The 72089-nt window shown below is 42.9% G+C and overlaps 1 protein-coding gene across 1 annotated transcript; it reads left to right on the top strand.

Moving 5' to 3' along the window:
* The first annotated feature begins 19203 nt into the window (after window positions 1–19203).
* Window positions 19204–29338, top strand: WFDC3 (WAP four-disulfide core domain 3). Its single transcript, XM_088481941.1, has 6 exons — window positions 19204–19291; window positions 21060–21215; window positions 22526–22696; window positions 23868–24005; window positions 25675–25818; window positions 29041–29338. The coding sequence occupies exons 1-6, from the start codon at window positions 19204–19206 to the stop codon at window positions 29064–29066; spliced, it is 723 nt and encodes a 240-aa protein (XP_088338067.1). The 3' UTR covers window positions 29067–29338.
* The last annotated feature ends 42751 nt before the right edge of the window (window positions 29339–72089 follow it).

Here is a 72089-nt window from a genome sequence, read left to right as displayed (position 1 = left end):
AGTACCCCTTATACACATTATGCTACACAGTAAATGGAGAACTGCTGCTGCCGCTGCTGCTGTCGTACCTGTCACCATCTGTGATGGACCTGCTGCAGACAGCGCTCACTGATGGACACTCCGCCACCGCCTATCATACAGCACCCAACAGCTCCTCAACTTAGGAATTGTGGTAGTGGAGGAGAGAGTTTATTCAAGAAGCCTTACAAAGTAGATGTGGCCGCAGTCATATTTCGAATAAATGGTTCACTGTTTATATAACACTATTAAGATTAAATAAAGGGGAATATAGGGCCTGATTCAGACCCACTCGCAAGCGGGCGAACGTACGTTAGGCGTACGTACAAAAATATTTAAATTCAAGGGCTCGCTCGTATTTTCGAACGCATCTAAAAATCCTCCCCAAACTCAGACGACCCCTCCTCTAACTAACGAGCGTGCGAAATAGCGAGCGTACATCCCCAAAATGGCTTGAAGGGAACGCACGCACAAGTATAAACCGGAAGTGGCCTTGTCAGATGTCGATTACCTGCTCCTTTATTCTGCCTACCTCCATCAATTGTATCATGCCAATCAATGTATCAATTAGCTTAATTTTTTTTTTTTTTTCAACACAATGCAAGAAACTTTACTCTTGTCCGTGTTTGTGTTTTCACGCAGAATACGTACGGCTTAAACATTCGCTTTTATTGTTCAAAAAACATGTTACCCACAATTAAACAATTGTTCTATTGCTTTGGATCCCCGCATATTTCCCGGGGTTCATTTCTTTATTTAAATTTGCTTACGCATGTCACTGCATCAAGCCTATCATAACTCTCCAGAGATTTCTGGCCCTGTCGAACACATGACTCATACACTAACCAATAGAATTGCTCCTGTTAATTTCCCAAATACATTAGCCAATCAGAATTTTTTTGGCCACTTTATCAAAAATGAATTTTAGGAAAAACACCATTGCCATCATGAGAGCCTCCGCATTCACCAAGCGCGAGCTGCTGGTGCTAACGGAGGTGATAGATAGGCGTATCACCAGCCAGCCTCCACCCATCACCAACCGGCAGAAGCGTTCCGCATATGCGGAGGCACGGGCCCGCCTGCGCTCCTTCGGCTCACGCCGCAACATCGGCCAGCTGGAGCGCAGGTGGTCGGGCCTGCAACGGCGAACGCCCCGCTTGCTGGCATGCTTTCGCATGCAGATTTCAGAAAGTAAGTTTTATTTATTTTGTTTATCATGTTTGTCTTTGTAGCCCAAACTGCGTGTGCATGTTTTCATGTCTGTCCGATTTATTCATTCTCCTCATATTTGCCTGGCCATGTTTTCCCTCTATTTCATAATTATTCATTCTCCTCATATTTGCCTGGCCATGTTTTCCCTCTATTTCATAATTATTCATTCTACTCATATTTGCATGTTTTTTGTTGTTGGGGGGTGTTTTTAAATTGTTTTTTGGCCAGGATTTGTGCTGAAACTAACCACAATTTGTTTGACATCTTTTAGGGGGACAGCCAAGACTACGCCGTCACCGTCCAGCCAGACGGCGGTCACGCCCACTCTCCCCAACCCCCAGCCAACACTCCACCCCCAATAATTCCCCTATTCCCCACTCCTCCCCAGCCTTCCAAGACCCTCTCCCGGAAATGTCGGGCCTCCTTCCCCTCCGTCCCACTTCCCCCTCTCCTCCAACCACCCCTCTTCCAATTACCCCCTCCCCAGAGTCCGTAATAACCCCGCCCCGATCTTTGGGGAATGGAGGGTCCTCCGAGGAGGACGATGGTGGGACTTCCGGAGCTGCCGTTTTGTCACCCGGTATGTTTTTCTTTCGCCTTTTTTTTAAGCACAAACTGTTTGTATGTAATCATGTGTCGTTCCTTTATTCGAAGTTTTTGGGTCGACTTTTGTGGATTTAGCAGATTGCCTTTAACTGTTCCTGCTGATTTCAACATACACATATGACACCTGGGGGAATTTGTACATAGGCCTTGTATTTTTGGCAGCACCCATTTTTGTTTTGTTTTTTTTTTGGTTATTTTTGGAGTGATTTCGTTGTATTTTAAAAATTTTAATGTGGTTGCCCTATTGTTGTATTAATCCACACACTTTTCTCACCCACAGAGGAACAGAGGCGTCGTGACGAAGTACAAGTTTGTGTGGCCCAGATACGCCAACATATAATTGGTGTGCTCGTGGCCCTTGATCGTCTGTCTGGCATCCTTCGCCAATAGTTTGTTTTTTGGTTGTTTTTTTTCAAATTAAATGTTATTTTTCAAACATACGTTCCGGCTAATTCGTTTTTGCAAACCCAAAAATTGTTAACCCTGACATAAGTAGACTGTTCCTGCAAGGATTTCCATTGTTTTAAAGTAAGATTGTGTTTTGTATTTCTATGTAAAACAGCCACAAGAAACACATAACAGTCACAATGTCATTTCCCTTTTTGGGTGTAGTGTCAATTAGATATTTCAACATTTTACAGGTTCCTAGTTGGTGTGCAAGCTGCTTAGGCCAATCTTACAAAGCCAAATGATTGCACAGGCTTCCTTTTGGTGTGGGTTTTGAACCAGAAAATATTTCATTTTAGCTCAACTGGCGACAGTACTGGATTACCCCTTAGTCAAATGTACCGTGTGTGAACCTGGTTACACTTGCTGGTAACGTCCAAAAAAAGGAAGAACATTTCACTCTAAAAACATTTATTCACAACATAACTGATAAATCAAAGTGGTCACTCACAAAAAAAACACACAGTGATAATCTCAAATACAACACATACCAAACTAAAACAAACCAAAAGCAACAAATCAAGAACTGGTTGACGAAGGACCATGCCAACATGATTCCACAAACATGGCGTTGCGATATGGGTTCCATTATATATTCCCAAAATGTCCAGATCCAGGTTTGGTAAGGGTAGCAGGAAGTAGTGAGCGTTGGATTGCCAAAGATTATGTGAACAAACAGAAGATGGTGAAAAAAAAAACAGAAAATTAGAGGTTCGCAAACAAACCAAAACACATTAGGTATAAACACTGTTGTTTTGTACAAACTTACCTAAAAAACCTGGCCACCACATCATCGCGTATGGCCCCCCCACATACTGACCTCCGACCAACCTCGGGGGGGCCATCCTCAGGTAAGGCATCCTCTGGCTGCATTGGGACACCACTCCTTATGGCGATGTTGTGAAATATCCCACACAGGACCACAATATTCGACACCATATCCGGCAAATACATGAGCTCGCCACCAGAGCGGTGGAGGCATCGGAATCGGCCTTTTAAAAGGCCGATACAGCGCTCCACCACTTGCCTGGTGGCTGTAAGTGCGGAATTATACGCACTTTGTGGGCCTGGTGTGGGAGCCAAATAAGGAGTGAGCAGCCAGGACATGCAAGGATATCCACTGTCTCCTGTGGAAAAGAATAGACAACATCAGGAACACTGTGTATCAAGCTTAACATTGTTATGTACTAAAGGTCTCCACTTACCCAGAAGCCACGCATCACCAGCTTGTAGGTTGTTTAATTTGTGCCATATCCCTGATTGCCGGATGACGAAGGAGTCATGTGCACTTCCGGGTAATTTTGAATTCAGGGACAGGATCTGGAGGGAGGCATCACATACCACCATTACATTGAGGGAGTGATAGTGTTTCCTGTTTCGAAATATGGCCTCCAGCCGTGCTGGAGGCTGAAGTGGTATGTGAGTACCATCCACAACCCCTATGATGTGTGGGAAGGCAGCTATTTGGTAAAAATTGGCCTTGGACACACTAAGGGCACCCATATCCAAAGGCATTTGAATAAAATGATGGAGGTGCTTGAAAAGTGCCTCCATCACTGCCCTCAGGATCCTGGAAAAGGAGGATTGGGAGATGCCCGCCACTATTCCCACCGTTGTTTGAAACGATCCTGAGGCACAGAAATGTAACACCGCCATAAATTGCGTAAGTGGTGGTATTGCTGTTGGACTGTCAATTTGCTGCTCAAGATCACTTTCTGTTAATGAGAGAGTGTCTATGATGATTTTGGGAGGTAGACGGTAGCGTCTTAAAACCTCATCATCGGGCATTCCAAAAAGGGTGACACGTGTTCGAAATATCTGGAGCCTTGCATGCCTACGATGCCTACGCCTGGGACGAGATTGAGGTTGGTCGGCTTCCGGGAGCATGGCCAGAACAATCCGCCCCAGATCTACCTGAAATTCAAAGATTTCAATGTAAGGCTTTTGACCCACCCCAAAACTAAATTAAAACAACTTAGCTTGATGATACCATCCATTGCTGCTTACATGCCGGGGTATTGTCATGATACGTCCAAACTGAAATTAAACACCAAAATTATTTGACACATTTCACTCTGTGCATTTTTGTTTATAAATTTTGTGCTAGACCAAAGTTAAAGTATGCGAAACACACATTTTGCAAAACAGCAAAACGACATTTCACACAGTACATCAAAATGGGTTGAAATGTTTGCACAAAAAGCAAAAGAGAAACCTCAAAAAAGTTAAAATGATTATTAAGCATTTAAAAATGCGCTAATTAGTTCGCAAATACAAGTCACAAGAGTAAGTACTAAAAATGCGCTAATTAGTTCGCAAATACAAGTCACAAGAGTAAGTAGTAAAAATGCGCTAATTAGTTCGCAAATACAAGATAAAAAATGGACTTACCAAGAGCAAATATATAAGAGTCCAAATCAAAAGGTCTTTTGGTTCGAAAATAATCAAAAACTAAAATAGAAGAAATTATGGATCCAAAATTTAAAAAAAAGAAGAAACACAATGAAACAACAATTGATCAAAAGTTAGACTTCACAAAACTTACCAAATCAAGAAACAAGGTCCCAAAAATATAAACCAACAAAGAGAACGGAAAATAAAAACGCAAATCTAACCAACAAAAGAATCTCCAACCGCCAACTCCTTTATACGCAATCAATAAACTCCAGCCAAGGTAACCTCCAACAATCCAAAAACGCCACCTCGACTAGAGACACACCAAGCCATAAATAGTGTTTCGTTTCCCGCACAAATTAAGGAGGGATCATAGGGACGCACAATCAATGATGCGGCCGCAAAATAAGGACGCATGTATAAATACGTCACGAAAACACATTAAAATTCTGGTGTATTTCTTGTTTGGACCTCAGACATGGCGACAGACCAGGGAAACAATGCCCAAGAGTCAGGCGGTAAGTCTTTCATGCATTTTGTATCAATGATTAATTTGAAACATAAGATTGGGCAAGTTGTGATTTTGTGAATTCTGAAAATTTACACAAATAGGTGAGGAGGATGACATGGAAGAGGCTGCTGGGCCCAGTATTCCGGCCAAAGCGGCCCAAAAAAAAAGGCAGCCACATTTCACAAGAAAGGAGATGGAGGTTTTGATCCAGAAGTGTGTGGACATCCTGCCACAGGCAGACAGGAATATGAGTCTAAGCCAGAAGTGGAGAATGTGGGAAGAGGTAGCCGTTGCTGTCAATAGGGTGGGTGATTATGTCCGTCTAGCCCGGGATGTCAAACGGCGGTAAGTAAACCCTTGCCCCCCCTAAAAACAAACCCCATTTTAAACCAAAGGATAATGGCTTCCATTTTTTCCCACAGATGGGGCGACTTCAAATATCGCCTAAAGCAAAAACTCGCGGACAGGGCTAGGCATGCAAGGGGGACAGGTGGGGGTCCCACCCCTGTGTCATTGGAGTTGACGGATTTAGAAGAGCTGGCACAGGGGTGTGTGCAGCCTGTGGAGGTGTTTGGCGTGTCCAACATGGATACGGACATGCCAGACTTTGCGGCTCCTCATGTTGTCCCAGGTAAATCTTTGGATGTCATCAACTCTGAAATGTTATTGTGCCAATATGTAGATTCTAATGTGAGGCTTTTCTCTTTTTTCCTAACAGAGACACAGGCGGATGAGTCTGCTCCAGAGGGGAGCCTTGGCCGCCGAATTTCTGCTGGCTCTGCAGGAGAGGAACCAGTACATCCGGCTGAGGACCCTGCAGAAGCCAGTCCAGGGCAATCCCCCTCGCAGGCAGTGGCCCTCCTCACAGAACTCAATTTCAAATCGGATTCCCATACGGAGATTCTGCAGAGGATGGACGCCAGTCTGCTACGGGTGGCTGAGGCCCTGGAGCAAAATGCTGCAGCCAACGTGACCATTGGTCAGGCCCTGACGGAAAATACCAGGGCCAACATCCGCATTGCCATTGCCCTGGAGCAGCTCGTTCGCCAGCACATGGTGGAGCCGACCTCCCTTCCTGCCGGAACATCAGGATCCTCCACCTCTGGCACAACATCAGCCAATCCTCCAAATGTGCCTAGCCCTGTGCCTAGTCCAGAGGCCACAACATCTGCCTCTGGACAGGCCAGCCCGATGACATCCCGGACCCGGTCTGGGGCCATCCCTCCCCCATCCAAACGGGTGAAAAAACGGTGGTTTTTGAAGCAATGGTGACTTTTCCCACAATCCTTCTGTGCTTGGCTCATATTCCTTTCTGGTCAAAACTTCCCTCTCCTTTCTTGTGAAATGTTTTTATTTTTTTGTTGTATGTTTATGTCAACAGTTATGTTGGGCCAATTTGTTTGATTTTGGAACATATCTCTGGGCAAAAAAGATGTCCCCAATATTTTTTAATTTTGTTTTTTTGTTTGAGCAATAAATTGAAAAAAAAAAACTGACATTGGATTGTGAAATTATTGTACAAATGGGTTACATTTAATCCTGGACCAAAAGGCAAAAACTCGCCCAAAAAACAAAACAAAAAAAAATGGGCTCTTTAAGGAACGTTTAAAAATTCATATAACGAGGCAAATTCAAGAGGCACAAATAAAATGGTGCGAAACTTAAAACATGATGACATTATTGTTACAATAGGCCCTAACCACCAAATTGAGGGCAAAATAAACCCCCACAAATGTACGCAAATTGATTGTGTCATCCTGACATTAGCAGCTCTGAGTTCCACCTGCGTACGGTTTTGTGCTATCCCAAAAAACTGATTTCAAAACACATACCAAGCCGGTTCTCAATCCAACACTAATTGCTTTTCTGCCCTCCCGCGATTAATCGCAACAACATCGTGGAGTCCCGGGACGGAGGAGAAGGCCATCGCCAATGTGGTCGAGTAATCCAGACCCTAAGCTGTGCGAGCATTTTGAAGTGAAAGAGGATCATCCAGTGACGTATGAGTCGGTCCGAACACATTTTACGCTCGCATCTGCTAATGTATGTACGCCCCAAAAACGCCTCGCCACGCCTGCGTTTTTCCATCTCCACCCCCGTCAACACCCTAAAACGCCCTGTTCTGTCAATCACATTTGACATGTCACTTCCTGTACGCTATTTTAGGAACGAGTAAAAAAAAACTCGCAATCTGCCGTACGCACATGCGCAGTGTTACACCGACGCATGCGCGGTTAGTCAACATCGGAACGCAACGAGCGTACTGCTGTTAACGAGCGGCTCTGAATGAGGGCCATAGTGCTTGTTATGGGATACCCAGATAATACGGGTTAAACATACATTAAAGAGCAAGCATTGTATATATCCCTCTCATAATTGGAAAGATTTTAGATTTTGTGTTTGCTAGTTGCCTGTGCAAACCAACGGCTTGAGCACCTTAACACTTGCTGGATTAAAGCTAATAATATATCAAGTTACAGACATTGAAGATTGACATTATGGGCCAAATGTAATAGGGTGTCAGTTCAACAGAATTACTAAAATTCGCCCGGGGCTATCCCTGGTACCCGTGGGTTGTGGGTGCTGGGTTGATAGTGTCAAAGTCTTGTATAAAAATGTATATGTATGGATTTTTTATTATAGGTACCCCTTTGGAATCCTACTGAACAAGGGGACATGATGTCATCAGGGATACTAGGTGAGTATGTGTGATAGTGAGTGTGAGTGTGCATGTATGTTATAATAAACTTTTACTGACATGGTGTGTGTGTGTGTTGTGTATTTTTAAGTATTTCTTTGGCTGTGGAACTACAGGTACCAGCGGTCCTTTAATGCCCCGCATGCTGGTACTTGTGGTTCTCCAAGTACCAGCATGTGAGGGAGGCTTGCTGGGACGTGTAGGACAACAGCTAAAGTCAATATTAACACTTCAAATTTTTACACAACACTTTGACACTATCAACCCAGCACCCACCTCCCACGCGTGCTGGGGATAGCCCTGGGCTTTCAGCCTAGGTCTGGGGTGCCCTGGAGAGGGGGACCACTTTATTGGGGGGTCCCCACCTCCCCAGGGATCCCTGGCCTGGGCTGACTAGCGGTCAGAGGTAATACTTTGGCCGGGAAAACCGGTGAAAGGTATTACCCCCCCCCCTTGCTAGAAAGAGTCCGGTGGTGGTTATGGAGATTACAGGGGACCCCTACTCATTTTGTCCCCTGTTTTTCCACAACAAGAACCAGCTCAACAAATCCCTGTGCTGGTTCTTCATATACAGGGAGCCCCTATGCATTTTGGCCCCTGTATTTTTAGAACCAGAACAGTGTTTATGAAGCCCGGGGCTGGTTATGCTTTTGGCCAGGGTCTGCACGTCATTTTTTTTAATTAAAAAAAACATTTTGCATAAGTACACACAGAAACATGCATGTATCCCATGGATATGTGCATGTTTCTGTGTTACTGTGACCTGCTCAGGATATACTCGCTATCCTGAAGCTGGTCTATTATTTGGTGCGTTTTAGTAAACTTTTTTTTGCGAGTTTGGAACTTGCACCCTATTACATTGGGCGAGTTCATTGTTTTAAATGGGAAAACATCTGGATGCGATTTTTGAAATGGCGAGTTTTAGTAACTCTGAAAAAATGCGGGTTCTATTGAACTGACACCCCATTATATTGGAGAGTTGTGAAAAAGTGCGAGTTTACCAGAAAACTCGCAATTTTCCAAAACAGACACCCTATGACATTTGGCCCTATGTGTCTCTATTTATAGAAATTTTACTAACAACATCTGCTTTGATAGAATATAATTATTCACCAGGGGAAAGTGTAACCACATATAGAAAAGATAAAAGTATCAAAGGGATATTAGAGACTGTACTTAAAAGTGTGGGAAATATTAGAGGAAACATTTGATCAGTATTTAATCAAGGCAATAGCAACATGCTAAAAATAACACAGTAGACTATTTGTTCATGCACTCAATATAATAAGCTGATATTCAAAGTGATGTATGAATCCTAGTACAATAAATCAATAGACAATTGTGGAGAATACGAGTTTTAATTCATTTGCACATTTTTGTTTTCACATTAATATTTTTTACATATTTCGGTGACCAAATTTTAAAGGAGAAAATATTTTAATATGTATGGATCACTAGAGGTTTAAGTATCAGATATGATTAATCCGTGAGTTCCCCATTATAGGAATACTTTGATATTTCTCCAGAGTTCTATGCAGTGGAGGAGAGATGTCATGATATCTCTCCCGTCCCAAGAGACAGAGCGCAGCGGGATGGGTCAGGAGGGTGGCGGAGACTAGGGTGCATGAGTGACATGCCCCTTCAGTGGAAGAGCCGGGCGCCACGCACTGCACCATTAATATATATAGCTGTGGGCGCTCGCCGGCTAGAAATTACGGGCTGTTGTGCTCTGTGCTGTGGCACCAGCCGCACCACCCTAGTTAAGGCCCTGACTATAGCCATGATTGGCTAAGAATCAGACCACTCTTAGCCAATCAGCAGCCAAGTGCAGTTAAGACTAGTTACAGTGCACCATGTCACCTCTGTCGACACTGGACAACGTGCTACTACAGCATGAGCGACTGTGCCAAGCATGCCTGTCAACCCAACTACCCCCAGATGAGGAAACCATGGTTGAAGAGACTGACCCCTCAGAGAACCTCATGCTCTGACGCACCCAATGGTGGCAAGGAGTAAGACAGCTGCAGTGGGGAGCCGGAGGAAGCACGCACAGACACCCAGGCGTCCTCTTAAAAATGGTTCAGCAGGCGCACTGAACGGCGGGGGCGAGCCACACAGAAAACAGATGTAAGCAGGGTTAAACAATAATAATGCAGAAGAAAAAAAAAAAAAAGGGCGTAAAGGAAATGAGAGAAAGCTAAAAAGCAATAATGAAAGGAACAAGGGAGGAAAGGATAAGGAAAAAGAGATGTAAAGAGAAGAAGAAACAAAAAGAACCTCTAAATAAACACACAATAAGAGAAATTAGCCCCACACTACTTCCCTGTCCAAAACACAGTGGCAAATTTCCCACTAGCCATATGAGGCATGAGCTTAGGGCCGCCACCTGCAGATAAATACATTTTTACCTGCTGCCTGTGGCGCTGTAGTGACCAGAAGGGCACAGACATGTAAAGGGTCCTGTGAGCAGATCTTCTGGCACAGGCTTCTCTGGCTTTCAAGCACTGGTTCAGAGCAGTGTGACGTCATGACGTTACGCGCGCTGCACCATAATAAACAAAAAATGTTTATTGCAGTGCAATTACTTTTTCTTGTTTATTGCGGCACAGTGTGCAATAAAATCTATTTGCCAGTGAAATTGTGCTACCAATAATTGGAATAAGGCTCAATTATAGTAATATGTAATTTATTATGTAATTTATAAAGGTGCATACACGCGTAACGATTTTATGAACGATTTGTTGATTATGACGTCGTTATCGTTAAATCGTTCAAAAAAATCGTTCAGTTTATGAGTTATAACAATGAATGATAATCACAAATATGCACTGCTATTTGTAGTTTGTAGTTATCGTTCATCGTTCATTTCAGACTGTCCAACATGATGATTTTCATTAAGGGAAGGAACATTAGGCCTGAATCAGAGCCGGACGCTATTTGCGCTCGCTCGTTCAGAAAAAGAGGCCGGCTATTTAAATAGAGCGCTCGCTCTTTGCGGTCTGTTGACGCCTCTATGTCTGAACGAGCGAACGAAACATGCGCTCGCTATATTTTTTAAAACGCTCCCTGGCCGCTTGCATCCTACGTCATCTCCGCTATTTATTAGATTAATCAAGTACATCGAAAGGCGTCTGAACTGCTCGCAGTGCTTGAGGTTGGATTTTCCTACCGCAATCATGCGAGCAGTTCAGGCTAAAAGACAACCAAGTGACGTGGTCGATGACGCTGCTTTGTTAATTATGCACACCCTTAAAACGCCCATTTTGACCGTTTGGCACGCCTGCGTTCTGATCTCCACTCCCCGTTTTCAAGCACCTCCCCCTGTTACCACCCACAAACGCCTCATTCTGTCACTCAAATTAGCAGGCATTCGCTATTTTGCGAGCACACAATTTCCGACCGCAATGACTGGTTCGCGCATGCGTATTACAACCCATACGCATGCGCAGTTGTGCGAACATCGCTCGGAGCGAACGAGTGGCCGCTTACGAGCGGCTCTGAATCAGGCCCATTATTCGTTCATCGTTCAAAAAATTGTTCATTACACTTCAAAAAATCGTTCACTTTTTCAAGGGAAAATCTGACAGAAAATCGTTAGTTACAAAATCGTTATGTGTGTATGCAGCTTTAGTTGCAGTGATCAAACAAATAATGCTATGCAATGCAATAAAATGATATTAAATTCAAATATAGAAACATTAAATATGCATTCCTGATAGATAGTATATATTCAATAAGTGCGCCCTAATGCATACAAATACACACAATAAAAATGTTTTAGACTTGTGCTGATAATTATACAAGTGTTATGTGAGACAGATATCAAAAAAGGATCATTTGGTAAATAGTGACACTTAGAAAAATATATATATGAGGCTGACACACCTTATGCACACTAGGAGCTCCACTTGGAAATACTACAACAAATTATATCTTGCAAGTAAGCCGCCTACCTATATGATGGAATTATTATATGCCCTTGACAAACTCTTCCTGTCAACTTACAACTTTTTTCTGTTAGTTCTCTTTACCAGGAGACTTGTCTCATGCCTACTGCCTGTCTGTCTCTCTCCATAATTCTACCTGATGAGGTCCGTTTTAATAGCAACCTGTCATCTGTGCACCTGCAGTGCTGAGAGGGGGCTACAGTAAAAGTGTTATTCCACTATATACTTGGTGCTTCTAACATGTACTCCACTTAACATGTACTGACACTCAGGGCCTGATTTAGCAAGGAACACACGGATGCAGACGTCCACACCCGTCCGCTGCAAGAATATGCTAATCAATGCATACGCATGGAGACCGCAGCACAAGATGCAGACACCCAGCCCCATACTAAGCCGCCCATCTCCCTTTACTCACAGCATGATCAGCACGCAAGATAGCGTAAACATCGGTAACATCGAGAACCATCGGACCCATTAGCATAATAGTGGTTGACCTGACCTGCTGCATGAATTTGGCCACTTCCTGTGTACAGCTTATGGTATGGCTGCGTATTCCGCTGCACTGCCTTAATTATACACCCCCTATAATGGTGTTATAACGCCTATGTTCACCTGACCACCCCCCGTCACCACCCACAAATGGCATTTCCTGTCAATCAATATCGGAGGGGACACTGCGTGTAGTCTGCATACTCTAACCCATTCGCACTGGCTAGTTTGCGCATGCGCAGTTCGCCAACATCGGCCGAGTGCATGCGCTCTCTCCTGTGCGCTCCTTGCTGGATCAGGGCCTTAGACCGCTGAGTATTTTATCGATGTTTCAATGCTAACTGCATGTCCTCCAGGATCCTGAAGAAAATGCAGTTAGCATTGAAACTTCGATAAAATACTAAGTGGAGTCTGAGGGGCCTAATCATCATCACTTAATTTTCACAAAAGGAGGTGAAAATGCACAGTTTCACCTGCAATTGTAAAAATTAAGTTATCGGGCCATTCATCATGAAGGTAAAGCTCTCTTACTTACCTTCCTTATGCGGAATGGCCTGCTGTCCCCATACACTAGTATGGGGACAGAATTTATCAAGTTCCGAAAATATAATATTTTCGAAGCTTGACTGCAGGAGCATTTGCCATCTGCAGATGGCGAATGCTCGTGCTCCGGCATCGCAACCCGCTTCTTCTATGGGAAGAAGGTCAGAGTTGCGATGAGGCATAATTAGGATCCCTCCGCCCCTGTCCGGCTCCTTCCGCCGGACGTCGGGGCTCTTGCGTGACCTGTAGGTCCCTTCACTGCTCCTGTCGGAGACTCACTGCTCCGAAAAGGAGAAGTGAAGCGGCTCGCGGGGACAGCTGATATCGCATCAGCTGTCACCATGCTGGAGCAATGATGAATTGCTCCGGTAGCCGTGGCGAGTCAGAATGTTAATTAACATCATGAATAGGCCTGAATGTGTCTTTATTTCCCAAGTCGTGCCGCCTGCAAGAAATATATTTTTTCCCCCTACCTTTGGGAAGTAATAGGAAGGCACAGGTTGAAAGTGTTCACCATTAGCATCCAGGCCAGCTGTTCATGCATGCGCATAGTGAATGGCAGCTGTTCACCACCCTAGTCTGTGGCGCAGTCCAAAATTCAAATAGGGGAGCTACACCAACTGCTAGTGAGGATATAACCAGTGAGGATGGCAGTTGATGTGGTTCCCCTATTTGAATTTTGGGCTGCGCTGCAGCTCTACCTCTGGGGCTACCACTGCTAGTCAATAAGTATTCCTGTTTCTGACAGTGATGTTGTGTACTGAGGCGTCCGCCTATTTGTGTCTTTCACTAAATTACGTCAATTACTTTGAAAGTTATAAGAAAAACTTTGTGGCCGAAAGCGAATGAAACACCCTGTTCCATCGCCTTTAAACCGTTCTTCTCAAGTGACCAAGCTGTCAATCACAATCTGCTTCATTTTGCTCCATTCATGAGCATAGAATAGATCCATGTTTCTCTTGACCTTAAACTCCTCTTTGGCTTTTTCTCATTCTTACCACCGAGATAGAGGCCATATTTTCTGTTATTATTACTAGAATCCTGTTGAATGATTATGATCCATCTCATTGATATTTGGCAGCCACCTGCCTCTGCTCACCACCTTGCCACAAATATCTTGTCTTTTGATACTGTTGAGATCCATTAGAAGAGGTTATCATTTCCTCACACTTTATCTGCCATTTCAGTCCCATTCTAGATGGATGAACCCCTTTAATGCACAAATCTGTCACCTTTCCCTTTGAAATCTGATCTGGCAATATGGAGTGTATGGGTCACATCCACCAAATGTGGAGAAAAGTTCCCCTAGTGCATATTGCCTCCAGCAGGCAGGATCCAAAGTGGGAGGAGGTGGGGTATTGTTTAATTTGTCGGGAGTATAATACCACCTATAAAGTAGCTTATAGTCCTTATTTTTATCATGGGGGATATTTATGTTAAGGATATCCAGGTAAGAATCTCATCCCAGGAAGCACCTCTTGGAGGATGTCCAAAGTCAACCTGCCAGTCAGCTTCATGTTATCTATAACACAAGGATGTGAAGTCTGCGATGAATATAAACTGAAGCACTCATTCTCTTTCCCAGAGTGCTATGGGGACACAAAGTTTCAAATGGAAGAAGGGGCCAGAAGGTACATATCCCAGGGAAGGAGGAAAAGAGTCAAATATACAATGAAGGTAAGCCAAAAATTCTCTTGGGAAAAAAATCCAAGGTTGTTAAATGGCCATTGCTAGTAATATGGGCTATGCATTCGATTTCTACCCAGGATAATGACACAGGCAGGCCAAATGTGTTATGGGTAAAAGCAGATGTGGTCAGGGGAGAGGATGAAGAGGAGAGTTTAAAATTAAATATACATGAACCTCAAATTTTCAGTGCAAGCCTGGGAGGGCAATCAGAGAAGTTTGCTATGTGGGTAGGATGACCCTAAAGATAAGAGAGAGGAAAGAGTCTTGGCATCTGTGTCCATCCAGGCATAGATAACTGCAATTTTGGCCAAGTTGGAGGGACAAAAATAAACTTTGGAATCACAATAATGAATAACCTCTGCTTCCTGCTTTAGTAGCTTTTTGATAATCATTTGTTTAATCATGGGAGGCCATCCGTCCAAATTTGAGATTGGTTTCTGCACTTCAGCCAAACTATTAGGAGTGTCTGGAAATGGTAGAGTAAGAGCTAGAGAGGATGAGCATGTCCTGCTCAGAGACTTCCAAGAAGTAATGAGACATTTTTCCCAGTATAGGGAAGTGTATGTGGGTGTTACACCCATGTTTATAATCATTGGGTTAGTTAGCAAATATACATTCATTGTTAGGCTTTGTTACAATTTTTTTTAAAAAAACCTCTTTTATACATCAGATGCAACACTCCAAAGTCCATCCCATGTCCGAATAATAATAATAATAATAATAAAAAAAAAAAAAAATTGCTAACACGTGCACACAAAGGTGTATATGTGTGCACCAAGTTTCCTGGGCATATGGAAGCTGGCATAGAAATCACTCAGCCCCTATGTGTATGCAGTGTCACCTATAGCAAGATTTCTCAGCTCAGGTCCTCCAGTACCTTCCTGAATAATATCTGCAGGGCTGCTAAGAGGGGGAAGCTACCCTGGAATGCAAATAATGAGTAACCATGCTACCAAAATGTCACGGCTCCAACAAAGGGCCCCTTGAGTCATGCCACTAATAGTAGGGCCCAGCTGATGTCTTGATGGCTCAGAATATCTGACACAGTAAAAAAGATTATTCAACATTTACTTGCATAGTGATACTGGTAATAATAATAATAATAATAATAATAATAATAATAATAATAATAATAGTAAAGTCTGTAAAACATGATCTGTTGGGGGTAGTTGACCTGACTAGGGTTATAATGGTGTCTGAAGTGGTTTTCAGATCTTTTTTTAAATGTATGTCTTGTTGTAGAAGAAGTGATGTAAGTGTCCTGCAGCACAAGTCCCTGCTGGTTGAACAATGCATTCCAAGGCAGGCAACCTGCTTTATTTTATCAATATACTGACAATACAGGAAACAGACACGATTAGATGTTTATGTCTTTATACCATTTAAGTGAAGGCGTGTAACTACTTGTAAAACAAAAACAATTAATTGTCCTCATTATCCCATAGCAAGATGTTAAACATTTAGTCATGTCAGCGTTTATATCTAAATAGCTGATAATCACCGGTGTTTTGATTTACATTCCATTGTTAAATTGTTTAACAAAACACTTATATCAAAAGCATCTCTGTCACAGTGTCACAGTGCACCAGAGCATGGGCGTAACTACCATAGGTGCAAGGGGTGCAGCTGCTATGGGACCCTGAGCTGCGGGGGGGCCCATCTTCCTTGTCAAAGTTACATGTGTTATATACATTGTTCACCATTGGGTGATACATTGGGGCCCTTACAAACTTTTACTATGGGGCCTTCAGATACCTAGTTACACCCCTGCGCCAGAGTCTGACTCCTTCTTACCAATTCCAGCAGAGCTAGTTTCATAAGGCAGTTGTGGCTCCATAATGGATGGGTGCCGGTCGGTGCCTGCCCCATGGTGAAATCCCTCCTCAATTCTCAGCTCCAGTGGTCCTTCTACCTGGCTGCTACCGAGGTCTGCTAGCACCTCCTCTACTCATTGGCTGCTGTAGTTCCCATAGGGAAATGCATGTTGCTCTGTTTAAAATTGAAAGAAACAGGCTTGCTAAAAATGTGATGTGAAGTTGAATCCCTCTCTATACTCATACAATGAGGTCTCTGGGCACTATTCAGTGCCAGAGAATTAGGCTCACTAATGGATCTCCAGCATCTGTTCTGCTTGAACTCCCTGCATACTTACCGGTGTTCTGATCCGGTGGGTCTGGCGATTCTCCTCATCTGCTCCCTTGGTACTGCTTCTTGTTACTTCCTGATTCTGACTTGGCTCCCTCCTGACCTGATTCTGCTTGTCCCCTGGTACCGCATTGTTTGCCTAGATGTGACCCACTTCTGATCACCATGCTCCAGTACGCCTAACAGCGATAAGTTTACTGCCCGTCTTCAGTTCTTCCAGAGCTGCAACCTGTGTATCGGGTGCAGTGAAGCCCAAGTCCCCTTGATGTGGTCCCTGGTGAAAAAAAAATGATACATTAGACTGCACTTCTGCACTGGGTATATGCAAATCCTACTAATGCAGCCAACATCCATATCATCCCAGCGAGATGTGACAATCCTTATTTTGTAAGGCAAGCCTGTGTAATATCCATAACAAGTCTATATAAAGTGTAAATTCCAAAAAATTTGGGACTGTAAAATATAAGTTTGTCTCTACTGAATATACAGTATTTCATTTAGCGTAGGAACTGGATAGATCAGAAATGACTGATGCAGTTGACCAACAGTATAATATATTATAATATATGAAACGCACAATCCCTGTATTAAGTTTGCAGGCCCTTCAAAATCTTTTTTATTGCCACTATTAAGAAATGTTACTAATATATATTGCTAACATTATATTATATATATTGTATATTTAATCAGGGCCATATTAGGCCTTTGGGGGGTCCGGGACACTTAAGACAGGGGGACTCGCCCCCACTCCTCTGGTCCTCCCCCACTTGTCAGTACCGCCCCCACTCATCATCCGCCTCGCCCCTATTTGTCATCCGACCCACCCTCACTCGTCGTCCGGCCAGACCCACATGTCTGGCACTTAGCCAGTGCAGCAGTATGCTCCAGCCAGGGGTAGCCCCCTGTGAGAGAGGGGCCTGGGGCACTGAGCACTCCCCTTAATCCAACTGTGTATTATATTATATATGACAACATGCCTACTGCTTCAGTTACTGCTGTAGTTCATCTCATTATAGTTTACTAGAGCCAGTAAGCGCAAAGAGGTCACTTCACTCCCAACACTTTGCAGGGATGGGCTCCTCCAGATCCCCTGTCCCTGCATGTGCTCTTTCATACATCCCAGGGCTACGATCGCTAATATTGTGCACAGATCGCAATAGTGTGTGATCAATAATAAATGGGCCTCGTAGTCTCATAGGTAAATGAATCTCATTTATTAACAAAACACACTATCATACATGCATAATATTGCATATATAAGATATTAAATATATTAATAAAAAAACATGTATTATAAAGTTTTCGAAAATACTCAAAGTCCTTTATTGCAAATAAGGAACTCTTTGATATAAACAGTATGTACATCTCACTCGTACTCTATACAGCTTTATCTGGTGTGCCCATTGATCAAAACATGCACTTATATATTCTGTATCTTCCCGCTCGTCTATTAGATTGTAAATTTTTAAGGGAGACCCTCATTCTTTCCTTCTCTATGTTGACTGGGTGTGGTAGATGATAGATGATAGACAGACAATTAGTTGACAGGGACAAAAGGTCGACAGGGACAAATGGTCGACACATATGTGGTCGACACATATATGTTCAACGCGTTTTTTATTTATTTAAGCCTAATCTTCACCCTAACCCTCCCCCTAGTGCCTAATTCTAATCTTCCTCCAAGTGTCTAAAACTAAATTGTCTGACCTAGCCTAACCCTAAACGTCCCCCTAGTGCCTATTCCTCCCCCTAGTGCCTAACCCTAACCCTCCCCCTAGAGCCTAACCCTAACCCTCTCCCTAGTGCCTAGCCCTAACCATTCCCCTAGTGCCTAACCCTAACCTTCCCCCTAGTGCCTAACCCTAACCGTCCCCTTTCGCAGCCTAACCCTAACCTTCAGGCATGTGCTTAACCCCTAACCCTAACCTTAAAAATGTTGAAAAAACATATGCCGACCATTTTCATGTTGACCATTTGAGCATGTCAACCATTTGTCCCTGTCGACCTTTTGCACTGTCGAACATTTGTCAGTCAACCTTTTGTCCCTGTCAACCTATTGCCTATCGACCATCTGGTGTCGACCTATTGAGTGTCTATCTAGACACTGTCAATCTTTAATCCGGACCATGTTGACTATATTTTTGCTTTACAAAGAAAAGAAAAATGTTATTTTAATACAGTGTTACTCATTGTAATCCTTATGATATGTATTCCTAAATGCTACATTCATCCCTATACTATTTATGTGTAGGACTGTGACCTAAAATTTAAATTAGACTAGTCACCTCTCAATAATGACATTAGTTCCAGGCAGGACAATATAGTTTTTAGATGCCTAATTTGTTGGGTTAAACAATAGAAGCAAAATTAGATTGCAAAATCTCACGTGCAATTATTTCATCACCACATTGTCATAGAGACGTCACTCCACTGTCACCATTCCTTACGGTGTCAGATATATAAATGCCAGAAAACAGGTTGCAGAACAGATTGCCATCAAGATGAGAATAGGACAGATCCACCTCCTGTGTCTGTTGCTTCCACTCTGCACAGTGGTCACCAGTTTAGCAATAAAGGGATATGAATTTGGTAAGTTACAGAAAGCACAAAGCTTTTAGATTATTTTAATTCAGTGACTTTTACATGTCCTCTTGCAGCTTTTACTAAATACACGACAAGTCTAAAATGCATAGAAGGAATCTAGAAGAAATGTAGAGGCTGCAGAACAGCTTGTACATACCTGAAAATAAATGACGCATATAATATAAAAAGATCCTGAGAAAAAAGTGCACACTTGTGTCAAGCATATGTCTAAGACTTTTGCAGTAGAAACTCCTTTTCTTTAATGGCGTCTTTAACACTTGACACAAGTGTGCGCTTTTTTCTCAGAATCATTTTATATTGTATGTTTTATTTTTCTGTGTTTAAGGGGTCTATTTACTAAGCAGTGTTAGGAGACAGAGTGAAAAGTGAAAAGAAAGTGATAAGGTGCCAGCCAATCAGCTCCCAACTGTCATCTCACAGGCTGTGTTTGAAAAATGACAGTTGGGAGCTGATTGGCTGGCACCTTATCACTTTCTTATCACTTTTCACTCTGTCTCCTAACACTGCTTAGTAAATAGACCCTAAGTGATGTACACTAATACTGAGGAGAGAGACCTTGGAAATTATAGTCATCTGTAGGTAAAAAAAATCACTAATTGGGCCATATATCTTAGTGACAAGTTCTGTTCTGCGTTTCAGGAACATAATGATTTCCTATGCATCAAAAGATCACTCATTTATTTCTGCAGCCTACAGTGTCACTGGTACTAAGGACAGGCAGTATAGAGGAGAAATGGGCCAAGTGTGGCACTATGCTGAGGGAGCACATGGCATACCCTTATCCGAATACTCATGCAATATTTTTCTCTTACAGTTTATAACTAGGAGAGTTGCTTCTGATTTATACATACAGAATTTTACAGTTACTGTCTCAGGCAGCATAATGGCTCGATGTATTTATTGATAGTGTAAAAAAGTGGAATTTGGATTGCCTCTATAACCTGTAGGCAGCTGTAGCAGTGCCCTGGAGAGTAGAACAAGAAACAGAGGGTCAGGAGAGAAACAGAAGAGCAAGAGGCAGAAGGTAGTAAGACAGAAGAGCAGTGAAGAGAGAGAGAGGATGCTAGAGATTGACAGAGTACCGGAGGGGAAAGTAAAAGAGAAAAAGGGGATAGAAAGAGGGGTAAAGAGAAATAATGAGAGGAGGAAAAAAAAGTATAGTCTAGAGAGAGAGAGTTGTCCAGGCAGCATTGCGGGCAACAGCTAGTGCACAATATACCTGTCAGTGCATTCAGAAGCAATAATGAACATCTCTTTGGAGAATATAGACGATAGATAAACCAGCAACATTATTTAATTTTTATTCACTTTCCTTTCATGTTTCCATGGCATATCATATTACCTTCAATAATTCTCACTCAGTAATCAGGACATAAATAATATTATTAGCATATTTAATAATAAAATAACATTGAGTATTGATTTTGGATAGTACACTTTAATTTTCACAATTCTTGTGTAAGCATTTTTATCAAGTTCTTACTATAAAAATATTCCTACTGAGCTTTCTGCAAAGGAATACCTTTTTTGGTTTTTATTTTGATAAATATATTTACTCTTTGGAGCACCATCCTGGGCTGATTATGTAGATTTTATTAAAAAAACTGCCTTCTGAAGTGAGCATATGTTCTATTTGTCCTGTGCCAATATAAACCACTTTTCCAATTTATATGTGTTTTTTTTATATGTGTGTGTGTATTTATCTGTATATGATTATAATAATAATTTATGTATCTAATGTATCTAAATGTAGGATCTGTGAAGTCAGGAACATGCCCCCCTCAGAGGTATTATAAGAGAAGAGAAGGTGAGAGTTGTCTCACTCTCTGCAAGAAAGACAATGATTGTTCAGAGAACATGAAGTGTTGCTTGGATAACTGCCAAATGATGTGCAAGCCTCCTGCACAGGGTAAGCTTAGATACAGTACTGTCTACTACTACTCAAAAGTATTTAAAACTGATTTCGGTTCAACACATCTGTGTAAAATTTTTCACAATAATTTACTGTGAAGTTTGCTCCCTAGGACATACTATAAAGAGGTGATGTATATATTTATCTATCTAGATAGGTTTGATAAATAGTACGGATAGATAGATAGATAGATAGATAGATAGATAGAAAGATAGGGCCATAATATAGTGCACCTGAATAAGGGCAATGGCCTCATGGGGAAGGGTGGGGAAGCCATCAGATGCTGGGGATAATAGAAGAGGAAGCTACAAGTGATAACCAGGAATATTAACATGCCCAAACAGCGCCCCCTGCCCTGCGGTGCCCTGTGCCGTGGCACTGGTCGCACCACCCTAGTTACAGTCCTGGGAGTTACTATGGTGCGTAACTGAAAATATGAAACAGTCCATCAAGGTTGACCCCATCCCATTAAAATGCCTATCACCAATTACATGTTTACTAAAGCTTGGTACACACCTGGCAGATTAGAGAAACAAAACAATTCACAATTTTTATTTCCTGGGAGCTTCATCCAATTTCCATTGAATACACCTCTCAATTATCGTCCCTATCTAAACCAAAAAAGTCCCTAAAGATCATTGAGTTGATGTTTTAAATGCCCTGTGAGGTGTATCTCTGAATACACTACATAATATATGTGGCATGATATTGGCTCATTGTTGCTGACATATGTTGTGAAGCTGTCCAGATCAGAGGAACAGATCCAACTGCTGTCTACAGACACTGTGTAATAATCGGACAAGGCAGCCGAGAATTGGCTGTTTAGTTTGATAATTATTGACCAGTGTGTACCCCACTTAAGCTGTGGAGTAGATTAGATGGTTTGAGGCCTCTAAAAAGTAATATTTTTATTTACGGAGTGAGGCAACATTAAATTCACTCCGAAAAAAAAGCTTTAATAGTAATGAGACAGATTTAATATAGTCATTATTGTCTGTCACCTAATTGTCTGAAATCTTTAAAGTTGCATCTGTTGTCTATTCATAGTGGAGGTAGCTATTGTAATATTTATACACAGAGTAGGCCATACTTCAGTGATGTCACTAGTTCCTGGAGAATTGATAGGCTTAATATTGATTTAATCCACAAAATGGCTGCATTAAGAGTGTCAGTGACAAGTACATTTTACAGGGCTGGTATGTCCACTCCAGTTTTTCATGTTATGTTAATCTGTACTGATCTTTAATATTCAGCCTGATGTTGTTGTCGTCATATGATGGTAATGTATACTCTTTATTCCTCCACAGAGAAGACAGGTGTATGCCCTGTATTTGAATCTCACACTGACAAATGTCCTGATAATTGCACATCTGATAGTGAATGCCGAGGCACTGCCAAGTGTTGCTTTAAAACTTGTGGAAAGACTTGTGTACCCACTTTAAGTGACCTTGCCAAACCAAGCCAGGAGACCAATACAAGTAAGTGAAGCTTAGATAGCAGTACTTTTGCAGGGAAATTATCAGCCCTTTTTACATTATAAATAGTTCATCCATCTCTATTGGCAGAACGATGGGGTCCCATGCCTTGGACATCTTTGTACATGATTTATGTGTCTGTATCAGTGACATTCAGTGGGGTCAGTGGCTGGGGAGGCACACATGGAGATGGGTCTGAGTGCTGGGAGTTTGTTTTATCCTCTACTCACTGTAACTCTCCCCCTCAGTACACTAAGCTTCGGTGTCCATTGATTATCCTTCCTGCATCGCTGTGTATTCTCTTGCTGCTGCTAACTGAGCTACGATTTCTGAACACTGCAGTGCACTTCCTGGTCACATGACACATTCAAGGTGTCCATCAGTGCTCAAGGCACGCCCCCATACTCAGAAGCATGGCTCTATTAGCTCTCTTTCTGTGCAGCTTATTGTCTGTGGTGTGGCTCCACCCCCAGCTCTGCAAGCAGTGTCTGACTATACAGAAGCGAGGCTGAGCTGTTGCTGCCTCATCTCTCATCTCCCTGCAGTCCCAGGGAACTCCGAAAATCTGGTCAGTGTTAACTATAAAAATTATTATAATAAACAAAGAAGATGTTTATAAATGATAAATATCGTCTTTGTATTATTCTAATTATTATTATATCAAATCTCAGGAGTATGAAAGAGAAGGCTCTGCCTCCCCTGCCTATTCTGACTGCACATCCCGCCTCTAGCTCTGATAGTAAACTGGCAGGAGCGGCTTCATGGTCCGTACCATAAAAAAAGCATGACAAAAAACTTACCTAAACTTTGGTCTGATACTACTAATAGAAAAGGTACAGCGCCATAAAAGAACAGTATATATAATCAAATAATATATATATATTTCTGAATTAAATGAAATCACATTACATTGCCCCTGGAAAGCAGTATATGCCATTTCACCACTCTATCCTTTTGTCATGAGCTTTCTGCTTCTCCCGGTTTGTTTCATACTGTTAGTGCATATGTTTATGCCACAAGTGTTAAGGTCACAAGAAATCATAGCAATTAAAGCCAAATGGATTAACCTATGTATAGGCAAAATGTTTTCTGTGCAAACATTTGAGCTAAATTCTCATTTAGGAGAATAGACGATGTCCTCAGTGTGTGTATAACCATGTTGTTTTGTTTTTAGAGAGAGGTTTCTGCCCTCAAGAAGAGATTTACAAATGTTTGTTACCGGAAAGGGTAACATGTGACGAATCCTCATGTATGGACGGTTACAAATGCTGTCCCATGATCTGCAGACGCGAATGTCGAAAAGCTCTTGAAGGTAATTCTTGATAACAGACTTTATTACTATTGTCATACAATCTAAATGAGTAAAAAGTAGATAGATGGGATACAGAGTTATGACTTTTTATGGGGCCTACTCAGCATCACTAATGTGCCCATTACACATACGGAAACGCTCTTTAGTAGAGGGCCTATTTATTATTTGGGGCCCGATGTAGCCGCCAATATTCAGTAAACTCTGAGTGAGAGCCTGCGGGAACCAACCTAGTGCCCTGCTCCTTCCTATGGGAAAGAGGTCTGGGGTTGCAAAGAGGGATCCAATCAGATCCCTACACTGTCTCTGCAATGCGTTTCCTGTGTATGCAGTCCAGATCCACAATGGTAAATAGGGATCATGGGACAGCTGCTTTTGCAGTTATTCCCGCAATAGAGCAATACTGATTTACTACTGTAGTTAAGTGTCCATCAACTGCTGTAGCAGCTATTGTTGCCTCATCCCGTACTCACCACTCCTTATGCTCCTGATTTGCTACTGAGTCTTGATGTGGAAAAGGGTTCTGACAAGGTCTCCTGGACTCACTTGACGCAGATTTTTGAACTCAGGGCCCTGGCAAGATGCTGGCTTGGGCCCACACTGCCACAGTAGTGGGTGAAGCTCTAATGCAGGGGGGCCCACCAGACATCTACTTGGCCCCCTGCTGGGCCTGTCCGACTCTGGAACTAAAATAATTATAGTATGGTGACAGCCATGGGATTGTGCACTATATTCCCTGTAATATCCCTACTATTGTTATTGAGCCCTTTCATCTTATATGTATCACTGTAACTTGTAGAATCTACAATGTAGCCAATAATCATAGTAGTAAAAGAGGCTTATGAGTACCGAGTGCTCTATGGAGTTTGAATCCAGCTGTGTGTACCTATATCCATTTGTAAAGCCACGCAAGGCTGCAACCTGCTACCCAAAGAAAATGAGGAACAAGATCACTGTCCAGTTTGGCCACACACTTCCGGTATCATTGAGCTGTGCTAGTGTAGTTAGAATATGAATGCACACATGTGACTGCATTTACCAACATGCCTGGTTATGATCTTATCATTTTGATAGGATAAATATATTTCATTGTGAACATATGAACACGTTCTGATATTGGGTCAAATGTTGATTTTGCAAGTGTACATTATCAAAATAATGCATTCACGACTCTTGATTAAGTATATGAATATACACAGGTTAACACATTGGGCAATTTACTAAGTGGCCTTTTTCCAAGGTTTTGGAACCCAATGTATTTACTAAAGGTTGTTCTGATCATCTAACCAGAACCCTGTGATCAGTGGTGCCTTGTGTATTTATTGCTTTAAAAAAATAGAAAAATGGTGCGGTGTCCTGTCACCAAATAGTAACCAGCAACCGGCTTTTAAGCCTAGATTAGTACAGGAAAAATTGGGGGGTACAAAAAATTAAAAATGTATGGTCCCCCCTGAATTTTCTACTAACCAGCATTAGGCTTTACCTGACAGTTCTGGTGACACAGTAGCAAGGACACACACAGCGTGAGGAACTCTGGACATAGTGCAAACCAGCCCTAGGCCGGTCAGCAATAGGCTGTATTCACTAAGGCAATCAGTCCTGCAAAATGCCCCATACGGATTGGCATTATATCTAATGTGTTCCTAATTGTGGTTTGTTGTTTGTGTTTTAGAAAGGGCCGGGCAATGTCCTGCCGCAGATACAGATTGTCCTACTGGAACGGAAAATACAAGCTGCCAGTCTGACTATGACTGTAACATTTTACACAAGTGTTGTTCTACGAAGTGCGGGAAGAGATGCGTCAAATCCAAGAATGGTAAATATATTGCTGGGTTTTCCCAGTGCAAACAAATGTTTAATTCATAATGCTTATTTTCCTAGTATATAGACCAGGATTTATTTATTTATTCTTTTATTAAGAATTTTTATCAAGCTTTGATTAATTTATTTCCTTTAGGTTTTCTCACAGCAAATTACATTTTTTTTTGGAATTATCTTATTTTGAACCTTGTGTTATTTTTACTAGGAAATGAATACATCAAATGCTCATCAAGCTCATTTATCAAATCTAAGCTGATTATTTTCTAGCTTAATAGGCCCCTTAGTCTGTGATATCTGGTTTTAGGAACATATTCATCAATATGCCCCTAAAGCCCCCATTATATATCCAACTCGTCGCTAGTTGCAGCTGTGAATACCTGGAGTAAACCTGCAGGTAAATGAGACGAGCAACCAGTGTATTGTATGCTCACCAGTTAGTACATGTTATCGCCGACCGTGGTTGCAGTGGCGCAGATCACCCTCCATTTATTCCTCTGGTGCAGGGATAGTGTCTCCAAAAAGCAGCTGTCTCTGCAATTCCTACCTAAATATTAGCAGCAGAATGTAATACTTCTAGGTTTGACCTGGCATTGCTAGTGTGCATGAGTAATCTGAGTTCACACAAGTGGACTGCTGGAGGGTGCGCAGGTCTGAAGGGAATTAGAAAAGATCCCTCATCGTAACCTAGTCCTTCTTCCCATATGAAGAAGCACAGTTTGATGCATGAAGGTCCTCATACACTAGCGGCTAAGGTAAGCAGGAGGCATCTCCTGTGTTACTTATGCAATGATTGGCCCTGATACATCATTCCTACAAAAGTAGGTGAGGAAAATGAATTTTTTTGTTTCTCCTACTTGAAGGAATGATAAATGGGCCCCTTAGTGAGAGCAGATACCTGTAATTATAATAGTGACTTTGGCAAGTGAAAGAAAACATGGGGTTGCTTTTATAGGAGAAAGAACACGTCACACAGGTTTTCAGAGTATTCACTGACAGAATTATGTTGAGTAGTACTTATACATGTGCAATCTCTGTGCATGCTGCTTATAATAAGGTGTGCAGTCCAAGCCCCCTCCCCCTTTCATGCTACTTACAGGCTGCTTCTTACTTATTTATTTATTACCAGTTATTTATATAGCACACTTATTTACAGAGAATATTTGGCCATTCATATAAGTCCCTGCCCCAGTGGAGCTTACTATCTATATTCCCTATCACATGTACACACACTTACTCACTAGGGTTAATTTTTGTTGGGAGCCAAATAACCAACCAGTATATTTTTGCTTCTTAAAAGTGTAAATCTCCATTGACTCTGTTCTAAAGGCACACATCCACTAGCAGACATAGAAACGACTGCGAGATTACGACATTGTAATCGTGCAGCCGTTTCACAGTCTGGTGCTGTGCCTACACTGAACGTTCAGTCGTTCAGTGTAGGCACATCAATCATCCCCGTACATGCTCAACCTGATGTTATCGTCAGGTTGACCAGCATGTTCGGGCGATGATTGATGTCGGAAACGACCAGCGGAAGCGCGCATCACTGGTTGTTTCCGACATTTAAAACCCTGATGTGTGCCCAATTACTGAACGATTGCACGATTACAATCGTGCAATCACTCTATGTTATCGGGTAGTGGATACGCGGTATAATTGTAGTTTATTCACCTGGTCAGACCTAACATGCCACACAACATGGCAGTGCCATGAAACCTCACATAGGCAAAATATTACAGGGAGATCACCCACTTCTACTATAGAATATGCATGAATTGTACTATTCATCTGTATACAATGTAGTCCATAAGACATAGGGCAACATATTTATTCATTTTGTAATTGTTAATATCTGTATTTATAATACAGCACCAACATATTTTGCAACACTGTATAATAATTCTTAACAATATAACAAGACACAATAAAACTGAAGATAAGAAGGTCCTGCTCTTCCAATCCAAGGGGCCCATTTATCATTACCTATTTGCAGCATATTCTCCAAAAAACACTTGTTTTCAGAGGATATCCACAAATAATTAGTATCATTACAACGTATTATGGAGGGACCGATGCAGATATCTCCGATATCCATTGCTGTCCCTACATTTCTGACAGTGGCCGGCAACCCCCATAGGCCTCCGCATCTAACGCCATCTAAAAATGCTGTTGTGTTGCTGTAGCCCATAGGCTACATATCACATAATTAGCCCGGAGAGCATTCCGGAGGAGTCCTCCCTGGCAATGGCTGCTGCACATGCGTGGTCTGTCTGTAGAACACGCACGCGCAGGACCCTGGCACAGGAGTGAAGAGACGGTCTGCAGAGCTCCTGTCCCTGCTGGGGCTCTTTGATACATGCCGGCGCTAAGATCGCATTTTGTGATGCGATCAAGGGCGCTAGTAACATGCCCTGATCACATTGCAAATGTGATTGTTGACAAATGTGCCCCTAAATTAGATAATGCATATACCCCTAGCAAGTGTTTGTTGTAAGTTGAGACATCCGGAAATGAAACTGAAAGCTTAACCTGAGGACTCCATCCAGAACTGCTTTGACAATCTACTGCATAGTGATAACCTTTACAAGTACAGTTTTTATTAGTATTCATCTTGTTATTATCAATTGTACAATACTTTATACAGAGCGTTTGACTAGGGACTGAGCATTGTACTGGATTCACTCTGCCTCTCCTGCTCATCTAGGATGTTCTCAGTTATGACGTAGGTGGGACAGACAAACTTGTAGCCAATCAGATCATTAGAATGTTGATGGTACAGTACTTACCTCTGCATCTTTATATGAAGCAAAACAGCCAAGCATCAAATATTCTTTATTATGTGGATTTCCCTTTTAGATTTCTTTACTTCTGACATAAACAGAACATTATATTAGAGGCAAAGAATGTTGCATAGGTTACGCTTTATACTAGTGCACCTGTGTACATATAGAATTGTGGAACAGTGAACATATCATTTACTTAATTTTATAGTAAAATGCTTTAGAACGCATGGCATGAAGAACCTATTGGTGTTGTTGCAGTGTTGTGGTGGTGACATTTGGGCGTTCTCTAATTTAAGAAAATTTTATTATTCTAATTAAGAAAAATGTTAAAATAACCAACTGCAGCAAGCTTAAAGAAAGGTTACCAGACTGGTGTTACTTCCCAAGAGTATACATAAGCAAACTTCATTTGTTTCTCATTTATTTTATTGCAGTTCCCTCTTCCCTAAGAGAACATTAATGCTGCCTTACCACTTTTACCTTGGATGGAGAAGATAAGAGGCCTGTACAATGTATTTGTGCATTGTATATTTATTTATATCCTAGGAAGTATGATTTTGTTGAGGGTTGTATATGGAGCTCTGCGGACAAATGGATGCCTTTACACCTACACTATTGGGCCATTCTGAAACCCAAATAGGGATGCATGAAAGTCAAGAGGAGATGCTGTTTCCCAGTGTAATAAGAGTTATTAGGAATGGTTTGTGATGGTGTCTTGCAGCATTTGGGAAGATGCACACTTATTTATATTAACTGTAATGTACACAACAGTAAACAAAAGTATTTTAATAAAATCTACTAATAAAAACTCAAGAAATGCATCTTTATATGTTTATTTAATTAAAGGTACTATAATTCTACTTCTTCTTTTGCCTTTGTATAGTATTTGGATAATATAAATATTAAGGGGTAAATTTACTAAGATGGGAGTTCTATTAAGAAGTGATGCTGCCCATAGCAACCAATCAGATTCCAGGTATTATCTTCTAGAAGGTGATAGATAAATGAGAAGTAGAATCTGTTTGGTTGCTATGGGCAACCTAACTTCTTAATAGAACTCCCATCTTAGTAAATTTACCCCTAAGGGTTAAATGTCTATGATGGTGCTAGTAAGTCTGCTTGCAGAGCTCAACATTATGTACAGTTGCCATTGTTCTCATTTGCCTCCGTCCTACCAGAGTGGGTGGCTGGTGGCTTGCCCAGGCCCATTGGTAGTTTAGATATGCTTTTTTATGTTTTGCAGGTGTCCAGATAAATGTATTTATACAATGTGGAGCATATTGCCATATATAACAAATACCTTGAATTAATAATTTTGACTATGAATAACTAGAAATCTAAATATTACATTAATTTTATCTTAAGCTGGGTAAACATTACACGATATTTCAGCCGAGCCGACAGATCAGTCCAATATATTTTCAAAATCGCTCTATGTTGGGCCATTCGCGCTCCCATTTGGTCGTCAGTCGCAACGTAAGGTCGTCCCTACATGCAGCTCAATCTGACAATGTCACTGACGACCCCATGCATCAGGATGCACTGGTGCCGACATATTGGGCGGGCGGGCACCGGATCGTCTAATGTGTACCGATGTACCCGATATGTCGGCCCGTCACATCGCTGGGTACACATATCTACAAATGCTGGGCTAGATACTACATAATCCGCTATTATTCTAACAAGGCATTATGGGTAAAGGGATCTACCTATCTAAAATATAAGCAACTCAATTCAGAGCCTGATATGGTACAAAAAGTAAGCGGTAAAAGTTTGGTTAGCAAAAACTGAAAAAAAAAAAAGGCCTTTTTCGGGAGAACAAGTAATGGTGTTAAGAATTTGCAGCTGTTCTGTGGGAGTGGTATAGGCTTGCCTAGGCCACGTGAGGCACTCTGGTGGACTACTGAAGACTGTTGAGCTGTTGAGTGGGTGATAGGATAGTTCCTTACTGTGCAGGGTTTATTAACTAAGAGTCAGCTTGTAAAATGTTTGTGTGTATATACAAGCATACACACACACACACATACTGTATATCATGTAACCGCATTTTTGCTCAGCTAGCTGATGACCCCAACTGTATGGTTGACCTGAAGGTCTGCATATTATCACCACTATGATAAGCCACCAAGGTTTTGCCCTTGGGAATTTAGACACATCAATATATCATCCCCTTAGAACCTTGTTCTTTCAGGCACCCTTGCTGAGAAGGGGTTACCTACATCATCAATATCCTTTGAAACATAATGTCACACCATGCTTTTATGATGTTAAGAAACCTTACCCATATAGCCTCTTAAAATCCTCATTCATTTTATTAATCAACATCCTCATGGGGACTACACCTAGAACATTTCCAGAGGAGAGAGACTCACAGGCTGATACTATGTCATTCCGCTTCATATCCGTATGTCTGCCCACCTACCTACCTACCAACCTACCATCTCTTGCAAATTCCAAATGTGCCCAATAAGTCTGACCACCATCTAACATGCTACCCACACAGCAAATTCATGTCCTAAAATCTATAATAGACATTGAACAGGATCATGAATAGACTACACTCACATAAACCAAAAAGTAGATTTTCCGTCATGTCCCATAATCACTACCCCAGTAAACAACCATTTTGCCTTTTATTTCAAATAGTTTATGTAACCAAATTCCACTTTGACAGTTTTATCATCACCATAATCCTCTTTTTGGGCCATACCTGGATCCGCCTGATCTGTTTTCCACCATACCGGTCACTTATCGGCCACAACCACTACTTCTTAGAAAAAATTGTCCTCTTCTATTTTTCTATCTTTGCAAGCCTTTTTATGGCATATTCTATAGGTAATCCACTATGTCACCATCCATCTCACCATCATTCCAGTCTAACTTCTTTTACCTTTAAAACCATTTCTTATATAATACCAGTTAAAGTCTAATATAACATCTAAAATGTGTGGATTATCATTTTCCAATGCTCATGATCATCTCATCATTCAGCCGTTACTTGGCAGCTTCCATTGCTTGCCCAATAAGCGTGTACCGTACTCCACCAAACACATACCAAGGATAACAATCAGGGCCTGGGCTAGTCCTCTATTATATGCATCGGTATTTGTTTCAGATGCATGGCTCACATTTCTGTAGGATGGGCATTTACTTACAGTATTAATTTAAAAACACCCACACATATAGATTCACTTTAAATGAAACATAATTTATTTTAAATTAATCAAGCCTATTTTTTTTTTCTTTTGGTTCTTGTTAATTATTTAAGCACCACTTTGGGTCACCCAGAGGCAGCCCAGTTCTTCATCTTGAACTAATGTTTTCAAATCTCCTGCTGCCTACTGGGCATATCGACTTATTCACCACTGAGCCAGGCAGCCGGAGATTAATAAACCGCAGCTCAAGTGGAAGAAGCTGTGCTAGTGAGCTGCTATAACTAAATGGTCCTTACTCTATATAAACAAATTCAAAATAGTGCAGTACTGCAATAATATATACTGTGTATATATATATATATATATATATATATATTAGGGGTGTGTATCGGCGACTTTTCGTGTTTTGGTTTTGGATCTGGATCTTTCTTCGTGTTTTGGATCTGGATTGGTTTTGCCAAAACCACCCTTCCGTGTTTTGGGTTCTGGGTTTTGTGTTTTGGATCTGTATTTTTTTTTTTAAAAAGCATAAAAACAGCTAAAATCACAGAATTTGTGTGTTTTTCTGCTCCTATGCTATTATTAACCTCAATAACCTTCATTTCCACTCATTTCCAGTCTATTCTGAACACCTCACACCTCACAATAGTGTTTTTATATCCAAAAGGTTGCACCGAGGTAGCTGGATGACTATGCTAAGAGATACGAGTGGGCGGCACAAACACGTGGTCCATCTAGGAGTGACACTGCAGTGGCATACAGGATGGCAGTTTGAAAAACTAGGCCCCAAACAGTACATAATTCAAAGAAAAAAAAGAGGTGCAAGATGGAATTGTCCTTGGGCCCTCCCACACACCCTTATGTTGTATAAGCAGGACATGCACACTTTAACAAACCAATCATTTCAGTGCCAGGGTCTGCCACACGACTGTGGCTGAAATGATTGGTTCGTTTGGGCCCCCACAAAACAAGCTTGCAATTAATCTGTCCCTGCACAAACTGGCTCTACGGAGGCAAGATGTCGTCCTCATCCTCCTCATCCACCGATTCCTCACCCTCTTCAGTGTTGTGTACATCCTCATCCTCACAGAGTATTAATTTGTCCCTGCTGGAATCCACAACCACAGGTCCCTCTGTACGTTCTGGAGGCTGGTCTCCCTGGAAGAGTTGATAATTCATTTTATGAACATCATCTCCACATTTTGTGGAAGCAACCTCCTACGCCTTTCGCTGACAAGGTTCCCGGCTGCACTAAACACTCTTTCGGAGTACACACTGGAGGGGGGGCAACTCAGATAAAATAGAGCCAGTTTGTACAGGGACCTCCAAATTGCTTCTTTTTCCTGCCAGTACAGGTACGGACTGTCTGACATGCCTATTTGGATGCTGTCACCGATGTAATCCTTTAACAGACAGACGCACGCATGTCGCTGCTGCTTTAAGGATGCAGGTGCGGCTACAGCCCACACATTCACAAAAACAGAAAAAAAAAGAATTTTTTTATTGTTTGTGGAGCGCACTTTGAGGGTTACACCACCCTTTAACAGACAGACGCACGCTTGACGCTGCTGCTTTGAGGACAGTATCATATGCAGTGACAGTAGACTTGTCAGAAATTGTTGGCACGTCCTTCAGTCCGGACCAGATGTCCAAACCGGCCCTTGACTTATGACACAGGCGCACGCTTGGCACTTTGTTGATGCATGTGCGGCTACTGTGCACACAATTCACAAACACAGAAAATATTTTTTTATTTGGTTTGGACTGGAGTGTACTTTGGGGGTTACAGCACCCTTTAATGGTCAAGCCAGCCGGCCCTTTACTTATGACACAGGCGCACGCTTGGCACTACTTTGTTGATTCACGTGCGGCTACTGCGCACACAATTCACAAACACAGAAAATATTTTGTTATTTGGTTTGGAGTGTACTTTGGGGGTTACAGCACCCTTTAACGGTCAAGCCAGCTGGCCCTTTACTTATGACACAGGCGCATGCTTGGCACTACTTTGTTGATGCACGTGCGGCTACTGCGCACACAATTCACAAACACAGAAAATATTTTTTTATTTGGTTTGGACTGGAGTGTACTTTGGGGGTTACAGCACCCTTTAACGGTCAAGCCAGCCGGCCCTTTACTTATGACACAGGCGCACGCTTGGCACTACTTTGTTGATGCACGTGCGGCTACTGCGCACACAATTCACAAACACAGAAAATATTTTTTTATTTGGTTTGGACTGGAGTGTACTTTGGGGGTTACAGCACCCTTTAACGGTCAAGCCAGCCGGCCCTTTACTTATGACACAGGCGCACGCTTGGCACTACTTTGTTGATGCACGTGCGGCTACTGCGCACACAATTCACAAACACAGAAAATATTTTGTTATTTGGTTTGGAGTGTACTTTGGGGGTTACAGCACCCTTTAACGGTCAAGCCAGCCGGCCCTTTACTTATGACACAGGCGCACGCTTGGCACTATTTTGTTGATGCACGTGCGGCTACTGCGCACACAATTCACAAACACAGAAAATATTTTGTTATTTGGTTTGGAGTGTACTTTGGGGGTTACAGCACCCTTTAACGGTCAAGCCAGCCGGCCCTTTACTTATGACACAGGCGCACGCTTGGCACTACTTTGTTGATGCACGTGCGGCTACTGCGCACACAATTCACAAACACAGAAAAAATATTTTTTTTTTAGCACTTAGGGGGAGCACCCCTGACGGACAGAGCACCCCCTGGACAACACTACAGCACCCCTTTAGGGCTGGGACACTGCACAGGACTTTGGAGTGGACACAGCCCCTATGGACAACTGACTGCACAACACAGTCCAGCCAGCCCCTATGGACTTTGAAGTAGTGGACACAGCCCCTATTAACAACAGCAGCACAGCACAACACAGCCAGCCCCTATGGACTTTGAAGTAGTGGACACAGCCCCTATGGACAACAGCAGCACAGCGCAGCACAGCACAGCACAACACTACTCTGCACTACACTACACTACACTACACAGCCCAGCCAGCCCTAACTCCCACCCTCCCTCTTCACTGTCCACAGCCGAGTGAGAAAATGACGCCGACGCGGGTACCTTATATAGGATCCAAAACCCGCGAGACTCGGAAGGCGGGATGATGACGTTTTGCCTCGATTTCAGAATCCGAGTCAGGCGGGAAAAGTCAAGCCTGACTCGGATCTGCCTCTGTATATTTTTTATGCTTTTACTCTTGAAAATGCCATCCAAGGTGGGAATAACCAAAACCGGGAGTACTGCCTCAATAAATAGGCTTGATAAATAGGCTACGCCAATGGAGTTATTGCCAGCACTATCCTCTTTATATATTGTCCTTTGATTGGGTTCTATACCTAGATCCATCTTTTAATGATGGACCCCTGCTCATGTGCAAGGCTGTGTGCTTGCCTCCAGGCTTACATTTGCCAACTAGCCATCTGGCCTATGCTAACAATTCCCTGACTGATATTAGATATAGGGGAAGATGCATCAAACTTTGGAGAGAGACAAAGTGGAGAGAGATAAAGGGCCTGATTCAGAGTTGTAAACTAGTAGCATCGCTGCTGCGTCTTTGGACGCAGCAGCAATGATAAAATCTGATAATGGCACAGGAGGCCTTGTGGGGCCTCCATATTCTTCCTATACACAGGAAACGTTTAAATCGAGATAGCGAAAATTCAGAAAACATGTATTTTCATTTCAAGTGCAGATTTATTTTATCAAAACTACCTACAGGGGGCTGATTCAGAGGGGGGCGCGGATGCAGCAGTGACCACGTCTTTGTGCGCAGTGCGAATGCAACTTTATGTTAATGCTGCAGGCAATGGTTTTCCTACTGAGATGGCCACCAGCTGCGGCACTAATCCGTTGTTGTGCATAAAAAGTCACATCATCGGTCGCATATCAGTTGCACCATCAGATGTTGCACCAGCCATATGGAGGCGCAGAATATCCGTCATAGCACCTGGTTCCAGTGCAACTGTGACAAAAGATGCAGACGCTGAAGGCTGAATGGCTATCCACCCACCTGTTACCTCCTAGGAACGCCCACCGGAATTGCCTCTCTCTGCGTCTGAATTTGTTCTAGGACGTCACCACTTCGTCCACCTCTGAATCAGGCCTAGAATCCTACTTTTTACTATTTTGAAAAGGTGGATTATTGGCGAAAGAAGAGTGAAAAAGATGAAAATAAAATTACATTTGCTTTTAGTTCCCTTTCTTTTGGCCATTTGGGTTAAAACAACATGATTACGTGTTAGAATGAGTAAAAAGACCAATGTTATTTTATGCACATAATAAATCTTCTGAAGAAAACAAGGTATAATTTGTGTGGGTACCGAATAATAAACCAGTGATATTGCTGTTGGAATGTGACGAGCACTAATGTCAGAAAATGGTCTCAGCACAAGGGAGAGAAAACCCTCAGCAGTGAAGGGGTTAAATGGTGCTTAATAGTAAATTTACATTTATCATATAACAAAAATGGCTTATTATTTAGTTGCAAGTTGGATGTAAATGTCTCAAGGGTGTTTCATTATTAAACCAGAAACATACGCTCCTTAATCAGAAATGAACGCTAGTGTTATATTAACTTATTTCCCCTAGTCCCCAAAAGACACTTTTATCATTTATAGAGCAAGTACACATATTTATTAATTTATAATTTATTTATTATAATATGTTATTGCTGCTTATTGTAGCAATAACAAATTAAAGATCACCAGCATTTATTCAAAAACACATGCAGGGACATACATACATATATATAGACATACCACATACATTGGTTGAAGTGGCCCATATCCGGTGTACAATATGACTACTGCTATAATGGTAAAAGGTGGAATGGTTATGAAGTTCCAGTGGCTGAATAGCAGCTGGTTCATATCCCGACGCTGGCAACCCGAAGAGAAAAGATCCCGACAGGGCAGGTAAATACCCTATCCCTACCCTTCTCCCCCCCTAACCCTCCCTTAGTGGTTCCTAACCCTAACCCCCCCCCCCCTAGTGCCTAACCCTAACCTCCCCTAGTGCCTAACCCTAACCTCGCCCCGAAGGTGCCTAACCCTAACCCTCCCACCAAGGGGTGCCTAACCCTAACCCCCCCAAACCTAAAACCACCACTATCCCTAAACCTAACCCGCGCGGCTAACGCTAAGGGCGCCCTGGACTTGCCTCGTTCAGGTTGGCGTCCTTCTGCGTTCCGCGTTGGGATTAAGATAGGCGTAGGTATTTCAATGCCTATCTTACGTCCTTTGTCGGGATTCGGATGTCGGTATTGAGACAGGCAGCATCATGGCCGCCGGTCTCATAACTACATCCCATTGTAAAACTCCAGTCACTTAAATTTTCCATACTGTCCCTTCTAAATTTCTCCTTTGCCTCCGTATATGGGGAGTGCATTTTACCAGCCTCACTCATTTTAGAAGTTAAACCATTAGTGTGGCAGGGAAACAGACATAAACCTCCTAGCAACATATAACGTTTACTTAACATAAGCTTGACAACTGTAATTAAACACACAGACTTGTTTTTGGTGAATGAATAATACATTTATTAAGAATTCATCAATAGATTTGATCAACCTTACCAAAATGACCAACCGGTGGCAGTGGCGTCACTCACCTTGGTGATCTCCGGTGAGGACCGAGGACCTGATTCAGACCCACTCGCAAGATGCGATCGCTTGCTTCCAGCTTATGCAAATCTGGCACTCACCCAGCAAGGCAAGCGATCGCAAGGCAAGACATAAGCATGCCCACTATGTCTTGGCGTGCAAGCACTTCATGTATGTAGACGCCCACCATCCATTCTTAAAATGCCCACTTGCGTATGTCATCTCCTGAAAGTGCCTAAATACATTGGTACATCGAGCACCATCGAATGTGCTCGCAGGGCTTAAGGTTGACTAAACCCTGCTGCAAGCACTTCGCACCTCCACTTCCCCGTTAGTAGTGCCCTGCCCCTGTTACCACCCACAAACGACCTCTCCTGTCACTCATTCAGATGGGCTGCCTATGCTGGGCGAGCGAGCCCTACCAGACCACTCGCAGTGGTTCACGCACGCGTATTGGGATGCATATGCATGCGCAGATTGGAAATATATTGGAACGAGCGGCTGCTTGCGAGTGGGTCTGAATCAGGTCCTGAGTCCAGAGTATAGTAGTCAGCATGGCGAAGCCGGTAAAAAGAGGGCATGGCATATCGGGTAGGGGGCGTGGCCTCACAGCCCGAACCCCCGCATTAGTCACTCCGTGTGCAGTGCTGACTCCCTCACTGTGTCAGGAGCCGAGTGCTGCATGTAATGCTTCAGTGCAGCACCTGGCTCCTGTCACTGAGGAGGCTGACACCCGGGCACCACCCTTCTGACGTCACTGACAGGTGGCAAAATAAGGCACAGGCAAACTGGTGAAGGGTAAGTAATTACTCTCTATAAGATTTTGGGATTGAGTACAGATAGACCCAGGGTCGGTGCACCCTAGGCAAAACTTCAGCTTACTGGCCCTTCCAAAACAGCCACAATAACTACTTTCCAGGTGAAAGTGAGGAAGCGTTGTCTTAAAAGTTCCACAGCTGCCATCTGAATTTAGTACACTATGAATGTCTCTTTCAGAGACGTCATTAATATTGTGATAGGCAGACTCTGTGGCAGTGGCGCAACTAGGGCAAATTTGAAAATGGAGCCCCCACCCATGTGCGCGTGCCGCAGGATCGCATGGTGAAAAATGGGCGTGGTCACAAGGGGCGTGGTCACTGAAAAATGGGGCGTGTCAACATGACACACACCCCTTTCTTGTCACTGGGAACATTTCTTTCCATTTGCACCTTAATGCAGTGCCCCTTATACAGTCCCCTTATGCAGTGCCCCTAGTAGTGGTCCCCCTTATGCAGGCCCCCAGTAGTACCCCTTATATAGTACACCCAGTATACAATGCCCCCAGTAGTGGTCTCTCTTATGCAGGCCCCCTGTAGTGCCCCTTATACAGTACCCCCAGTAGTGGTCCCCCTTATGGAGCCCCCAATTAGTTCCCCTTATACATGCCCCCAGTAGTGATCCCCTATATGCAGTGCCCCTTACACAGTTCTCCCTGTAGTAGTCCCCCTTATACAGCCCGCCATTAGTTCCCCTTATACAGTGCCCCCAGCAGTGATCTCCCATATGCAGCCCCACCGGAAGTAATGCCCCATATGCAGTGCCCTTTATACAAAGCCCCCAGGAGTGATCCCCCCTTATGCAGGCCCCCAGTAGTTATCCCCCCTATGCAGTGCCCCCTGTAGTGGTTCTCCCTTTTCAGTGCCCCCTGTAGTGGTCTCCCCTGTGCAGTGCCCCCAGTAGTAAGCCCCTTATGTAGGGCCCCAGTAGGAGTCCCCCTTGATGCAGTGCCCCCAGTAGTAGTCGCCCCCCCAGTAGTGGTCTCCCCCAGTAGTAGTCCCCAGTAGTGCCCCCCCCCAATGCAGTGCCCCAGTAATAGTCCCCCTATACAGTGCCCTTTATATAGTGGCCCCAGTAGTGCCCCCCCAATGCAGTGCCCCAGTAGTAGTCCCCCCTATACAGTGCCCTTTATATAGTGGCCCCAGTAGAAGTCCCCCTTGATGCAGTGCCCCCAGTAGTAGTCCCCTCCTTAGTAATAGTGTCCCCCCAGTAGTGGTCTCCCCCCCCTGAAGCAGTGCCCCCAGTAGTAGTAGTAGTCCCCCCCGAAAAATACACACTGACATTAAACAATAAAAGTAAAATACTTACCTGAATCCACACTACGGCTCGCGCCGCCTGCTGCTCAGCAATCCTCCCGGGCTGGCGCACTCTGCATTAAGGGAGAGACGTCATGACGTCTCTCCCATTACCCACTGCAGAGCCGGATGGGAGCCGTCTCTTGCAGTGGGCGCTGCGGCTGCAGAAGTCAATGAGAGTCTATCTGACTCTCATTGGTTGCTGTTTAACACACACATGGCCGCCAGCGCTGGTGGTGATGTGTGTGCAGCAGCAGCAGCCAATGAGAGTCTGTCTGACCTCATTGGCTGCTGAATCACACACACATTGCTGCCGCTCGGTGATGTGTGTGCAGTAGCAGCAGCAGCCAATGAGAGTTGTCTGACTCCCATTGGCTGCTGGTTAACACACTTCGCCGCTAGCGCTGGCGGCGATGTGTGTGTTAGCACAGCCTGAGCCCGCCCGCCTGCCACCCTCCTCCTGGCGCTATTGGGCAAGCGCTCAGAGGAAGGGAAGGGTGGTCCCCCAAAAATGAATGTTACTTCATTACTGTATGTACTTGTGTATTGTCTGTTGAGCTTAGATTACTATGTGAAATTTTGAGATCTTGTGTTTGATCTCAGATGTGTTCTATTTTTACTAATTAAGTGATTCCTATATTTTAATTGATTTTCCTATTAAAAGTTATATTTTATTGAGGTGTGCCCCTATAGGAGTTCTTTTTATTCCTTATTTTGTATAGTTCTACGGTATATTGCTCCTTGGGAGCACCCTCACAACAGCAATATCTTTATCAGGAATCTACTATCTTTTTATTAGCATTTATTTGTTTGTGTGACCTTGAGAGTTGCCTAGACCTCCTCTGTGCGGTGTATCGCCTTCCCCTCTCTCCCCCTTCCCTACTCGAGAAAAATTATCTGCATAATCATAAGGGCTAATAAATCAACAGGGCCGTAACTAGGGTAGTGCGACCAGTACCATGGCACAGGGCACCACAGGTCAGGGGGCGCTGTTTGGGCCTGGCAGTTTTCCTGTTTATTATCATTCTCACTTGTAGCTTCTTCTTTTATCCCCAGCATCTTCTGGCCTCCCCTATCTCTTCCCTGGCCCTTCCCCATGAGGCCATGACCCTTTTTCAGGTGCACTATCTTATGTCCCTATTTAGAAAATGGGGGGGGGGCACCAATGCTCACTCTGGCACATGGCACCAAAACGTCTAGTTACGGCTCTGTAAATCAATACTCTTTTTAAGTTAAACATTTCACTATTGTTTAACAGTAAAATACTTGCTGGATAAGGTTATTTGCATCTTATATCTTACTAAGCATTATTCGATGTTGCGTCTATGTACATAATACTGTTCTGCGCATGCCCAGTTGTAAGAGATAGGCGAACACAGGGAAATCATATTCCCGGATAGCCTTCGGTGGCCATATGGGTAGGGTACATCTGCCAGTGGCCATATTAGTTCAATGTGAAGGATTTAGATAAAGCTTATTCTAAATACTGGATTTCTGGTTTATGTAACCATATAACTAATATTGTGTAATGGAATTTACATAGAAGCCATCTGTGTTGAGTCTGTGATTTTGTTAATAATTTCTAATAGTTTGCCTTTATGCTATAGCAGTTAGTTATATGGAAAATTCAACACATGCAATTATTACCAATTGTATGTATACCTGATTTTAGAAGATATAGAATTGCAGGATTCTCCTTTTTCAGAGATCTGCTGCTGAGTACTTTAGTTGTGGACAAACTATATGTATTGTCGGCCATGTTTATGAGGTCATTTATGTTAGTTTCCTATATATCCTGTTTCCACCATTTCAGGATCTAACACCTGTTTTGAATTACGATTGATGGTCATTGTATATAAGCTGGCAAGATATAATATCCATCGCATACCGCTGAGGAAGTCATAGCGTCTATAGCTGTGGAGCAGGAGGAAACACGTTGGGTGATTTTTAGCTCAGACTGGTGACAATAGATCTTGATGTCCAACGTTTGGTGTCTTATCGGGTAAGCCCTTTGTTTTTTATATACATTGTACGTTTTAAAATGCCATGAGATTTTTCATTAAATATCAGGGGCGTTTTAAGTCAGGAGGAGGCCCGTTTGCAGACTACTCCGTGTGGGTCCCTCATCTCTGTGGCGCATGTGCAGGTCTTCAGTAAAATGGCGCCTTCGCCATGGTCCTGGAGACACCTCTACAGCGCATACACAAATCTCTAATAAAATGGCCACCATGCCATTTTCCTAGTGATTTGCGCTGCTACTGCATTACTGACACGGGACGCCGGAGAGGTAAGTATTAATAATGAGGGCAGTGTGGGGACCACTGGACCCAGGGGCCCGTGTGCACTGCACACCCTGCACCCATTATAGATATGCCAATGTTAAATATATTGTAATATGAATTGCACTATGACGTTTCCCTCTTATTTTTCTTTTCAGCATTGAAGATAATTCTGGAGGAAATGGGGATGACATGTGGTCCCTAAATTCTGATTCAGATAAGCTTTAATATTTAATCTTTGGGTACGGAGCCATTTTTGGAGTCTCTTCAATATATATTTTTTCACTCTGGTGTTATTCTGAAAGTATTGCACAAGGAGGCACCTATTTTTTGTGTGCTGATAAATCTGTTATTAAGCTATCCACATAAGACCCCATCTTGTCACAAGATGGTGTGTGCCTTTAAGTTATTAAATATTAAAGTTAAGTTATTAAATATATAATATTACAGAGACTGATTTCTGCTGAGCTTTGAATTTCAGAGGACCTCGGTTTCAGCAGATGTGTTCTACTTCTAACTAAGATAAGCATGAATAGAATGTGTATTCTAAACTCCTATGTGTGCTCACCTCCCTTACCCCCCCTAACAGTTCACTCCTTCATATATAGATAAAAATGTAATGAATACTAACAATGACTACTGTACTAAGATATAACGTGAATATTTTGATATGTTGCAAAGAACATTGTGCTTTATATTATTGTACGGCACGCAAATATAGTCAGAGCAATCTTTGAACACATGACTGATGGATGTGTCTTGATTTCCCTCTCCGGAGTATACTCTGTACACAAGAGTCTGACATACAATAAATGAGATTTAGCTGGTGATTACCCACAGAAGATCAATTTCGATCTATCAGTGCGAACCAGCTAGCTGAGACACACATGTGCATATGCTGGAAACTGGGCCGGTGAGGCAGTAAGTGAACACTTATTACTGCTGGCCAGTATCACTGAAGTAGCTGAGTGTCACTCAGCTGCCCCTGCAACATTTTATAAATAGAGTAAGGCAATAGGATGTTTTCTACTGCTACGATAAATATTACTGTGTTACTGCTATAACAACCATTGACATTGTTATTCTGTATATTGCAAATTTTTCAGCCAATATTTTTACCTTATTTTATCATTACAGTCACCATACTACAATCCCTCACCTTTTTATCCTGCAAACTTTTGCGAATCACGGCACCTTAGAGTATCAGCATTTTTTCCACGGCACCCCTGGGCCAAAAGTTTCTTATTAAGAAATTCAACACAAATTAAATGAAGTAAATTGTGCTTACCTGTCACCCTTCGGTACAGTTATTTTTGTCCACATATTTTTGATTGGCAGCCATTGCCACTGGTTTTGCCTACCACACTGACTAAAATAATTTTATTTGATACTGGACCACAAACTTGTGCACCCCTGGACAACAGTGCCCTGAACCACCCCAGTGTGACACGGCACCCAGTTTGGGAACCACTGTGCTAAGGATATAAACGTACTTGTTTGGTTTAATGATTTGTCCTCTTAATAACAATTTCATATTGTTATAACTACTTTGTGTACCATAGTGAGTTTAGCATGGTTCTATGTATGACAGAACACTCATTATTTTATTTGCATTTTAAATGAAAAATATTTAATATTTTATATGCATTATGCATGAAACAATCTTTGATGTTTACAAGAGTTACTTTTCCACAATGGGGCAGAATGCAGTAAGCACCACATTCGCGATGCGGTACATCCCACCTCTCATTGGGTACATAACGCGGATAATTACCACGGTATGTACCTAGAATATCACAAAGGACATCTCTCTCGATAAGTGCTGTCCTTTGCGATGCCCCCGGGTGCAGGAACTTCCGGGTTTAACACCCAGAAGTCCCTCTAGCGTCCTTCTGTTCAACCCTGGGGGGTTCTGGGAGGGATCTGATTGGATCCTTCTCAGGAGAGGCGTTCCAAAAAGATGCCCATAGGCCTCTATTGGGTAACGCCACCTAAATATGGTGTTGCCCACCGTGATGCATTCCGGTGGTTGATACATATGGAAAATGCGGTAAAACCTCTGAAAATTGTATTCTCCCCTTTAGTACATCCTGCCCTGAGAATGCTATCCCAAACTGATTTGCTAGTTTATAAGGATATAACATATTTATGTTTTTTTTTGTATAATCTGTTTTTATTGAAGAAATTCTGATAAATAACAAGGGGGTATCAAATTGAAGGGCTCTATACAATTGTATCACCCCCCTACAAGTCCGACAGGAGTTATTCAATTGTTGCTCCTGTCGGGATCAGCTGCCGGCGCACCATTTCAGCTCACAGCCCCAGGGGGGTGCGAGCTGAAATGGACGAAAAGTGACCTGTTTGGGCGCCCAAACTGCACTTATCGTGATCACGCCCAGCACTTTGGTCGGGGGTAGCCAGTTTATGCAGTTAAACCTGACCACTATGGGCACGAACAGCGCAAAAATCTGCAACAATTGAAGAGCGCCTTGCGATCTCCCATCACTTTAGATGGGAGATCGGGCGCGCTATAACAATTGAATACCACACGAAATGTTACAAAATACCAAAGAGAAGAAGTTGTACAATAAGTATGCAATAATAGGTATTAAAACACCCTAGAGAGAGCACGGTTAAGTAAAAGAAAACACGTGGCTAGTATAAGAAACCATAAGATCTAAGAGGGAGGTCGGAGGAAGTAAGGAGAGAGGGTGAAAAGGGAGGAAAAAAAGTGGGGGGAGGAATCTCACTATGAGACAAGATAGGCACCTCGAAGAGTGTCGAAGCTGAACTCTCCCTATTCCTGAACATTTACACTTGGGTAGATAGACTTTTGGTTTTAGTGGGACAGCAGACAGATATAAACATCTGAAGCTTTATATTCTAGCCAAGGGAACCAGGGCCCAATAAAATCTGACAGTTTATCATCTGAGGAAAGCAGGGTGTCTTCCATGGACATAAAATAATCTGGTCTCTGGAACCAGTCTTTACGTGTAGTGGGTGTGGGGAATTCCAGAATATGAGGACAACCAATCTAGCCACATTGCTTAAGTGACGAATAAGGGATTTTTTATATGTGGCCACTGAAATCAGGGAGTGTGTCAGTAACCAAAAGACTGGGTCAGTGGGCACAGTAATGTCCAAAATTTGATCAGAGACACTGATGATGTCCAACCAAAAAGGTGAAATCAAAGGGCAATCCCACCATATATGGAAGGAGTAGTGAAACTAAAGAGCTGGAGCATCTCCAGCATGTAGCAGAAATGACAGGAAACATAATATGTAGCAGAGAGGGGTGTCTATGTGTGGTACCCCAGACCCTAGATGTGCCTACTGATGCTGGGTCCTATGTGAGATATATATTGATTTATGTATATAAATTATTGTTGCATATTTACTATGTTGGGGTAACCCCAAAGCCAACAGGGGAATAGAGGTGGAGTGAGTAATGCAGTGGTGAGCAGCAACAGGTCACATGACGGAACCGGCTGGAGCCAGCGGCAGGTGGCTGAGGTGGACAGTTAGGGCAGTTACAGGGAGTCCTGAGGCGGCAGTCTGAGGGAGCAGAACCGCGCACGGGCCCTGTGAGAGAAGGGGTGAGGAAGCGGACCTGCACTGATGCACGGTACCTGTGTCCTGAGGTGCCCGCTGAAGAGACGGTCCAGACTGCAGAGGGACAGCTAACTGCGGAGGCTACAAGTGTGGAGCCATATCTGAGTTCAGGAGCTGGCACCTCAGTGAGGAGAGTGCAGAGGTCTGTTTGAGGCAGTGGAGCTGTGCGAGCAGTGTGACGGTGATGAAGGGCGGCTGCAGCCCCTGAACTTAAGTAGTAGTCAAACGGAGAACTTTGCCCTTCCTCTGGCTGTAATCAGCATTTCCAAGCAGAGAGAGACAGTGCTCACTGATCACCTGAGGTCTGGACTGTCAGGTCTGTAGTAACCCTTCTTGTACCGCCCCACCCTCAGATTATACATTGCATACGCCTGCATATATAAACGGCACAAGATGGGTAAAGAGCCTAAAGTAGCCCTCCCTATAGCAGCAATTCAGGGCTTTCAGCTAAGAACCGCATACCTTCCCAGCAGGCGTTATATAGCCATATAATGTGCTGCACCAAACAGGACCAGGTTACACATCATCCTTCCTCACTGCATTCACCCTATATAACCAGCTGAGGATTACATATCACAACAGACTGTGTAATACTGTGATAATTGGCCACCATATACTGTCTATCGCTTAACCCTTTAGCTACAAATGGGGTTAAGTGTGTTGGAGCAAACCAGACAATACTAAAATATTGTAGGAGAATTAGTAAACCATCATATGTGCACCACCTCTACAGACACAGCTGTACAATGATGTATTAAATGTAGTAATATATTTCCAAAGTGTAATGTAGTGATATAAGCTGTTACAGGTACTTGCCTTTAAAGTGTTTAGGTTATTATTATATTACTTTGCATAGGGTGTTAAGCACCATTTTAGTTCATTTATGTTGGTTTGAATAATAGCCATAGTGTATTGGGTAATGTAAAAGTGTGTTGCAAGAATATTAACCTTTGCATAGCTGAATCAGTTTGGTGTACTAGGTCAGACAAATCCAACGGGTGATCATCGGAGGATGATCTAGCTGAGTTCCAGTACAATAAATCATTATCTTGTCATGTGTATGTTACTTATCTAGAGATGCATATAAATGTACTATCCTTTTGAACCATTATGAGAGTGAAATAATTAGCACTATTCCATCTTGTTAGAAGAATTAACTCTGTTAATATATCTAAACTTTATTGACAATAGTCGGTATGATACATTGTGTGGAGAGTAAAACTTCTTCCCCTTTGATGTGAAAATAACAAGCCTAAAAGTCAACACAGAGTGTGACCAACCATCCCTACTGGTAAGATACCTGAACACTACAATCCCACCCTACATCTCCTGGCGGGTGTATTACATATGTGTGTACCTTAAGAAAGCCGTGACACCACAAGCATCATCATTAGTATCTGCATTTGCACCAGCCCATACTAGATGCAAGAGATATGTCTGATACAGGCTTCCCTTCCCTGTACGTACCACTCACATATTGATACACGTACAAGACACCTCCATGCGATCCATGTGACTTAGAATCAGCCCCACTGTCTCAGAGAGACCTTCTGGATGTTTAGGCTTCACAAACTGCATCAAGAGTTCTCAATGAGCTATTAGAGTTGGAGGTTTATCTTTATTATTGTTTTATCCACATTTACTATTTTGTAGCCTCATCATTCTCTTAATTATAGAGAATGTTCGGGATGACAAAGAGATGAAGCTGAATGCAAAACTTAAAGAGGTCATCCTGATAAATATTAGGCCAATCAGCAGGATTTATATATCCAATTAGGACTAGAACAAGGAGACACTTTATTCCAGGCAATTAAAATATGTCTCCTAAAGTTGAGTCATCAATAGTGAAGCACTTAAGTAATGAGATACTATTTGTAGAACCTGCTGCACCAGACTCCAAGAAACTTAATAAGAGGTATTGAGACAATCTGTACACAGTATTTCAATTCACAGAACAAATATATATATATATATACAGTCACACACAAGTATATCTATACTAATATAATAAGAACGCTGTGTGTGTGTGTGTTTGTCTGTTTGTTCCAAGTTGACGCAAAAACTAAACTGAACTAATTCTTATGAAAAGTGCATCATATTGTGGAAACTCCTAAAAATAACCTGCTCTTTCTTTCATCTCGATCCGTCAACTTAGAGCTGAGCAATAACAAAAGCAAAATTTATTGACATCATCAATGCAAGAGATGGGCAGGGCCTGGAATAACGGGGAGACGACAGGGGCGGTCGTCCCTGGGCCCCCACACCTGAAGTGCCCCCACGCTCATCGGGCAACCGGAGGAGACGGAACCAGTTCTGCCTCCTCCGGCCAACCTAACCCCGGCGCCGCAGGGAGGCACCAATTGCATGGCGCCTGCTGAGATTGTAACCAGCGGGCGCCCGGCTCCCTTCCCGCAGTGGCAGCCAGAGCCGGAGACTGGGGCTCATTCGTCTACTACTTGAAGGCGGGGCATTAATACTGGGGCACTACTACAGTGGGAGCATTACTATTAGGGGTACTAATACAGGGGCATTACTACTGGGGGCATTTATACAGAGGGTACTACTACAGGGGGCATTACTACTGGGGCCACTACCACAGGGGGCATGACTACTGGGGGCATTACTACTGGTGGCACAACTAATGGGAGTTTTGCATAGGAGCACTACATAAGTATTACTACTGGGAGCATTTATACAGGGGGCATTACTACTGGGCACACACAGGGGGCATGACTACCACCAGCACTGTGGGCTCTGCATACGTGGCACTACCACTGTGGGCACTGGCACTACTGGAGTCCCCATTGTGCATACTTCCAGTTCGTCACATTTAATAGGAGCCCTACAGACCTTAATACGCCTCTGGAGATGGGTGTGGCACTTACCTAAGTGTGTATGCTGATTTTAAAGTGTTAGACTGGCTACACACCTGAACGATATTGGCCCGATTTGACCGAATGGGATAAATAGGAATGACAAATCGGGCATATGTACAGTGTGTATGCCCGATTTGCACGCTCCCGCGGTCACATGCAATATCGTGTGATTGGCCGTGCTGCACAGTCAGTAACACGATATCGCATGTGAGCTTGTACATATTAATGAAGGACGGAACAGTGATTGCTCCGTCATTCATTATATCTTTTAAGTGACATCATGCGATGTCCAGGGTGAAGGCAAATCGCCCTGAACATTGGCATGATCGCTGGTCATTTAGGTGTGTACCCAGCCTTACTTTTGTTTGTTTTAATGTACTTTGTATCTATTGCATTCTCTTAACTATCTTCTTTGCAGGTGTGTGTAAAATCCGGAAACATAGTAAATGCATTGAAAAAAACGTAAACCATGTAAAGTGTATTTAAAAAAGCCGGAAATCTAATTAAATGCATAGAAAAAGCCGTAAACCATGTAAAGTATATTGTAAAAGCTGGAAATCTTATTAAATGCATTGAAAAATCCGGAAACCATAGTAAAAGTATTGAAAAAGCCATAAACCATAGTAAATGTATTGAAAAAGCCGGAAAACGTATTAAATGCATAGAAATAGCTGGAAAATATATTTCATATATTGAAAAAGTAAAAAACCATTGTAAATGTATTGAAAAAGCCAGAAACCATGAAAAGTGTATTGAAAAAAAATGGAAATCATATTAAATGCATTGAAATATCCGGAAACCATAGTAAACGGATTGAAAAAGCTGGAAACCATATTACTTATATTGAAAAAGCTAGAAACTATAGTAAATATATTGAAAAAGCTGGAAACAATAGTAAACTTATTGAAGTCTTTGTCAATACATGTAATATGATTTCTGACTTTTCCAATACATTTACTATGGATTTCCGGGTTTCTCATTACATTTACTATGGATTTCCGGCTTTCTCATTACATTTACTATGGATTTCTGGCTTTTTCAGTACATTTACTATGATTTCCGGCTTTTCCCATACATTTACTATGGATTTCCGGCTTTCTCATTACATTTACTATGGATTTCTGGCTTTTTCAATACATTTACTATGATTTCCGGCTTTTCCCATACATTTACTATGGATTTCTGGCTTTCTCATTACATTTACTATGTATTTCCGGCTTTTTCAATACATTTATTATGATTTCTGGCTTTTTCAATACATTTTACATGATTTTTGTTTTTTGCAATACATTTTACATGATTTCCGTCTTTTTCAATACACTTTACATGGTTTCTGGCTTTTTCAATGCATTTAATATGGTTTCTGGCTTTTTCAATAAATGTACTATGGTTTCCGCTTTTTCATTACATTTACTATGGTTCCCGGCTTTTCAATACATTTATTATGGTTTCCGGCTTTTTGAATACATTAACTATGGTTTCCGACTTTTTCAATACATGTAATATGATTTCCAGCTTTTTCATTACATTTACTATAGTTTCCAGCTATTGCAATACATCTAATATGGTTTCCTGCTTTTTCAATGAATCTACTATAGTTTCTGGCTTTTTCAATGCATATAATATGGTTTCCGGCTTTATCAATGCATTTAATATGGTTTCTGGCTTTATCAATGCATTGAATATGGTTTCCAGCTTTATCAATGAATTTACTATGGTTTCCGACTTTTTCAATACATGTAATATGATTTCCATTTTTTTCATTGCATTTACTATAGTTTCCAGTTATTTCAATACATGTAATATGGTTTCTGGCTTTATCAATGCATTTAATATGGTTTCCGGCTGTTTCATTACATTTACTATAATTTCCGGTTATTTCAATAAATGTAATATGGTTTCCGGCTTTTTCAATGAATTTACTATAGTTTCTGGCTTTTTCAATAAATGTAATATGGTTTCCGGCTTTATCAATTAATTTACTATGGTTTCCGGCTTTTTCAATACATTTACTATGGATTTCCGGCTTTCTCATTACATTTACTATGGATTTCTGGCTTTTTCAATACATTTACTATGATTTCCGGCTTTTCCCATACATTTACTATGGATTTCTGGCTTTCTCATTACATTTACTATGGATTTCTGGCTTTTTCAATACATTTACTATGATTTCCGGCTTTTCCCATACATTTACTATGGATTTCCGGCTTTCTCATTACATTTACTATGGATTTCCGGCTTTTTCAATACATTTATTATGATTTCTGGCTTTTTCAATACATTTTACATGATTTCTGTTTTTTGCAATACATTTTACATGATTTCCGTCTTTTTCAATACACTTTACATGGTTTCTGGCTTTTTCAATGCATTTAATATGGTTTCTGGCTTTTTCAATAAATGTACTATGGTTTCCGCTTTTTCATTACATTTACTATGGTTCCCGGCTTTTCAATACATTTATTATGGTTTCCGGCTTTTTGAATACATTAACTATGGTTTCCGACTTTTTCAATACATGTAATATGATTTCCAGCTTTTTCATTACATTTACTATAGTTTCCAGCTATTGCAATACATCTAATATGGTTTCCTGCTTTTTCAATGAATCTACTATAGTTTCTGGCTTTTTCAATGCATATAATATGGTTTCCGGCTTTATCAATGCATTGAATATGGTTTCCAGCTTTATCAATGAATTTACTATGGTTTCCAACTTTTTCAATACATGTAATATGATTTCCATTTTTTTCATTGCATTTACTATAGTTTCCAGTTATTTCAATACATGTAATATGGTTTCTGGCTTTATCAATGCATTTAATATGGTTTCCGGCTGTTTCATTACATTTACTATAATTTCCGGTTATTTCAATAAATGTAATATGGTTTCCGGCTTTATCAATTAATTTACTATGGTTTCCGGCTTTTTCAATACATGTAATATGGTTTTCGGCTTTATCAATGCATTTAATATAGTTTCCGGCTTTATCAATGCATTTACTATGGTTTCCGGCTTTTTCAATAAATGTAATATGATTTCCAGATTTTACCCTCTTCCCTTCTTGGGTCTTCTTTGCTTTTGTTTCTTTTTCTCTGGTTTCTATCGATATGTATAAACTGAAATGCCACATATACATCTGCAACATATATTGATTTAAAGATATCGTCGGTATGTAGGCCCAAGTAATAAAAGTGGCAGACATATAAACGGCTGCCTTATTGGAAGACTAAAAATGTACTTCTGGTTGGCCATGTTTTATCTATGCCCTGTAACTTGTTGCTTAATCTTTGGCCATCTCTGTCTTTTCCCCCAATATAAAGTACTCTACCTAGTCTCTCTAACAATCATGGGATCCTTTCGAGATTTATATCACCAGCTATGGAGGACCTCTAAACCACTTTACCCAGAGTCAGGCTCTCCTGGGACAGCCACATAAGCCTTCTTTCCCACCACTCCTGATGCAGGTCCTAGAATGCTTGCACCTACCACTGAGGAGTGATCCGGCCAACCCTGCACCCAAGGGAAAGGACTTTCAGTAACTAGGCAGCCAGTATAAGCTAGCTGCAGTATTCAGCCCTACCCACTGTAAGGAAGTGAAAACTGAACTCATACTCACTACCCTAATCTACAGGGAGATCTGCATAACCTGCTGCACTAATTCTACAGGGAGATTGGCATAACTGGTTATCCTAATGCTACAAGGAGATTTGCATAACTTGCTATCCTAATGCTACAGGGAAAACAGCAATAATTGCTATCACATACTTTGAGAACTGTGTTGTCTGCTACCAATACTAGCAGGGAGGACTGCTATATCTGTTTCACAGTTAGCTAAGAGTACTGTCTTCAAGAGCTATTTGAATATGTAATGCATGTAATGTGCTCCAGAGATTGTAGTTACATTTGTGAATTCTGTTTTACTCTGAAATGCAGTTATAGCCAACAGTAATTCCAATACTGTATGTTGATTTGCATAACTGACCTTTTATTCACCAAAGTACTGTGACACTGTGTTCCAGTTAAATAAAATTCATAGTCACTGTCCAAACGAGTAGTAACTTTGCTGGGGGGTTCTCTGGGGGGTCCTTGTCTCTCTGCACACTGACTAAGGGATTCCAGGAGTGGAGCGTGGTCCAAAAGCTGACAGAAGGTCGGGACCAATTACAAGTACAGAAGGAAGTAGGTACGACAAGCACCGCTCATCAACGCTCATCCCATAGGCTGCTATTACACTTGCATCACTCTCATTTATATTGTACTACCTGAAGTACCTGGCATTGCCTGGGTTTAAATCTTCAAGTTCTGCCTGGTGCACTCCGCCGTGAGGTCTAACTGGGACCCCACCACTCCATTAGGCATCCCAGACCAATTGCCACCCCTCTGTGAAGTTTTTCATCCAAATCCATCCAGTGGAAGGCCCAGAACAGGCTTCCCAGGTCAAAGTTCTGCCCAGGGTACACCAACGGGAGGTCCGACTGGGACCTCACCCCCCTAGTGTGTCTTCTGGGATCCAATGTTACCACTCTGTGAAGTTTTCATCCAAATTATGTGATGTCATCCAAATCCATCCAGTGGAAGGCACAGAACAGGCTCCCTGGGTCATATTTCTGCCCGGCGCACTCCACTGTTAGGTCTGACTGGGACCCCAAAACCTCCATTAGGCATCCCAGACCAATTGCCATCCCTCTGTGAAGTTGTCATCCAAATCCATCCACTGGAAGGCCTAGAACAGGCTCCCTGGTTCAAAGTTCTGCCCAGCATCCCGGGGTCAAAATTCTGCCAAGCGTGAAGCAATGGGAGGTCCGACTAGGACCTCAACCCCCTAGCATGAGTTCTGGGATCCAATGTTACCACTCTGTGAAGTTTTCATCCAAATCTATCCAGTGGAAGGCTCAGAACAAGCTCCCCTGGTCAAAGTTCTGCCCAGTGTACGCCAACGGGAGGTCCGACCGTGACCCTTACCGCCCTAAAACCTGGCCAGGATCCAACTGTACCATCCTCACGTTGGTTTCATCCCAATCGGTGCAGGGGTGTCCAAATGCTTAACCGGACAGACAGACAGACAAACAAACTGACCAATGAATTCTATATATAAGATTGGTTATTTCTAATACTAGCACTGTACTCTTATCTAAAATCGATGTGAGGCACTGCATTTGTTAAAAATAATAATAATAATATTAGCATGGCAGAAAATTAATCAAGACACGTGTGAAAAAATTCATTTACTAATAACCAACAAATGATCACACAATACAAAACATAAATGTGCACTAAAAATATATGTTTATCTATTAAAAATGTAAATAATATCAAACAATAAAGTCCTGAAAAAACGCTACCTTGAGTTTACTGCCACCTAGTGGGCTCTTCTTTTATAACTCCTGATTTAAGATTATTATCCCGCACTATAATTGTGTCTTCATGTCTACCTCAGAGGCTAACACAGGATTTCTGGGAATAGGTTTTCCAATGTTTGATTGAGGCATTGCAACTTTGCAAGCCAATTCTGAATGAGTGATGAGCAAATAACAAACGGTCCAACTATAGCCCCTTTCTTTCTCTTTTACAACACTTGCTTACTGTCTGGGGATTGCTATTCATGCTTCACTGCATTGCAGAGCAACAAAAATGTTTGACATAGGTCCCAAATGACCTTCATGTAAGGACAAATTCCTGTCACTGTGGGACTAAGTTTAAACAATACTGTCCCTGTCCCTAATGCTATTTTTCAGCAGGAACAAGCAGGAACTCAGGGCCCGATTCAGACCCACTCGCTAGGAAGCGTTCGCACACAGGCAGCCGATGTTTGGATTCTGCGCATGCGTATGCATTGCAGTGTGCGAACCAGTCCGAGCATTCAGGAAGCGTATGCTCTTCGCGCATAGACTGCCCGGCAGAATGAGTGACAGGAGAAGCCATTTGTAGGTGGTGACAGAGGCTGGCCGCTAGAAATGGGGAAGTGGAGGTGCGAACGCAGGCGTGCCTGAGCCTCTCAACGCCATTTCAGAGGCGTGCCTAGTTAACAGGCAGCGTTACAGTACACGTCACCTGGCTGAAGTTTACACAGAAGTGCTCGCAGTGCTGTGTGGTAGGGTATGGTCAACCACAAGTGTTGCATATGCATCCTATGGTACTCGATGGTACAGATGGTTGCATACACTTCCTGGAGATGATGTGCGCAAGTGGGCATCTTAAGACAGGCTGGTGGGCGTCTGCATACACAAAGCGATCGCACGCCAAGACATAGTGGGCGTGCTTATGCCTTGCCGTGCGATCGACTGCCTTGCTGGGTGTGTGCCGGATTTGCATACGCTGGGTGCGTGCGAACATATCTAGCGAGCGGGTCTGAATTAAGCCCTCAGTTCCTGAACCTCTCATAAACTATGACGTGATGCCTGGGCCAAAATGTATTAAGTTTTATTTTAATGGCCATTTTGAGTGCCTTCTTTTCTAAATACTATATATATATATATATATATATAAGTATATATAATCTAATATATAATTGATTTTCTATAACTCCAACCCCAGTAGCATTCCCTTCCCTCACTATTCCCTCACGAAATGCCGGTGATGTTTGGCAGCACTTGGGATGACAGTTGGTGTTTGAATAATGACTGTGCTGCAGCCACGATGAGACAGCCAGGCAGGACATTGCATAGGGGGAGGAAACATTTTAGCCCTTTTCACCCACTTAGGAGTCAAATTTGAAAAATCACTGCTTAGTGGGTACCTACATCATGGAAGGCATATACTCCCCGATTTTCATGGTTCTAGGTCGAGTGGTTTGGGCTTCCCCTCCCGACAACAGATCTCAAAGAACCATTTATACTGTACATGTTTATTATACCTCTGCTAAGCTGATGAACACAGCAAGCACTCCCTCACCTGTCTTCCAGAGCAGAGGATGCAGTGAGTCACTCACTCAAAGGCTCTTGGGAGCTGCTGGGAGGACCTTCTTGCGAAGTAGCTTCCCTGAACTCGGCCATCCCTGTGGCCATTTGGACTCGGAGGGCAGCCAGGCGAGATAGACAAAGCTCTAGGTCTCGCAAAAGAAAATAAAACGGTGTGCCCGCGGCATGGATCCGCCTGATAGGTGGATTTCTAGGTACCCCACTGTGTGCGCCACTGTACCTGGTGACCCACTTTGGTTACAGTAGCTATTTTGTTTTGCCAGTTTGAGCTACCACACAACTTCATATTATGGTAGTGTATTGACTTATCTCACTTATATAATCATTTATGTACATTATGTAACTTTCTGTTTATTCTCAAGAAGAGATCGCTTATTCTTTGGGTGTTTTGTGTTTTGATTGTATTTTATGCTATTTTACCCTTTTTTAGCAGCTGGGATAATTTTAGGTAATTTATCTTAATTTCTGGTGTATGGACAAGTTCCTTAGTAAAACAACACCTACATTACCTTCCCAGGCTGCACACTCACAATATGGTTAAGCCTAAACAAACCACAGCTAAACAGGGCCCCCATCGCCCACACCTATCCAGAACACACCATCAGCGGTGCCTGCTTCTCAGTCGGGGGATACCACAGCATCTAATGCTGAATTGGCAACCATGCTTGTAAATGTAATTATGCCCATAATAGATTTAAAAAATTGAACAGTTCATGCCCAAAATTGATGAAAAATTTCAGCAGTTCTTGCTCAAAATTGTCCAAGAAATTCGAGCAACTAATACCCAAAATAGACAAGAGGTTAGATTGTTCTCATTCCTATCTAGATTCCACGCTGGTCCGTTTGTCTGACCACACTACCAGACTGGATGCGGTGGAGCAAGAGGTCAATAATGCAGACGATATTCTCCTATCACTCCAAGACTCAGCTGCCTCTCACACTTCCTCCATGCAATCACTGGTTGATAAGGTTGATTCCCTAGAGAACAACCTGCGCTTTGTGGGAATACCAGAGCATGTTAAAGAACAGGCCCTATTTGATTATCTGAGCATTAACCTAATTTCTGCTCTTAATCTTCAGACTAACTTGGGGATCCACAGAAACTGACAAATCTCAGGTGCACAACTCCAAATTATTAATAATATATATAAATGCAATAAAATTTTGCAATCAATAGAGGTTTTTAGCATAATCATGGCCAATTTTATGGGCCTACCCACCATATCCAGGTAACCTCTTTCGGGTAGGTCCCTAACATACTAGGGTTCAAATCCAGATCGCAGGACCCCCCAAAACTGGCCCAGCCAAGCCGCCCCAGGGCACCACCATAGTAAGAAAAGTGCAGTGTAAAGAGATAGTTAGGAGCAGCTGCAGCTGCATATAAAGAATGACAATAAAAAAGTGAAGTACATATATATATTAAACACACACAATGAAGGGTTAAAATGTGTTATAAAGGAAAATGTGTTATAATGCGGTGCCCTGAGACAGATTAACCAACGCAATCCAGGGGGACCCACACCCCAAAAATGAACCAACGTTGCACTACAGTATATAACTTGTAGGACTTATCTAGAATTCTGCCTAATACAGTGTGCATATACATTACCATACTCCATGCTTTGAAACCAATAAGGAAGGGTGCTAGACCAGAATGGGGGCGTCTCCTTTCCCTCAGAAGTGCAATAAAGCACATTAAATGGAGTATATGGGAAAGATTTCTGGACTGCACAACCTGACTATATATATGATGGGAGGTGCTACCTGATGAGACTAATTGCAGGCACAGAAACAGACAAATCTCAGGTGCACAACTCCAAATTATTAATAATATATATAAATGCAATAAAATTTTGCAATCAATAGAGGTTTTTAGCATAATCATGGCCAAGGTTATGGGCCTACCCACCATATCCAGGTAACCTCTTTCGGGTAGGTCCCTAACATACTAGGGTTCAAATCCAGAGTGCAGGACCCCCCCAAAACTGGCCCAGGCAAGCCGCTCCAGGGCACCACCATAGTAAGAAAAGTGCAGTGTAAAGAGATAGTTAGGAGCAGCTGCAGCTGCATATAAAGAATGATTTGGAGTTGTGCACCTGAGATTTGTCTGTTTCTGTGCCTGCAATTAGTTTCATCAGGTAGCACCTCCCATTATATATATAGTCAGGTTGTGTAGTCCAGAAATATTTCCCATATACTCCATTTAATGTGCTTTATTGCACTTCTGAGGGAAAGGAGAAGCCCTCATTCTGGACTAGCACTAGGGGTGAGCGGGTTCGGATTTCTGAAATCGAACCCCCCCGAGCCCCCCCGATCCGAGGCCGATCCGAGTCAGGCTCGACTTTTCCCGCCTAACTCGGATCTGAAATTGAGGCAAAACGTCATCATCTCGCCTTCCGGGTCTCGTGGGTTTTGGATCCTATATAAGGTACCCGCGTCGGCGCCATTTTCTCCCTCGGCTGTGGACAGTGAAGAGGGAGGGTGGGAGTTAGGGCTGGCTGGGCTGTGTAGTGTAGTGTAGTGTAGTGCAGAGTAGTGTTGTGCTGTGCTGTGCTGTGCTGCGCTGTGCTGCTGTTGTCCATAGGGGCTGTGTCCACTACTTCAAAGTCCATAGGGGCTGGCTGTGTTGTGCTGTGCTGCTGTTAATAGGGGCTGTGTCCACTACTTCAAAGTCCATAGGGGCTGGCTGGACTGTGTTGTGCAGTCAGTTCTCCATAAGGGCTGTGTCCACTCCAAAGTCCTGTGCAGTGTCCCAGTCCTAAAGGGGTGCTGTAGTGTTGTCCAGGGGGTGCTCTGTCCATCAGGGGTGCTCCCCCCAAGTGCTAAAAAAATAATATTTTTTCTGTGTTTGTGAATTGTGTGCGCAGTAGCCGCACGTGCATCAACAAAGTAGTGCCAAGCGTGCGCCTGTGTCATAAGTAAAGGGCGGCTGGCTTGACCGTTAAAGGGTGCTGTAACCCCCAAAGTACACTCCAAACCAAAAAAAAAAATATTTTCTGTGTTTGTGAATTGTGTGCGCAGTAGCCGCACGTGCATCAACAAAGTAGTGCCAAGCGTGCGTCTGTGTCATAAGTAAAGGGCCGGCTGGCTTGACCGTTAAAGGGTGCTGTAACCCCCAAAGTACACTCCAGTCCAAAAAAAAATAATATTTTCTGTGTTTGTGAATTGTGTGCGCAGTAGCCGCACGTGCATCAACAAAGTAGTGCCAAGCGTGCGCCTGTGTCATAAGTAAAGGGCCGGCTGGCTTGACCGTTAAAGGGTGCTGTAACCCCCAAAGTACACTCCAGTCCAAACCAAAAAAATATATATTTTCTGTGTTTGTGAATTGTGTGCGCAGTAGCCGCACGTGCATCAACAAAGTAGTGCCAAGCGTGCGCCTGTGTCATAAGTAAAGGGCCGGCTGGCTTGACTGTTAAAGGGTGCTGTAACCCCCAAAGTACACTCCAGTCCAAACCAAAAAAAAAATATTTTCTGTGTTTGTGAATTGTGTGCGCAGTAGCCGCACGTGCATCAACAAAGTAGTGCCAAGCGTGCGCCTGTGTCATAAGTAAAGGGCCGGCTGGCTTGACCGTTAAAGGGTGCTGTAACCCCCAAAGTACACTCCAAACCAAAAAAAAAATTATTTTCTGTGTTTGTGAATTGTGTGCGCAGTAGCCGCACGTGCATCAACAAAGTAGTGCCAAGCGTGCGCCTGTGTCATAAGTAAAGGGCCGGCTGGCTTGACCGTTAAAGGGTGCTGTAACCCCCAAAGTACACTCCAGTCCAAAAAAAAATATTTTCTGTGTTTGTGAATTGTGTGCGCAGTAGCCGCACGTGCATCAACAAAGTAGTGCCAAGCGTGCGCCTGTGTCATAAGTAAAGGGCCGGCTGGCTTGACCGTTAAAGGGTGCTGTAACCCCCAAAGTACACTCCAGTCCAAACCAAAAAAAAAAATATTTTCTGTGTTTGTGAATTGTGTGCGCAGTAGCCGCACGTGCATCAACAAAGTAGTGCCAAGCGTGCGCCTGTGTCATAAGTAAAGGGCCGGCTGGCTTGACCGTTAAAGGGTGCTGTAACCCCCAAAATACACTCCAGTCCAAACCCCCCAAAAAAATATTTTCTGTGTTTGTGAATTGTGTGCGCAGTAGCCGCACGTGCATCAACAAAGGAGCAGCACCAAGCGTGCGCCTGTGTCCCATAAGTAAAGAGCCGGCTGGCTCATTTCTTAAAGGCTGGTGTAACCCACAAAGTGCACTACTCTCCAGCAAAAATAAAAAAATATTTTCTGTGTTTAGCCGCACGTATATATCAAATCGATATAACATAAATGGAGGACCAACTTTCTCTGATAAAAATAAAATAGAGAAAGATCAAGAACCACTTCCTCCTAGTGCTGAAGCTGCTGCCACTAGTCATGACATAGACGATAACATGTCATCAACGTCATCTGCCAAGGCCGATGCCCAATGTCATAGTAGAGGGCACATACAATCCCAAATGACAAAGTTCAGGAAAATGACCTTGAAAAAAACATTTAAATCAGCTGAAGAGAAACATAAACTTGCCAATATGCCATTTACGACACGGAGTGGCAAGGAACGGCTAAGGTCGATCCCTAGTATGTTCATGACTAGTGGTTCAGCTTCACATGACGATGGAAGCCCTCCTCCCACTAAAAAAATCAAAAGAGTTAAGCTGGCAAAAGCACAGCGAAGAACTGTGCTTTCTAAGAAGATATCACAAATCCCCAAGGACAGTCCAAGTGTGGTGGTGGTTGCGATGCCTGACCTTCCCAGCACTGGACGGGAAGAGGTGGCTCTTTCCACCATTTGCACGCCCCCTGCAAGTGCTGAAAGGAGCACCCACAGTCCACTTGCTGATATGCAAATTGAAGATGTCACTGTTGAAGTACAACAGGATGAGGATACTGGTGTAGCTGGCGCTGAGGAGGAAGTTGGCGAGGAGGATTCTGATGGTGATGTGGTTTGTTTAAATCAGGCTCCGGGGGATAGTTGTTGTCCGTGGGATGAAAAAGACCATCACGGTCATGCCTGGGCAGAAGACCAAACATTCCACCTCTTTGGTCTGGCAATATTTCTATCCAAATCCGGACAACAACTGTCTTGCCATATGTACCATATGTAAAGGTGAAATAAGTAGGGGTAGGGACGTCAACCACCTAGGAACATCCTCCCTTATACGGCACCTGCAGCGCGTTCATAAAAAGTTACTGTCAAGTTCAGAAACTTTGGCTAAGACCGTAAGCAGTCCAGGGACACCTAAATCCCGTTGTCCTGTTGTATCCAAGCGCCTGCAAACCACACCGTCAACTCCCTCCTCGTCAATTTCCTCCTTAGTCAGGATCGGAAGTAGTCTTGCAGGCCATGTCACTGGCATGACTGACTCTCCGATCCGGGATTCCTCCGGAGGATCCTGCATTGCTACGCCTACTGCTGCCGCTGCTGCTGTTGCTGCTGCTGGGAGTCATTCATCATCCCAGAGAGGAAGTAGGAACACCACTACTTTTACTAAACAATTGACCCTCCAACAGTCCTTAGCGAGGAGGATGAAGTACGACAGCAGTCATCCTGAAGCAAAACGTATAACTGAGGCCTTGACTGCTATGTTGGTGTTAGACGTGCGTCCGGTATCCGCCATTAGTGCAGTGGGATTTAGACAATTGATGGAGGTAGTGTGTCCCCGGTTCCAAATCCCGTCTAGATTCCACTTCACTAGGCAGGCGATACCGAGACTGTACAGAAACGTCAGAAAAAGTGTCCTCAGTGTCCTGAAAAATGCCGTTGTACACAATGTCCACTTAACCACGGACATGTGGACAAGTGGAACAGGGCAGACTAAGGACTATATGACTGTGACAGGCCACTGGGTAGATGTATCACCTTACGCAGCAACAGCAGCAGCATCACCAGTAGCAGCATCTCAGAAACGCCAGCTCGTTCCAAGGCATGCTACGCTGTGTATCACCGGTTTCAGTAAGAGGCACACCGCCGACAACCTCTTAGAGAAACTGAGGGAAATCATCGCCCAGTAGCTTACCCCACTTAGACTCTCCTGGGGATTTGTGATATCTGACAACGCCACCAATATTGTGCGGGCATTACATCTGGGCAAATTCCAGCACGTCCCATGTTTTGCTCACACAATAAACTTGGTGATGCAGAATTTTCTGAAAAGCGACAGGGGCGTGCAGGAGACGCTTTGGGTGGCCCGAAAAATTTCTGGCCACTTTCGCCATTCAGCGACTGCGTGCCGAAGACTGGAGCGCCAGCAAACACTCTTGAACCTGCCCCGCCATCACCTGAAGCAAGAGGTTGTGACGTGGTGGAACTCAACCCTCTATATGCTTCAGAGGATGGAGGAGCAGCAAAAGGCCATACAAGCCTATACATCCACCTATGACATAGGCAAAGGAGGGGGTATGCATGCACCTGACTCAAGCGCAGTGGAGAATGATTTCCGTGTTGTGCAAGGTTCTCCAGCCCTTCGAACTTGCCACACGTGAAGTCAGTTCAGACACTGCCAGCTTGAGTCAGGTCATTCCCCTCATCAGGCTTTTGCAGAAGCAGCTGGAGAAAGTGAAGGAGGAGCTAAGATGGAGCGATTCCACTCGGCATGTGGGACTTGTGGATGAAGCCCTTCATTCGCTTTGCCAGGATTCCAGGGTGGTCAATCTGTTGAAATCAGACCACTACATTTTGGCCACCGTGTTCGATCCTAGGTTTAAAGCCTATGTGGTGTCTCTCTTTCCGGCCGACACAAGCCTGCAGAGGTGCAAAGACCTGCTGGTGAACACAATGTCAGCTGAAGCGGAACGTGACACGTCAACAGCTCCTTCTTCATTTTCTCCCGCAACTGGGGCTGCCAGGAAAAAACTTAGGTATCCTAAGCAACCCGCTGGCGGTGATGCAGGGCAGGCAGGACCAAGTTTGGACATCTGGTCCGGACTGAAGGACCTGGCAACAATTTCTGACATGTCTACTGTCACTGCATATGATACTGTCTCCATTGACAGAATGGTGGAGGATTACATCGGTGACAGCATCCAAGTAGGCATGTCAGACAGTCCATACCTGTACTGGCAGGAAAAAGAGGCAATTTGGAGGCCCCTGTACAAACTGGCTCTATTTTACCTGAGTTGCCCCCCTCCAGTGTGTACTCCGAAAGAGTGTTTAGTGCAGCCGGGAACCTTGTCAGCGAAAGGCGTAGGAGGTTGCTTCCACAGAATGTGGAGAAGATGATGTTCATCAAAATGAATTATCAGCTCTTCCAGGGAGACCATCCTCCAGAACGTACAGAGGGACCTGTGGTGGTGGATTCCAGTGGGGACGAGTTAATACTCTGTGAGGATGAGGATGTACACACTGATGAGGGTGAGGAATCGGTGGATGAGGAGGATGAGGATGACATCTTGCCTCGGTAGAGCCAGTTTGTGCAGGGACAGATTAATTGCCAGCTTGTTTTGTGGGGGCCCAAACGAACCAATCATTTCAGCCACAGTTGTGTGGCAGACCCTGGTGCTGAAATGATTGGTTTGTTAAAGTGTGCCTGTCCTGTTTATACAACATAAGGGTGGGTGGGAGGGCCCAAGGACAATTCCATCTTGCACCTCGTTTTTTTCTTTGCATTATGTACAGTTTGGGGCCTAGTTTTTCAAACTGCCATCCTGTCTGCCACTGCAGTATCACGCCTAGATGGGTCACGTGTTTGTGCCGCCCACTCGTGTCGCTTAGCATAGTCATCCAGCTACCTCGGTGCAACCTTTTGGACATAAAAACACTATTGTGAGGTGTGAGGTGTTCAGAATAGACTGGAAATGAGTGGAAATTAAGGCTATTGAGGTTAATAATAGCATAGGAGCAGAAAAACCTACAAATTCTGTGATTTTAGCTGTTTTTATGCTTTTTTTCAAAAAAATACAGATCCAAAACACAAAACCCAGAACCCAAAACACGGAAGGGTGGTTTTGGCAAAACCAATCCAGATCCAAAACACGAAGAAAGATCCAGATCCAAAACCAAAACACGAAAAGTGGCCGGTGCACACCCCTAACTAGCACCCTTCCTTATTGGTTTCAAAGCATGGAGTATGGTAATATATATGCACACTGTATTAGGCACAATTCTAGATAAGTCCTACAAGTTATATACTGTAGAGCAACTTTGGTTCATTTTTGGGGTGTGGGTCCCCCTGGATTGCGTTAGTTAATCTGTCTCAGGGCATTGCATTATAACACATTTTCCTTTATAACACATTTTAACCCTTCACTGTGTGTGTTTAATATATATGTACTTCACTTTTTTATTTTCATTCTTTATATGCAGCTGCAGCTGCTCCTAACTATCTCTTTACACTGCACTTTTCTTACTATGGTGGTGCCCTGGGGCAGCTTGGCTGGGCCAGTTTTGTGGGTCCTGTGCTCTGGATTTGAACCCTAGTATGTTAGGGACCTACCCGAAAGAGGTTACCTGGATATGGTGGGTAGGCCCATAACCTTGGCCATGATTATGCTAAAAACCTCTATTGATTGCAAAATTTAATTGCATTTATATATATTATTAATAATTTGGAGTTGTGCACCTGATATTTGTCTGTTTCTGTGCCTGCAATTAGTCTCATCAGGTAGCACCTCCCATCATATCTATAGTCAGGTTGTGCAGTCCAGAAATCTTTCCCATATACTCCATTTAATGTGCTTTATTGCACTTCTGAGGGAAAGGAGACACCCTCATTCTGGTCTAGCACCCTTCATTATTGGTTTCAAAGCATGGAGTATGGTAATGTATATGCACACTGTATTAGGCACAATTCTAGATAAGTCCTACAAGTTATATACTGTAGTGCAACTTTGGTTCATTTTTGGGGTGTGGGTCCCCCTGGATTGCGTTGGTTAATCTGTCTCAGGGCACCGCATTATAACACATTTTCCTTTACAACACATTTTAACCCTTCACTGTGTGTGTTTAATATATATGTACTTCACTTTTTTATTTTCATTATTTATATGCAGCTGCAGCTGCTCCTAACTATCTCTTTACACTGCACTTTTCTTACTATGGTGGTGCCCTGGGGCGGCTTGGCTGGGACAGTTTTGGGGGTCCTGCGCTCTGGATTTGAACCCTAGTGTGTTAGGGACCTACCCGAAAGAGGTTACCTGGATATGGTGGGTATGCCCATAACCTTGGCCATGATTATGCTAAAAACCTCTATTGATTGCAAAATTTTATTGCATTTATATATATTATTAATAATTTGGAGTTGTGCACCTGAGATTTGTCTGTTTCTGTGCCTGCAATTAGTCTCATCAGGTAGCACCTCCCATTATATATATAGTCAGGTTGTGCAGTCCAGAAATCTTTCCCATAACTTGGGGATCCGACAGATTGAAAGGGTGCACCAACTGGGCCTTGGGAGAGAGAGGCAGTAAGGGAGCAATGGCAGGCCCCATCCTGTAATTGCTAGGTTTTTGGAGCATCCAGCCAAAGAGAAAATCCTGATCACTTATAAACCTCAGAAACAACTCATGATTGAGGACTGTCAGAATCTTATTTTCCAGGACTTTTCTGTTTCTCTAGCTCAGAAATGCAATTCTCCTCAGTGTGTACATTTCTGGTAGATAATAATAAATATTTTGCTTTGCTATACCCAGCCAAATTAAAAGTCACTGATAATGGGAACTCTTTCATTTTTGAGGATCCAACTCAAACCTTTTTCCAGAAATAGCCCCTCTAGGGGGTCACCATCCCATTCTGTTATGTACCCTCCTCCCATGCCCTAATCTGGGGAGCGAACCCCTTGCTCAGCCCTCATCTTGGTTAGACTAGATAATTTTTGCATTTATCAGAACCGGACGGGACCCTTGAGCCTCTGATGGAGAGGAATTGAGAATTTGGATTGATTTGGGGTTTTGCTGCAAATTTTGAAAACTCCACGGCTTTATCTTTGGGCGGGCTGCACATGACATGTTTAGGGATATCCCCATTATATGGGTGAATAATGCAATCACCTGTTTGGGGATACAACTGCCTAAAACCATACTAATCTATACACATACAATATGACAAACATTCTACATGGCATCACCAAAGGGGTAGAGGAAATTATGACTTTCTTATTTAGGGAGAGCCAAATCTGGTGACGATTTTATTCCCTAGTCTCCTTTACCCTCTACAAACCCTCCATATTTTGTTTTCTCACTGAGACACTTTAGAAATTGAGAAAGTGATCCTCACCTTTATTTGGAATGGTAAGAGGTCCCAAATAGGCCTAGTGAAACTACAGGTATTAATTTGCCTAACATGACGGCTTACTGTATGGCCATGCTGCTCATCTTCACTATTTGAAGGACTGGTTCCATGGTGATATACGTATACAATCTACTAGAGACTGAATTAATTGAGGGTTTTAATATGACTTCATTCTTCCACCTACATGACTGCGAGGTGTCCCTGTCTGCTCAATCCAATCCAATCCATTGTTGATGTCCACTCGTAAAAGTGTGGTACACCCTACGTCACAAATGTCAGCTAAACCCTTATCTATAGTCTATCTTCCCTTGCTACAAAACCTGAATTTCCAGTATGGGGATGCAGGTTCCCCTTTTACTATATGGTCCACTAAGGTATTTAGCTCTGTTAGGCAGATTATATATACACAGACGTTGGATGGAGAAACCTTTGACAATTCTACAAACCTCTGAAAAATATCCTGTGGTCCCGACATTTCCCATGGCTTACATGCAGGAACAACAGTGCTACCATCTCCAGGGTGTTATCCTCACATGATTGTAACAACCCACTTGACCAATTCTTATAAATCAAGAATCCTCCATATAAGGAAATCTCTGAACACTACTCTTTCCTACATTAGCATACGTTAAAAACGGGACTAACACAATGGAGGGATCATTTCCCTTTCTTGACCATACCCTTGCTGCTGCGGACACTTGCTGACTGTCAAGTTACTCCTAATGGCATCATACATTTAGGGGTATTCAATATGGAGCGAAAACTCAGTTTCTGCGATGTTTTTGCTCGGATGACGTCATTTTCGCCGCTTTTACTTTTACACCGTATTCAATTTGAAAACTTTTCGTCGGTGCGAAAAGTATATTGCATTCGACCCTGCGAAAAAGTATCACCAAGGAATGGGTGGCGAAAAAAAGTGCAGAATTGGGGTTTTGGGGTGCAACATTTCGGAAACCACCCTGCAACCTTTAGACAGTCCCCCAAAGGTAAACTGTGTCAAAAATTAAAAAAAAAAATACCTCAGAAGACCCCAAAAAAAGCACTTTCATTTTGGGGGCGAAAAAAAAAATGGGGGGTACAAAGTTAAAAACTAGCGAACTACAATCTAGGGGGGTCCCCAAGTATGCCCCAGGTGTTGTTTTCATTGCTGGTGTTTGCGGCAGGTGGATTTTTCACGTTTTTTAAAACTTCACTTTAGCAACTGTTAAATATGCTCACCCCCATTTTCAAGTACCCAAAATTTGCTGGGACTACTTATTTTCTGCAAAAAAAACCTTCTAAATATTATTCTTCACCACCTTCCCAAATCCCCAAAATAGCAGCTATCGAGCCCATATAAAGACCCCAAAAACCTTCAGCAGGGTTAATCGGGGGTATCCAGAGTGATCCCCCATGTCAGAGCATTTTTTTGGGGGTGTTAGGGTGATTTCCCCAAAAATCTGCAAAGGTTTTGCTGATTTCACTTTCACCGGGTGCCGTTTTCGATGATTTCATATTGAATACGGGGATAATCGGGGGCGCGCCCGATACTTTTTCGCCGGCAAAAGCTCCGATGTGCGGCGAAAACTTCGACACGCATAGACGGCAAAGTTTACGTTTCATATTGAATACCCCTAATTGAGCTTGTTCTTAACATATTCCATAGAGCATTTTTCTCCCCTCATCGCAGGTGCTTGGTTGGGTTGGCGGAGGATCCCTCCTGTCCCAAATACAGGTCTCCTGGGGTGGACTTGGTGCACTGTCTCTGGGCGTGTCCTATGTTTGGATGGTTTTGGGCACTGGTGTGGTGCAATGTTTATCCGCCATTTAGTTAATTATCTTTCTTTTTATCCAAAATGGGTGGCTTGGGGAGTGAAGAAGCTGTTACTAGCGGTAGCAGCCAAAAAGTGCATCTTTAGGTCATGAATACAAACCACTCCCCCTTCATTCTTGCTCTTTTTTAGAGACCACTTTCAAGTCTTAAGGATGGATAGGTTGGAGACCACAAAACAAAAACAGAGGCATACTGAGCCTTTAATTGGGACATGGGAGAGCTTTATTGACACCCTGCCCTATTCCCTTCGAACTTGTATATGTGTTCAGGACCCCCTTTTCATCTCTCACCCCCTGTAATCCCTACCCTCTACCCATGTGATATTTTAGATAACAAGTTTATTGTTGGAAATGTTTATTTTCTACCAGATTGTGGTCTGTGGGAATTGCGGCTGCTACACTTTGATCCAGGGTCTACCTTTATTTCTTTCTATACTCTTTGTTTTTATTATTATCCATTTTGATATATATCTCTATTGGGATTTCGATATAACGTTTTGACTGTATTTTCTTTCCCTATGCAACATTTGTATTTTATATTTGAATCTTATTTTCATATTTCAATAAAGAAACATTTTTTGAAAAAAAAAACTACAACATTTTTAACAATAAAAGGTTTATTTATTAAGTTATTTATAAAGTGCACAAATATTGCATGGTGCTCTACAGAGAATATTTCAGTCCCTGTCTCAGTGCAGTTCGCAATCTATATTCCCTACCACAAGTACACATATTAAACACTAGGGCTAATTTTTATACAGAATTCAATTAACCTACCACTATTTTTTGGGGATTGTTGGATGATACTGGAGTATGTGGAGGAGACTCACTCAAATACATTGAGAATCAAGAATTCCACACACAGGGGCCATGGTGGGATTCAAACCAAATACTTCAGTGATGTAAGGCGGTAATGCTAGCCACTATGCCAGTTGTGCTGACTAAACCATAAACAGTATGATCTACTCTACTAGATTTTCTATTTGGGACAAGAAAAGAGAGATGCTTAGGATGGATTAATAAAAATCATTATTATAAGAATGTCCTCTAGGTGGAAGCCTGAAAAAAACAATCAAGCCCCTTATCTAGAGATGACCAGCAAAATTAGTATATATATTTTTGTATAAACAGTACTATACTATTATGTGCTATTTGTCATATCCATTATTTACAAGCACATTCAGCCTATCCTTCACAGAGCCTATTAGTGCCTTTAGGGCTTATGTTATAGCCTGTGAGGTGCAGAAACGTTTCCGTTGATTCTCTCAGTTAGTGGCAATCATTAAAAGGCAAAACCAACCATCTTCCCTTCAGTCCCTTTGTTCTATACCACAAGATCTCAAACTCGATCCTCAGGACCCCAAACAGTGCATGTTTTCCAGGTCTCCTCACAAGTGAATTAGCTCTACTTGTGTATCTTTTAAAATCAGTCAGTGAGTAATGGAAACTGTGCACTTGCTATGTGGCCTGGAAAGTGTGAACTGTTTGGGGTCCTGAGGACCAAGTTTGAGAACCACTGTTCTATACTTAAAACCGCTTTATAAAGATGGGCTGCAGCTGATAAAGAGCCAGTGTGTTTTTGCCCCATGCTAAAATTTGAAAACAGGGACGATGCTATAAAATAAAAAGGACATTTTAAATATTTTACAATATATAACAGAAAAATGCACTACGTTAATGGTGGATAAAAATATAAGGACTTTAGATTAAGCACAGTGCTCATTACTTGTCGGAAACTATTAATTACATGCAGTAAAGTAGATATCATCTCTGTTTAACATTCATCTCACTTTCATTTATTCTGTCAGCAAAGCAGAATAAATGAGCATTCTGACATTTTGTTATACTCTAGCAATGGGATTCGTATGCAACGTGAAATAAATCATTCACTTTACATAAAATAACCGGACAGGTTTCTGCAAAATTCTTTAAAAAAAACAATATTCAAATTCTGAAAGTAATTTACATTCTTATTGAATTATTCAATTATGATGCAACACCAATGGTAACAAATATTTATTTTATGTAAGAGAAACAAATGCAAAGATAAAAATGAAGACAAAAAGACTCTCTAGAATTGATGGGGCTTATATAATAGATTGCAAACTGCAGCCGCTGCGGGAACTCCTGCAAGATTTCCCGTATTTTTTAAGCGCCAATAATTTTAAAGCGTGTTAAGGGGAGGTTAGGCTTAGGTAGTGGGGTTAGGGTCAGGTATTAGGGGGAGGGTTAAGGTTAGGCACCGGATAGGGAGTGTTAGGTTTAGGGTGCGGGGAGGGGGAGGTTAGGTTTAGGCACTTGGAGGGGGGAGGTTAGGGTTGGGCACCAGAGGGGGTGTTAGATTTAGGGTGCGGGGAGGGGGAGGTTAGGTTTAGGCACTAGGAGGGAGGTTAGGGTTGGGCATCGGAGGGGGTGTTAGATTTAGGGTGCGGGGAGGGGGAGGTTAGGTTTAGGCACTAGGGGGAGGTTAGGTTTAGGCACCGGGGATGGGGTGTTAGGTTTAGGGTGTGGGGAGGAGAGGTTAGGTATAGGCACTGGGGGGGAGGTTAGGGTTAGGCACCGAGGAGGGAGAGTTAGGGTAGGGGTTAGAAAAGTACTTACCATTGCTTCCTATGGGTGTTGGGATACTGGCTGTCATGATGCCCTTGTCGGTATTCTGACCAGCAGCATTCTGACTGCCGAGATTTCATACCCAGCCCGTGTCAAATTAGGTATCCTGCAATTACTGTCATAACTTAAAAACTGTTTAGATAACGTGCTATGAAGTGTCAAAATGAGCAAGCACTGTGGAAGTGCATATGGACCATGGCTGTGGAAAATGGAGTGTGAACATATATATTTATATATATATATATATATGCACTGAACAAGGGCATGGCCTGTTCTCCGCATTCAGGAAATCTTTCAAAATTCTGACTTAAATTAATCATGAGTGAGGAAACATTGGAACGGGTATTATTATATAGGACACTATTATCTTCGGAAGGTTTATTATATTGGGAAAGACTGGCTAGAAATGTTGTTTACGGGATGCTGGCTCTCAGGATCCCAGCGGTCAGAATACCGATACCGGCATCCCAACAAGGTTAGGATACCGACACCTGTCCTAACCCTTACCGGTAAACCTAAAAACCCTCCCTCCTGCTGCCTAAACCTAACCTTCCTCACCGCAGCCTAAACTTAACCTCTCCCCCACAGCCTAAACCTAACCCTCCCCCCCGGGATTCTGACTGGTGTTGGGATTCCAGCGCCAGCATTCCATGACTTGGGATTTAAACTACATCTGATAATGAAGAACTAGAAGGTACAAAAAATAAATAAATAAACTGTGTAATAAAATTACTGCCAACCCAGAATTCATGTACTTTTGTGGCGTGATAAACCCTTGCACATGAATGGACGGTACTAACAAGTACCTTTCCAGTGATTTGTCTCTTTGCAATAATTGTTCCACAAAATATTTTTTTTTTTCACTGCTGAGCAAAACCTGGAAATACCATTGTTCTACTCTATAGATAGAAAGGAAAACCCTCACTCTGCTCCACAGCTCTGTTCTGCTCCACTGCAAATGCCAACATGTGTTTGGCTGAACGATGGGTGACCCTGTACAAATCGTAGCAAACAGTGATGCCAAAAGAGGACTGAGGCCCTGATTCAGAGCCGGACACTCTGACAGAGTGCTCGCTCTGAATCAGGGCCGTCCCTCTGAATTTAAGAGCGGCCTCCTGGCCACTCGCATAGCTGTGGGTAACCACCCACAGCTATAGCGAGCGGCCAAAATGATGGTCGCGATGGTCAAGACCATCGCGATCATCGGGCTTGCGACGAGGCCCTTGCGGTAGGGTCTCGTTGCCGCAAGCCCTGGAGTGCTTTTCGCTCTATCAGAGCCAAAAGCACTCCCACTGACATCACTTGTGATGTAGGTGGGGCCGGCCCCAGACAGTAGGCGTTCCCATGGGAACGCCTCTGTGTGGGCAGCCATGCCCCCGGCACGCCCACCAAAGGGGGTGTGCTGTCACTCACCATCGACAGCACGCCCCCTTTGGTGCGAGACCCATGACGTTGTGCGCATGCGCACTTGGCCAACATCGACCCGCTTGCGAGCACTCAGCGCTCGCGAGCGGGTCTGAATTAGGCCCTGAGCCCTGTGCTGTTTGTAATTAAGGTCCAGTGCCTTCTAAAAATCATTAAATATTGTAATCAATATTATATTTACTTGGATTTTTATGCACTGTGTATTTCTCAGTGCCAAGTTTCCCACTTAAGGGGATTTAAAAGATAAATAATCTGAATACAGATATTCTGAGGGTAAAATGAAATGTCCAGCTATTTTCTGAATTTATATTACAAATTATCATTTAATGTGTTTGACACTGATACCCATAAATTGTTTCAATTTGTGAATCATAATTGCAAACAAACATTTCCGATTAGGTATCAGTCTTGTCTGCAAAAGTATCTGCAACAGGAGTCTCCATAGGTTTTCTATGTATTACTGTATGTGAGGATGAACTGTTTTTAGTTTGTGTCCTGTCCTGTTTCCCTTACATGCAGTGAGATCATTTGCAGTTTTGTTGGTGCTCTGTTGATCCCAGCAATTCCTTGCAGCCTGATTCAGAGGGCCTGATTCAGAGCCGCTCGCTCTGACAGAGCGCTAGCTCTGAATCAGGGCCGGGCTTTTTTTTTTTTGGGATCGGCCTCTTGGCCTCTCGCATAGCTGTGGGTGACCACCCACAGCTATTGCGACCGGCCATGATGAAGGTCGCGATGGTCAAGACCATCGCGACCATCGGGCTTGCGACGAGACCCTTGTGGTAGGGTCTCGTGGCCGCAAG

This window comes from Taudactylus pleione, unplaced genomic scaffold (genome assembly GCF_031769625.1).
Source record: "Taudactylus pleione unplaced genomic scaffold, aTauple2 ptg000279l, whole genome shotgun sequence".
Classification (NCBI taxonomy): Eukaryota; Metazoa; Chordata; class Amphibia; order Anura; family Myobatrachidae; genus Taudactylus; species Taudactylus pleione.
Note: the sequence above shows the minus strand (reverse complement) of the source record. Positions and strands in the feature narration are given on the sequence as shown.

Excerpts from the sequence above, each read along its gene's own strand:
- WFDC3 (XM_088481941.1), top strand. The coding sequence starts at position 19,204 with ATGAGAATAGGACAGATCCACCTCCTGTGTCTGTTGCTTCCACTCTGC. Across the intron at positions 19,292-21,059 it reads AATAAAGGGATATGAATTTG|GATCTGTGAAGTCAGGAACA; the intron begins GTAAGTTACAGA and ends ATCTAAATGTAG. Across the intron at positions 24,006-25,674 it reads ATGTCGAAAAGCTCTTGAAG|AAAGGGCCGGGCAATGTCCT; the intron begins GTAATTCTTGAT and ends TTTGTGTTTTAG.